Here is a 72,089-nt window from a genome sequence, read left to right on the forward strand (position 1 = left end):
CCTGACCTAAATCTTCGATACGAATAAGCCACGGTACGAGAAAAGTTCCAGAGCCGCCGCCATCGCGAAGCCAAGATCTGGGGGACAGAAGTCTCTGTTCCGGCACGCCGCCGGGACGGGGAAGTGCCCCCGGAAGGCATCTCCATCGACACCACCGCCATCTTCATCAACGCTGTTGTCTCCCATGAGGAGGGAGTAGTTCTCCCTCGAGGCTAAGGGCTGTACCGGTAGCTATGTGGTTAATCTCTCTCCCATGTACTTCAATACAATGATCTCATGAGCTGCCTTACATGATTGAGATTCATATGAGCTTTGTATCACTAATCATCTATGTGCTACTCTAGTGATGTTATTAAAGTACTCTATTCCTCCTTCATGATGTAATGGTGACAGTGTGTGCATCATGTAGTACTTGGCGTAGTTTATGATTGTGATCTCTTGTAGATTATGAAGTTAACTATTACTATGATGGTATTAATGTGATCTATTCCTCCTTTCATAGCTTGATTGTTACAGTGTGCATGCTATGTTAGTACTTGGTATAATTGCGTTGGTCTATCATGCACTCTAAGGTTATTTAAATATGAACATCGAATGTTGTGGAGCTTCTTAACTCCGGCATTGAGGTGCTCTTGTAGCCCTACACAATTAGTGGTGTTCATCATCCAACAAGAGAGTGTAGAGTGGTTTTATTATGTGATCAATGTTGAGAGTGTCCACTAGTGAAAGTATGATCCCTAGGCCTTGTCTCCGAATAGAAAAGTCACACCACAAAGATTCCTATCTCCCACGTCAACTGCACGCCAGCAAGTATTTTCTGGGGCCATTGTCACTGTTTGTTTACTGTTCCACTGCATGTTTACTCGCTGCCATATTTTATTCAGATTGCTATTACCACTCATATACATTCATATCACTTGCATCTCACTATCTCTTCGCCGAACCAGTGCACCTATACATCTGACAAGTGTATTAGGTGTGTTGGGGACACAAGAGACTTCTTGTATCGTGATTGCAGGGTTGCTTGAGAGGGATATCTTTGACCTCTTCCTCCCTGAGATCGCTAAACCTTGGGTGATCCACTTAAGGGAAAACTTGCTGCTGTTCTATAAACCTCTGCTCTTGGAGGCCCAACACTGTCTACAGGAAAAGAAGCGTGCGTAGACATCAAGCTATTTTCTGGCGCCGTTGCCGGGGAGGAAAGGTAAAAGGCATTCACACTCTGGTCCCAGGTAACTAAGTTATTTTCTGGTACCGTTGTAAGTGCTCGAAGCTATTTCCTTTAGATCTTGCAATTGCATCTTTTTGTTTCTTGTTTTTTATTTCACTAGTTAGGCATAATGGAAAGTAACTATGAGCTTTTTAATCTATTTCCTGAGTTAAGACATAAATGGTGTGTTGCAAAAATTGAAAAACCTATGGAACCTTATTTGCATGCTAGTAGCAATGATATTAGTATGAACGCTTTGAACACCATTGTTGCTAATGATATGGAAAATTCTAAGCTTGGGGAAGCTGGTTTCGATGAGCATGATATTTTTAGGGGATTTCTATTTTCGTGCCCTCGGGTCGTTAGTTGTACTCAGTTTTCCCCAGCCCCTTAGTTTTTCCTCAGTTTTCCCCAAGCCTATGTCTGAAACCCGCAGAAGGAGCTCAGACGGAAGGAATCCGTTTATTTGGACGTTCTGTGCTGACGTGTTGCGCCGCGTCGTCTGTGGGGCCGCGTCGTGTGGGGCCGCGTCGTGTGGGGCCGCGTCGCGTGGGGCTGGTAGAAAGGGACCGCGTGGGACAGGACGAGAAGCGTTTGGTTGCACGTGAGCAGGAGCTGGGTTTTGTCTCTCTCGGCCCAAATTGGCATTTTTAAGTGCACCTTTTCCCCTCTTTCTCTCTCTGTCTTTTTCACCAAATTAGTATCAAATCTAGAGAAGCTTCTATTTCTGTCTTTCTTCAATATGGCAGCAAATCTAGTAGCAAATCTCTGGGGTTATTTATGCCTTTTGGCCCTCGTTTTTTGCCCAATATGGCAGCAAATCTAGTAGCAAATCTAGAAGCTAGTATATGATAAATTCACAACAGCATAATCACAAAACTAAGTATAATACATAAACTGCATACAGCAGCCAAAAGCAGGCAATAACGCTGTTAATGTTCACGACAAACTAAGCTGAAAAATATACAAGACGCACGCAATGTATGGACAACAAGAAGATTAGGATGAATGAATTTGTTCTTCATTCCTCCTCATATATTTCTTTGTCGCTCCATTCGTGCATTTCCCCAAGGAAATATTCATTGAACTCCTTCCGTCTGCAGTGTGCGGCCAATACATCCTCCAAACGGTATGGCTTGTGTTCATTTCTCATACCGTAGCTTCCTATTCTATCCACACGTACTGGCCACTCATCCCAGGCCTTTGTATCATGAGAGTACTCTCTGATATAACCCAAATCCGCGTAGTAGATGCTGCCAGGTCGAAGTGTCGGGTACACTCTGGTGTCGACGGAGATACACCGGATATAATTCACGAAGAAGGCATTACTGCCAATGTTACTGACCGGATGCAGGGAGCGGCTCTGAGTGTCCACACGGTACACCAAAGGTTTGCCCGCCAAAGCCTCGCTGACCAACAACACAAGCAGCAGATCACCATCCGACTTCACAAGGTAGAACTTCTGACGTCCAAGTTCTGGAAATGAAATTAGTGTCTCCATCTTGACAGTGCTCGCGCGCTGTCGCAACTGTACATTGGTGCACACTATTCTTCCGATCTCAAAATTGTCCGCAGCTACTGCATACAGTTCACCATTGAACGGGGTAATGCAACGCAGACAATGGTTCTTGATCGAAAATCTTCCTTCTCCCCAATCTTCATTTATATCCTTAGTTGGAGTGCTCTCATCGACCCAACCAATTTCCGACGGGTAATGTGCGGCAACGAAGATCATAGTCGGGGATTTGATAACAGCGACTGATTTCAGAAAAACAGATGGCATCTGCGCCTCAAACATAGTGTTTGATTTCTTTGTGAGTGGGTTCAGCAGCCGTATCTTGTGCGGCGGGTTCTTCTGGGCAAGCACGATGACACCACGGCAAAAGCCGACGAAGTAGTATCTAAAATATATTGATGAAGATAACATTCAGCACTAAGATGTGTTTAAGATTGAAAATAAAAAGGTAGATATGGAGGAATTTGAACCTTGTATGAACTTCCGATAGATCTATGGTGACGTAGCGTGATGTGCCGAGTTGGAGGAAGGTGAACTCAGCGACGCGTGGAAGGGCGTGGTGTAGCATGATCCATTCGTCCAGGTGCACGTCGGGCTCAGGCAAACCTGAGCGCCAATTTCTACAGACTTGCCTCATAGCAGAGTAGGTGTCGGCGTACTCCTCATTCGCCAGTAAGCATTGGCCGATCTTGTGAAGTGGTCCATCAGCCGAGAGAGAGGCCCAGTTCACGGAGGCGCCGCGCTTGGATGCGCCGCCCTCGGAGGCGACGCGCTCGGCGGCGGCGGCGCGCTCGGCGGCGACGGGCTCGGCGGCGACGGGCTCGGCGGCAACGGGCTCGGAGGCGACGGGCGTGGAGGCGACGGGCTCGGAGGCGACGGGCTCGGAGGCGACGGCCGCCGGCGCATTCTTCTTCTCCGTCGCCAGCAGGGTAGCGTGCGTACGGCGGTTGGGGTTTTTTCGATTTGGAGAAGTTGATGGGACGTGAGAGGGGTGGTTTCGTGCGTGAGCGAGAATGAGACGACTGTGTGCAGAGGGAGGGAGGGAGGGGCTTACGCGTCCTAAATGCGACCCGCGTCCTACGCGTCCACTATTTGCACGTCTGCACCGCGACACGCGTCAACAATGGCACGTCTTGCACTTCTGCACCGCAACACGCGTCCTCGGGTCTAACCCTGGAAATTTAGATATACTCAGGTATACCCCCGAGTCATATACTAGCATTTTTTGTGTGCTCAGTTTTCTCCTTGAGTGCTAATACTGGCTAGTGTAATATACTCAGTTTTACCCTCAAGTGGCTGGTCAACAGAGAGTCAACAAATGGGATTATCTAGTTAAATGAGTTATTTAATGTGCAAAAAATTCCGAAAAAGAGTGGCACTTACTCATGGAGTCTTTACCACAAATTGCCACTTCTCAAATCATAGATAAATCATAGATAAATCAAGTTTCACCACAAATTGCCACTTCTCAAATCACCTAGTAGCTATGAAGGTGCATGGTTTTCCATAATAAGCCCTACCCAAAACAGCTTTCCCCAAAACATACTTTGTCTGAATGAGGCCATAATTTTCACACTCATGTAGATTTGTATTGCAAATAGTTTGAGGTAGGCCAAGATGGGTTTCATTGTACAAAACACGCATTTTCCATTTTTTAAATCTCATATTTGAATCCCTTAGTCTGTTTACTACTCACTTGCCCTTGGTTTCTTCATACTACTCAGTTTTGCCCTCTCCCTTCACAAACTCTCACAGACGCCCAACATTGCCCTGATTGGTCTAGCCCATGTCACGCGGATCGTGCCCGCCGATCATTGATCGTATGATCTAACGGGCAGGATAACCCCTATCTCTCTCTCTAGTCGGGGCCACCACCCTCTCTCTCTCTCTCTGTCGTCGGTTAGCTTCACGCAAAGTTTGGTTTTCTGCATTATTTTTCACGAGCTAAATTATAAACTCTTTTTAGGCATTACTTTTCACGCAAAAAATGATAAACCATCACCGATTTGTTGTAGCCATTACTTTTCACGCAAAAAAATGATACACCATCACCCATTTCGTGTACCCATTACTTTTCACGCAAAAAACGATAAACCATCACCGATTTTGTTGTAGCCATTACTTTTCACGCAAAAAATGATACACCATCACCCATTTCTTGTAGCCATTACTTTTCACGCAAAAAACGATAAACCATCACCGATTTTGTTGGAGCCATTACTTTTCACGCAAAAAATGATACACCATCACCCATTTCTTGTAGCCATTACTTTTCACGCAAAAAACGATAAACCATCACCGATTTTGTTGTTGCCATTACTTTTCACGCAAAAAAATGATACACCATCACCCATTTCGTGTACCCATTACTTTTCACGCAAAAAACGATAAACCATCACCGATTTTGTTGTAGCCATTACTTTTCACGCAAAAATGATACACCATCACCCATTTCTTGTAGCCATTACTTTTCACGCAAAAAACGATAAACCATCACCGATTTTGTTGTAGCCATTACTTTTCACGCAAAAAATGATACACCATCACCCATTTCTTGTAGCCATTACTTTTCACGCAAAAAATGATAAACCATCAACGATTTGTTGTAGCCATTACGGTAAATGATAAACTATCATGAATTACCATTTCTTTTAGGCATTACTTTTCACGGTAAAATGATAAACTATATCACGAAGTTCCATTTCCGTCGAGATAGTCCGCATTACTTTTTTGTTGAGATATATACCCCCACAACGGTCATCTCCTCCTTAAATTATTGTGTAAACCCCCACAACGGTCACCTCCTCCTTAATTTATTGTGTAAACCCCTACAACGGTCATCTCTCCCTTATAAACACCCACAACGGCCATCCCTTGTGTCAATAGGTTCTGCCTCTCTCTTCTTCGTTCACATACACTTGATCATCCATTGCCATGGCTTCCACGTCTCGGACGCGGAACGGAAGGGGAAGGGGAAGGGGAAGGGGAAGGGGAAGGGGAAGGGGCGGCCGGGGTGGTGGATCATCATCATTGCCACCACCACCGTCGTCAACACTGCCATTGATCATAGAGGAGTTCTTCATCGTCATCTATGAAGACCCTTAGGTCAAGAAGGTACGTATGCGTTCCCACATATATGATGCATGTGATTAATTATGGGCATATTCTAAAAAACCTTTAATTTCAAACGATCGGCGCTCGATCTCTTTGCAGGCACTCCCAAAAAAGTTTGCGGACTATCTTGACGGCCAGGAGCCAGCTAAGGTGTATCTGCGAGCAGCTGACTGCGGTCCTCGTCTCTGGACCGTGGAGGTCCTATTTGACGGACAAGGCCGGATGTATCTCGACAAGGGCTGGGAGAATTTCGCCATCGCGCACGGTGTGGATTTCGGCTGCTACGTACACTTCAAATATGAAGGCGATGATGTGCTCACTGTAACGACCCAGGGTAGGATCCCTAATAGATTGTCTGTTCTTTTCTATTTGTGCATCATCATCCATCATGCATCATATCATCCATGATTTTATTAAATAAAACTATTTTATAAAACCCTTCCTTGTCTTTACTTTAAATAAAACCTTATTCTATCCCTCTCATAATTCTTATTTTATAACTAAGCTTTTCCAACAAATTAAATTTGGATAAAAATGTGTTTTGTTTGGTCACCACTAAAATAAATATTTTAACAAATAATCTTAGAATCTCTTTCTCACCTTAGTTTTCAAATTCAAAGTGTGGAAAACAGTTCTGAAAAAGAAAAGGTTTTGGAAAATAAAAACAGTAAAGAAAACCCCCTAACCTAACCAGCAGCCAACCCCTGGCCCTTTCTCCTTTTCCTCCCTGGCGGCCTGCTTACCTTCTGGCGGCCCGTTTCCATCTCTCACTCTCTCCCCTTAGCCCACCAACAACTCGGCCCGTACCCCTTCACTCATCCTCTCCTTGTCGTCTTTCCGAGAGAGAGAACACGCAGAGGGCGTGCTGCTTTTCCCCACCGTGGTCCTCCACCACCACCACCGCACCACCCTCCCACCTGCTCCCTCTCTCTTTAACCCTCTCCTGGAAAACCCTAGCTCGCCTCTCCTATTCCTCCCTCTGGCCGCCGCCACTATCTCCTCTTCTCCCCACCTCCCCTTTTTCTCTCTGGGAACGAAGGAGAAACCCCACAGTACACCTCCTCCTCGCCGCCGTCCCGTCGATTCCGGCCGCCCCTCGACGAACCGAAGACACCGGGAGAACCGCCTCGTCGAGCTCTACGTCGTGGTGCAAGGAATCGAGTCAATATCCCGTAAATCGAGCGCGCGGTCGCCGTTTCTTCTCCGACCACCGGCGAGTTCATCGTCGATTCCGCCGGGCATGGTGCCTCTCCGGCCTTCTCGTCGCCTCCATCGTCTTCCCCAAGTCAGGGCGCACCTTCGACGCCCTGTACCTCGTCCCGGTTCGCCCGGGAGCTCCAGGTCCATGCTCGACCAGGATCTTCCGCCATGGCTGCCATCCGTGAGCTCTGCCTCTACTTTCTTCATGTTGCTGCGTGCCCTCGGTCGACACGATCCGAACAGTACCATACTGGTTCGTCCTTTTGTTCCCTAATCGTTTGGCCGGAGTTCAAATCCCACGCATGTGGATTAAACCTATCCTTTTTATCTCTGTTTTCTCCAGATCTGGCGTTCACAGATGCTTCACTTTATTGCCTGAGATCATCTTAGCCAAGATCAGCAACCAGCCTATCTGGTTCGTACCCTTCTATTTTGATCGGGAGGTCCTGTGCTCAAATTCTGTTGCACTCGAATTACCCAGCCTTTTTGTTCCTCGGACCCTTGAGATGGGCTCGGCCCAGATCCTCTCACGGAGCAGCCCGTCGCATGCGCAGCAAGTGCCCAGACGCAGCCCAGTTTCTCACGAACGCAGAACCAGGCCAGATTCGGCCCATCGTCCTCTCTGGTTATTCCTCGACCCTTTCTTTTTTTAGAAAATGTTATATCTTGCAAAATTCATATCTCTCAAAGCGTTTGTCGGAATGCAAAGTATTTTATATGAAAATTGATCATAAAAATATGATGAACATGAATATGCCATCCATTCATCTGTTTGCATCTCGCATCATGTCACGCGTTGATAGTTGTGCATATCCACCTAACATATATGCGGAGTATTTCGGACACCGACTACGGTTCTCCCCGCTCCGTTTAAACTTGAAGTAGCTCACCCTTGCCATGTTATGCCATGCTATCCAACCCTTAACTTTGCCGGTAAAAATGCAACTCCAACCTTAATTTGTTTGTCCGGGATTCCAATCCCGCTTAATCCTGATAATTGCATCGCATCATCTTTGCCATGTCATGCATATCATCTTCATCATGTTGGATCTTCTTTATCCGTAGTAGTAAGACTTGCACCCGTTGTTTGTCCAGCATTTGCTTCTTCCCGGATAGGATCGCGAAGTGGTGATGTGAGATACGACAAGTTCTCCGGATGTCCCTCGGCAAGCTTTAACAGGCAAGCATTTCCCCTATACTCCTGCCCCTGCAGAAGTCGCTCACCTATTTTATTTTGCCTTCTCCCTCATGCTAGCTTTAAGTTGCGTTCTGGTCACGTGTCCCTTCCACTTGTTACCCCAAGCAGCCCATATTGCCACCACCACCTCCTACAACTATTGTTTGGTTATCGGGTCTGCCTTGCGAGTCGTAGTGCATGCTAGTGCTGTTTATATCTCGTTACCGTTACCGCTATCTTATCGGGTTATCAGTTGGGAATCATGACATATGGTTTATGGATATATCTGTTGAGGGTATCATGGTTACTTGTTAATAGTTGTTAAGCGGAGGCATCGGTGGGTCAGCTGATCGTTTTGTGACGGCTCACTTGTGTTTCCTAAATATCTTAGGACCCCGAGTTCTTGTTATCTGTTCCGAGATTGAGCGCTCTAACCACACGTGGGTATGTTTCTGGGTCTCCCCTCGACCACTGCCGAAATCTACAGCTTTGTCCAGTGGCCACAACTAGTTTGTAATGTTTTACCATTTGTTGTTTGCGTGCATGCCAGCCTGTTACTTATTTACTTTGGGAAGCCCCTGGGTGCCTTGTATCCCTTGTTTCTGGTATGCACGTATAGGTCGCGGAGCCGCTGCGAAGTGGTTTATCGCCCCAGTGTGTGTTTAAACCACCTAGTACGCTGTCGCAAATAGCTAGGTCCGCTTCGGAGATACGGCCGGACTTCGATACGGGTTTAACTTAGTTAGGTGGCTTCCTGGATATTGTTGTCGTGAAGGAGAGTGCGAGTCGTGATGTCCACCTGTCGCAAGTGGGTTGATCGTGCGTGTGGGCACATTTGGGCACCCCTGCAGGGTAAAATCTTATCGATAAGCCGTGTCCGCGGTTATGGACGACTTGGAGCTGTATGACTCGACCATAGACAACTTACACCTGTTGTTTCAATCTTAATAACTTGCATAGTAAGTTAGCACAACCTCAACAATAACTGGTTAAAACTTGACAACCGTGTGAGTGCCTTTGTAAGTACTTCCTTGCGAGGGGGGAACACCTCGGCTGTGTTATGTTTGCAGAGTATAGAACTGCTAGCTTATGCGTTCTCTCATCTTCTCTGATTAGACGACTGTTGTAGAGTGTCTCTATAGGTTTTTAGTGCTTGCGCGCTGCCGCTTAACCCCACCATATTGCCTATGACGTTCCTCTTGCGTCCTCTAAGTCCCCTGCGTGCCTCAAGTACAAAGGACGACTGGTTGACGAATGCTTATACGTCTTGAAGTCTTGTTAAGTACGAACCCGTACTTATTGCTGCTTCTACGGGATATAACCGGGCAGGTATGAAGATATGTTCGATGAAGACGACGTTAGCAGGTTACCCTTCCGGCTTGGCCTGGGCAGGGTTATGGACGCCATTGGTTATCTTCAGGACTCTTAGTCCAATTTGTATCTTGTCCGTACTCGGACGTATTTGATCTTTTGTATGATCTGGATCTTTGTATGTATCTATTTGTATCTTGACTCGTTGGAGTCGTTGTTGTAATATATCTGCTTCTTGTGGGCTCTATTGTAATCCTGTTGTAATGTTACCTCTCGTGATTGATTCCACCCGCATCGCGTGCATGCTTCGGCGTGTACGAGGCGCTTGGTGGTGCGTCTCCTAAAATCGATATCGTGCGGATTTCGGCGGATTCGCTGGGATCCTCATGGTACCGGTTTTGGGGCGTCACAAGTTGGTATCAGAGCATCAGGTTGACGGTACCCCACTAGTCCAGCCTGTAGGATAACCTTGCCAACGGACGTTGTTGTGTTTAGTGTCAAACCTATTTTCGAAAACTTCGTTGGATAGTTCTGACTAGCTCTGATTTTCTCCTTATCTATATTCTTTCTCCTCTTATCTATTCGAGTTTCGAGTCCTCTCTCTTATCTGCTTCTCTGAGTCTTAGGTTCCGACGTGGGTAGGACGATCTTTGCCCCTCACCTATCAGGTCCGATCTTTGGAGGTTCCGACGAAAGCGCATCATCAACATCGGAACAAGATTTCTTGTTAGTGGTGTCGCCGATCTACGTGGAGCAAGAACTCTTGTTAGTGGTGTCGAGAAGATCAACACTTCGCCAGAAGAAGGTTCCACCTCGAGGTCGAGTGTTTGTCAACATGGTACAAGAAGATCCGATAGTTTAACCAACTCCCCCTTAGGTTGACGTGGAACCTCGGGGCGAGGTTCCTTGTTAGTGGTGTCGATTGTAACGACCCAGGGTAGGATCCCTAATAGATTGTCTGTTCTTTTCTATTTGTGCATCATCATCCATCATGCATCATATCATCCATGATTTTATTAAATAAAACTATTTTATAAAACCCTTCCTTGTCTTTACTTTAAATAAAACCTTATTCTATCCCTCTCATAATTCTTATTTTATAACTAAGCTTTTCCAACAAATTAAATTTGGATAAAAATGTGTTTTGTTTGGTCACCACTAAAATAAATATTTTAACAAATAATCTTAGAATCTCTTTCTCACCTTAGTTTTCAAATTCAAAGTGTGGAAAACAGTTCTGAAAAAGAAAAGGTTTTGGAAAATAAAAACAGTAAAGAAAACCCCCTAACCTAACCAGCAGCCAACCCCTGGCCCTTTCTCCTTTTCCTCCCTGGCGGCCTGCTTACCTTCTGGCGGCCCGTTTCCATCTCTCACTCTCTCCCCTTAGCCCACCAACAACTCGGCCCGTACCCCTTCACTCATCCTCTCCTTGTCGTCTTTCCGAGAGAGAGAACACGCAGAGGGCGTGCTGCTTTTCCCCACCGTGGTCCTCCACCACCACCACCGCACCACCCTCCCACCTGCTCCCTCTCTCTTTAACCCTCTCCTGGAAAACCCTAGCTCGCCTCTCCTATTCCTCCCTCTGGCCGCCGCCACTATCTCCTCTTCTCCCCACCTCCCCTTTTTCTCTCTGGGAACGAAGGAGAAACCCCACAGTACACCTCCTCCTCGCCGCCGTCCCGTCGATTCCGGCCGCCCCTCGACGAACCGAAGACACCGGGAGAACCGCCTCGTCGAGCTCTACGTCGTGGTGCAAGGAATCGAGTCAATATCCCGTAAATCGAGCGCGCGGTCGCCGTTTCTTCTCCGACCACCGGCGAGTTCATCGTCGATTCCGCCGGGCATGGTGCCTCTCCGGCCTTCTCGTCGCCTCCATCGTCTTCCCCAAGTCAGGGCGCACCTTCGACGCCCTGTACCTCGTCCCGGTTCGCCCGGGAGCTCCAGGTCCATGCTCGACCAGGATCTTCCGCCATGGCTGCCATCCGTGAGCTCTGCCTCTACTTCCTTCATGTTGCTGCGTGCCCTCAGGTCGACACGATCCGAACAGTACCATACTGGTTCGTCCTTTGTTCCCTAATCGTTTGGCCGGAGTTCAAATCCCACGCATGTGGATTAAACCTATCCTTTTTATCTCTGTTTTCTCCAGATCTGGCGTTCACAGATGCTTCACTTTATTGCCTGAGATCATCTTAGCCAAGATCAGCAACCAGCCTATCTGGTTCGTACCCTTCTATTTTGATCGGGAGGTCCTGTGCTCAAATTCTGTTGCACTCGAATTACCCAGCCTTTTTGTTCCTCGGACCCGCAGATGGGCTCGGCCCAGATCCTCTCACGGAGCAGCCCGTCGCATGCGCAGCAAGTGCCCAGACGCAGCCCAGTTTCTCACGAACGCAGAACCAGGCCAGATTCGGCCCATCGTCCTCTCTGGTTATTCCTCGACCCTTTCTTTTTTTAGAAAATGTTATATCTTGCAAAATTCATATCTCTCAAAGCGTTTGTCGGAATGCAAAGTATTTTATATGAAAATTGATCATAAAAATATGATGAACATGAATATGCCATCCATTCATCTGTTTGCATCTCGCATCATGTCACGCGTTGATAGTTGTGCATATCCACCTAACATATATGCGGAGTATTTCGGACACCGACTACGGTTCTCCCCGCTCCGTTTAAACTTGAAGTAGCTCACCCTTGCCATGTTATGCCATGCTATCCAACCCTTAACTTTGCCGGTAAAAATGCAACTCCAACCTTAATTTGTTTGTCCGGGATTCCAATCCCGCTTAATCCTGATAATTGCATCGCATCATCTTTGCCATGTCATGCATATCATCTTCATCATGTTGGATCTTCTTTATCCGTAGTAGTAAGACTTGCACCCGTTGTTTGTCCAGCATTTGCTTCTTCCCGGATAGGATCGCGAAGTGGTGATGTGAGATACGACAAGTTCTCCGGATGTCCCTCGGCAAGCTTTAACAGGCAAGCATTTCCCCTATACTCCTGCCCCTGCAGAAGTCGCTCACCTATTTTATTTTGCCTTCTCCCTCATGCTAGCTTTAAGTTGCGTTCTGGTCACGTGTCCCTTCCACTTGTTACCCCAAGCAGCCCATATTGCCACCACCACCTCCTACAACTATTGTTTGGTTATCGGGTCTGCCTTGCGAGTCGTAGTGCATGCTAGTGCTGTTTATATCTCGTTACCGTTACCGCTATCTTATCGGGTTATCAGTTGGGAATCATGACATATGGTTTATGGATATATCTGTTGAGGGTATCATGGTTACTTGTTAATAGTTGTTAAGCGGAGGCATCGGTGGGTCAGCTGATCGTTTTGTGACGGCTCACTTGTGTTTCCTAAATATCTTAGGACCCCGAGTTCTTGTTATCTGTTCCGAGATTGAGCGCTCTAACCACACGTGGGTATGTTTCTGGGTCTCCCCTCGACCACTGCCGAAATCTACAGCTTTGTCCAGTGGCCACAACTAGTTTGTAATGTTTTACCATTTGTTGTTTGCGTGCATGCCAGCCTGTTACTTATTTACTTTGGGAAGCCCCTGGGTGCCTTGTATCCCTTGTTTCTGGTATGCACGTATAGGTCGCGGAGCCGCTGCGAAGTGGTTTATCGCCCCAGTGTGTGTTTAAACCACCTAGTACGCTGTCGCAAATAGCTAGGTCCGCTTCGGAGATACGGCCGGACTTCGATACGGGTTTAACTTAGTTAGGTGGCTTCCTGGATATTGTTGTCGTGAAGGAGAGTGCGAGTCGTGATGTCCACCTGTCGCAAGTGGGTTGATCGTGCGTGTGGGCACATTTGGGCACCCCTGCAGGGTAAAATCTTATCGATAAGCCGTGTCCGCGGTTATGGACGACTTGGAGCTGTATGACTCGACCATAGACAACTTACACCTGTTGTTTCAATCTTAATAACTTGCATAGTAAGTTAGCACAACCTCAACAATAACTGGTTAAAACTTGACAACCGTGTGAGTGCCTTTGTAAGTACTTCCTTGCGAGGGGGGAACACCTCGGCTGTGTTATGTTTGCAGAGTATAGAACTGCTAGCTTATGCGTTCTCTCATCTTCTCTGATTAGACGACTGTTGTAGAGTGTCTCTATAGGTTTTTAGTGCTTGCGCGCTGCCGCTTAACCCCACCATATTGCCTATGACGTTCCTCTTGCGTCCTCTAAGTCCCCTGCGTGCCTCAAGTACAAAGGACGACTGGTTGACGAATGCTTATACGTCTTGAAGTCTTGTTAAGTACGAACCCGTACTTATTGCTGCTTCTACGGGATATAACCGGGCAGGTATGAAGATATGTTCGATGAAGACGACGTTAGCAGGTTACCCTTCCGGCTTGGCCTGGGCAGGGTTATGGACGCCATTGGTTATCTTCAGGACTCTTAGTCCAATTTGTATCTTGTCCGTACTCGGACGTATTTGATCTTTTGTATGATCTGGATCTTTGTATGTATCTATTTGTATCTTGACTCGTTGGAGTCGTTGTTGTAATATATCTGCTTCTTGTGGGCTCTATTGTAATCCTGTTGTAATGTTACCTCTCGTGATTGATTCCACCCGCATCGCGTGCATGCTTCGGCGTGTACGAGGCGCTTGGTGGTGCGTCTCCTAAAATCGATATCGTGCGGATTTCGGCGGATTCGCTGGGATCCTCATGGTACCGGTTTTGGGGCGTCACACTCACAGTGAAGGTGTTCGACGGAACAATGTGCAGGAAGTACTACTACTCAGACGACGAAGATACTGACGATGAAAGTGACGACGACGTGAAGCCATGCATCCATCCCCTTTAGAGATCTAGCTATTTTCTATATATTTAGAGATCTAGCTATTTTATATATATTATGCACAATGTTTAGCATAAGAGTCACTTTAAATTAAGCTACGAAAATAGTCACCTACCATGGGCTGAGGCGGCCCCACAGAGCGGCTCTATATTATATTCTCTAAATAAATAGACAACCCCAGCGGTCATTGGCTGCGGAGGCCCCACAGAGCGGCAATATATGATTTTCTATAAATAAATAGACGACCCCACTGGTCATTGGCCGCGGCAGCCCCACAGAGCGGCAAATATATGTCTTTTCCTGAAAAATAGACGACCCCACTGGTCATTGGCTGCGGCAGCCCCTCAGAGCGGCAATATATGACTTTTCCTGAAAAATAGATAACCCCACTGGTCATTGGCTGCGGCAGCCCAATAGAGCGGCCCCATTTGTCAGCACGAGACGGGTCAGAGAGGAACTGCCCTCTGTGCAGCCCCACCCGTCAGATTAACGGTAACGGTAAGGCCTCTGACCTGACGGCAACCCTCCCGTCCGAGCATCTGCGAGGGGTTTCAAACTAGAGGGAGGGGAAAACTGAGGAAAAACTAACGAGCTGGGGAAAACTGAGCACAACTAAGGACCTGAGGGAACGAAAATAGAAATCCCTATTTTTAGTCCCCCAAGCATGGAGGAGAAAATTTACTTTGATGATACTTTGCCTCCTATTTATGATGATTATAATGATAGTAGTCTTTTGGTGCCACCTGTTATGGAGGATAAATTTGATTATGATTACAATATGCCTCCTATATTTGATGATGAGAATAATAATGATAGCTACTTTGTTGAATTTGCTCCCACTACAACTAATAAAATTGATTATGCTTATGTGGAGAGTAATAATTTTATGCATATAGCTCATGATAAGAATGTTTCATTTGATAGTTATATTGTTGAATTTGCTCATGATGCTACTAGACATTATTATGAGAGAGGAAAATATGGTTGTAGAAATTTTCATGTTACTAAAACACCTCTCTATGTGCTGAAATTTTTGAAGCTACACTTGTTTTATCTTCCTATGCTTGCCACTTTGCTCTTCATGAATTTGTTTATTTACAAGATTCCTTTTCATAGGAAGCATGTTAGGCTTAAATTTGTTTTGAATTTGCTTTTTGATGCTCTCTTTTGCTTCAACTCTTATTTCTTGGGAGTGCATCATTGAAATTGCTGAGCCCATCTTAATGGCTATAAAGAAAGCACTTCTTGGGAGATAACCCATGTGTTTATTTTACTACAGCACTTTTATTTTATATTTGAGTCTTGGAAGTTGTTATTACTGTAGCAACCTCTCCTTATCTTATTTTATTGCATTGTTGTGCCAAGTAAAGTCTTTGATAGTAAGGTTGATACTAGATTTGGATTACTGCGCAGAAACAGATTTCTGTCTGTCACGAATTTGGGCAGTGTTCTCTGTAGGTAATTCAGAAAAATCTGCCAATTTACGTGCGTGATCCTCAGATATGTACGCAACTTTCATTCAATTTGAGCATTTTCATCTGAGCAAGTCTGGTGCACCTAAAAAATTCGTCTTTACGGACTGTTCTGTTTTGACAGATTCTGCCTTTTATTTCGCATTGCCTGTTTTGCTATGCTTGATGGATTTCTTTATTCCATTAACTTCCAGTAGCTTTGTGCAATGTCCAGAAGTGTTAAGAATGATTATGTGACCTCTGAACATGTGAATTTTTGATTATGCACTAACCCTCTAATGAGTTTGCTTTGAGTTTGGTGTGGAGGAAGTTTTCAAGGGTCAAGAGAGGAGGATGATATATGATCAAGAAGAGTGAAAGATCTAAGCTTGGGGATGCCCCCGTGGTTCATCCCTGCATATTTCAAGAAGACTCAAGCATCTAAGCTTGGGGATGCCCAAGGCATCCCCTTCTTCATCGACAAATTATCAGGTCACCTCTAGTGAAACTATATTTTTATTCTGTCACATCTTATGTGCTTTACTTGGAGCGTCTGTTTGCTTTTGTTTGAATAAATTGGGTCCTAGCATTCATTGTGTGGGAGAGAGACACGCTCCGCTGGTTCATATGAACACATGTGTTCTTATCTTTATTCTTAATGTTCATGGCGAAGGTTGAAACTGCTTCGTTAATTGTTATATGGTTGGAAACGGGAAATGCTACATGTGGTAATTGGTATAATGTCTTGAACAATGTGATACTTGGCAATTGTTGTGCTCATGATTAAGCTCTTGCATCATATACTTTGCACCTATCAGTGAAGAAATACATAGAGCTTGCTAAAATTTGGTTTGCATGACTGGTCTCTCTAAGGTCTAGATATTTTCTAGTAAAGTGTTTGAACAACAAGGAAGACAGTGTAGAGTCTTATAATGCTTGCAATATGTTTCTTATGTAAGTTTTGCTGTACTAGTTCATACTTGTGTTTGCTTCAAACAACCTTGCTAGCCTAAGCCTTGTATTGAGAGGGATTACTTCTCATGCATCCAAAATCCTTGAGCCAAAAAACTATGCCATTTGTGTCCACCATACCTACCTACTACATGGTATTTCTCCGCCATTCCAAAGTAAATTGCTTGAGTGCTACCTTTAAATTTCTATCCTTTATCTTTGCAATATATATCTCATGGGACAAAATAGCCTAAAAACTATTGTGGTATTGAATATGTACTTATGTATCTTATTTCTTATTAAGTTGCTTGTTGTGCGATAACCATGTTCCTGGGGACGCCATCAACACTTTGTTGAATATCATGTGAGTTGCTATGCATGTTCGTCTTGTCTGAAGTAAGGGCGATTTATCATGAGTTGAATGTTTAGAGTATGCATATTGTTAGAGAAGAACATTGGGCCGCTAACTAAAGCCATGATCCATGGTGGAAGTTTCAGTTTTGGACAACAATCCTCAATCTCTTATGAGAATATTATTTGTTGCTGAATGCTTATGCATTAAAGAGGAGTCCATTATCTGTTGTCTATGTTGTCCCGGTATGGATGTCTAAGTTGAGAATAATCAAAAGCGAGAAATCCAATGCGAGCTTTCTCTTTGACCTTTGTACAGGCGGCATAGAGGTACCCCTTTGTGATACTTGGTTAAAACATATGTATTGCAATGATAATCCATGTTAATCCAAGCTAATTAGGACAAGGTGTGGGCACTATTGGTAATCTATGCATGAGGCTTGCAACTTGTAGGATATAATTTACATAATGCATATGCTTTATTACTACCATTGACAAAATTGTTTCTTGTTTTCAAAATAAAAGCTCTAGCACAAACATAGCAATCCATGCTTCCCTCTGCGAAGGGCCATTCTTCTACTTTCATGTTGAGTCAGTTTACCTATTTCCTTCCATCTTAAGAAGCAAACACTTGTGTTAACTGTGCATTGATTCCTACATACTTGCATATTGCACTTGTTATATTGCTTTGCATTGACAATTATCCATGAGATATACATGTTACAAGTTGAAAGCAACCGCTGAAACTTAATCTTCCTTTGTGTTGCTTCAATGCCTTTACTTTGAATTTACTGCTTTATGAGTTAACTCTTATGCAAGACTTATTGATGCTTGTCTTGAAAGTACTATTCATGAAAAGTTTTTGCTATATGATTCAGTTGTTTAACCATTGTCTTTATCATTGCTTTGAATCACTTCATTCATCTCATATGCTTTACAATAGTATGATCAAGATTATGTTGGTAGCATGTCACTTCAGAAATTATCTTTTATCGTTTACCTACTCGAGGACGAGTAGGAACTAAGCTTGGGGATGCTGATACGTCTCCAACGTATCGATAATTTCTTATGTTCCATGCTTGTTTTATGACAATACCTACATGTTTTATACATACTTTATGTCATATTTATGCGTTTTCCGGAACTAACCTATTGACGAGATGCCGAAGTGCCAGTTCCTATTTTCTTCTGTTTTTGGTTTCAGAAATCCTAGTAAGGAAATATTCTCGGAATTGGACGAAATCAACGCCCAGTATCTTATAATTCCACGAAGCTTCCAGAACACCCGAGAGGGACCAGAGGAGAGCCACAGGGGGGCCACACGTGTGCCCGGCGTGGCCAAGAGGGGGGCCGCGCCCCCCTATTGTGTGGAGCCCCCGTAACCCTTCCGACTCCGACTCTTCGCCTATAAGAAGCCCCCTGACCTAAATCTTCGATACGAATAAGCCACGGTACGAGAAAAGTTCCAGAGCCGCCGCCATCGCGAAGCCAAGATCTGGGGGACAGAAGTCTCTGTTCCGGCACGCCGCCGGGACGGGGAAGTGCCCCCGGAAGGCATCTCCATCGACACCACCGCCATCTTCATCAACGCTGCTGTCTCCCATGAGGAGGGAGTAGTTCTCCATCGAGGCTAAGGGCTGTACCGGTAGCTATGTCGTTAATCTCTCTCCCATGTACTTCAATACAATGATCTCATGAGCTGCCTTACATGATTGAGATTCATATGAGCTTTGTATCACTATTCATCCATGTGCTGCTCTAGTGATGTTATTAAAGTACTCTATTCCTCCTGCATGATGTAATGGTGACAGTGTGTGCATCATGTAGTACTTGCCGTAGTTTATGATTGTGATCTCTTGAAGATTATGAAGTTAACTATTACTATGATGGTATTAATGTGATCTATTCCTCCTTTCATAGCTTGACGGTGACAGTGTGCATGCTATGTTAGTACTTGGTATAATTGCGTTGGTCTATCATGCACTCTAAGGTTATTTAAATGTGAACATCGAATGTTGTGGAGCTTGTTAACTCCGGCATTGAGGTGCTCTTGTAGCCCTACACAATTAGTGGTGTTCATCATCCAACAAGAGAGTGTAGAGTGGTTTTATTATGTGATCAATGTTGAGAGTGTCCACTAGTGAAAGTATGATCCCTAGGCCTTGTCTCCGAATAGAAAAGTCACACCACAAAGATTCCTATCTCCCACGTCAACTGCACACCAGCAAGCATTTTCTGGAGCCGTTGTCACTGTTTGTTTACTGTTCCACTGCATGTTTACTCGCTGCCATATTTTATTCAGATTGCTATTACCACTCATATACATTCATATCACTTGCATCTCACTATCTCTTCGCCGAACTAGTGCACCTATACATCTGACAAGTGTATTAGGTGTGTTGGGGACACAAGAGACTTCTTGTATCGTGATTGCAGGATTGCTTGAGAGGGATATCTTTGACCTCTTCCTCCCTGAGTTCGATAAACCTTGGGTGATCCACTTAAGGGAAAACTTGCTGCTGTTCTACAAACCTCTGCTCTTGGAGGCCCAACACTGTCTACAGGAAAAGAAGCGTGCGTAGACATCAGTCCCCAACACACCTAATACACTTGTCAGATGTATAGGTGCACTAGTTCGGCGAAGAGATAGTGAAATACAAGTAATATGGATGAATATGAATGGTAATAACAATCTGAAATAAATATAGCAGCAAGTAAACATGCAGTAGAACAGTAAATAAACGGTGATTCGATATTTGGAAACAAGGCCTAGGGATCATACTTTCACTAGTGGACACTCTCAACAATGATCACATAAATAAATAACTTCTCTTCACTTGTGCTACTTCCTCACACTCTCTTGTTGGATAACAAACACCATTCATTGTGTAGGGCTACAAAAGCACACCTCTAGCCGGAGTAAACAAGCTCCACAACGTTCGGAGTTCATATTAAAGTAACCTCTAGAGTGCATAATAGACCGTTGCAATTTAGACCGAGTACTAACATAGCATACACACTGTCAACAATAGCTATGAAAGGGGGAATAGATCGCATCAATACTTTCATAGTAATAGTTAACTTCATAATCTACAAGAGATTACAATCATAACCTACGCCAAGTACTACATGATGCACACACTGTCAACATACATCATGGAGGAGGAATATACTACTTTAATAACATCACTAGAGTAGCACATAGATTAATAGTGATACAAAGCTCATGATCACATAAAGATCACACCATGGGAGAGAGAGATGAACCACATAGCTACCGGTAGAGCCCTCAGCCTCGGGGGAGAACTACTCCCTCCTCATCATGGGAGACAGCAATGGCGATGAAGATGGCGGTGGTGTCGATGGAGATGACTCCTAGGGCAGTTCCCCGTCCCGGCGGCTGATACGTCCATTTTGCATCACTCATTTATATCATAATTTACTGTTATTCATTGATATATTTCATATTTAGAGGTGACACTTATGTTATTTCATCTATTTTGCATGTTTCATGACTATTGGAGGATCGCGCACCGGAGTCAGGATTCTGCTGTAAAAAGCGCCATCAGAATGCAATATTTCGGAAGATCAACAATTGACGGAAATTATATGAAAAATCCTATTTTTCCAGAAGACGAAGAGAGCCTAAAGGGGGAGCCGAGGAGGGCCGCCATGGGCCCCCCTCACAGGCCGGTGCGGGCCCTGCCCTGGCCGCGCCGCCATGTGGGGAGGGGGCCCACAACCCCCTCTGGCCTCCTCTCCTTCACGTACATCTTCGTCCCGAAAACCTAAGCTCCAGAGGATAGTCGCGAAGATTCACAGCCGCCTCTGCGGGGCGGAAAACACCAGAGAGAAAAGAGCTCTCCAGCAGGCTGAAATCTGCCGGGGAAATTCCCTCCCGGAGTGGGAAATCGACGCCATCGTCACCGTCATCGAGCTGGACATCATCTCCATCATTATCACCATCATCTCCATCATCATCACCGCCGTCTCCACCGCTGCACCTCGTCACCGCTGTAACAATTTGGGTTGGATCTTGATTGTTTGATAGGGGAAACTCTCCCGGTATTGATTTCTACTTGTTATTGATGCTATTGAGTGAAACCATTGAACCAAGGTTTATGTTCAGATTGTTATTCATCATCATATCACCTCTGATCATGTTCCATATGATGTCTCGTGAGTAGTTCGTTTAGTTCTTGAGGACATGGGTGAAGTCTAAAATTTAGTAGTGAATTATGGTTGAGTAATATTCAATGTTATGATATCTAAGTTGTGGTGTTATTCATCTAGTGGTGTCATGTGAACGTCGACTACATGATACTTCACCTTTATGGGCCTAGGGGAATACATCTTGTACTCGTTTGCCAATTGCGGGGTTGCCGGAGTGACAGAAACCTGAACCCCCGTTGGTATATCGATGTAGGAGGGATAGCAGGATCTCAGAGTTTAAGGCTGTGGTTAGATTTATCTTAATTACTTTCTTGTAGTTGCGGATGCTTGCAAGGGGTATAATCACAAGTATGTATTAGTCCTAGGAAGGGCGGTGCATTAGCATAGGTTCACCCACACAAAACTCATCAAAACAATGAAGATTAATTAGCTATATGAAGCGAAAGCACTAGACTAAATTCCCGTGTGTCCTCAAGAACGTTTGGTCATTATAAGTAAACAAACCGGCTTGTCCTTTGTGCTAAAAAGGATTGGGCCACTCGCTTCAATTATTTCTCTCGCACTTTACTTACTCGTACTTAATTCATCTGCTACATCAAAACCCCCTGAATACTTGTCTGTGAGCATTTACAGTGAATCCTTCATCGAAACTGCTTGTCAACACCTTCTGCTCCTCGTTGGGATCGACATTCTTACTTATCGAAAATACTACGATACACCCCCTATACTTGTGGGTCATCAAGACTATTTTCTGGCGCCGTTGCCGGGGAGTGAAGCGCTATTGGTAAGGGAAACTTTTACTGTTAGTGCTGATTTTATTCCTGCCTGCTGCTATAATTCATTATGGAGAGATCTTCTCTTGAATTTTTATTTGGAAAATCTACTACTACTGCAAAGGTAGTGGATGAGGCGCCAGGTGAGGAAGATGTTCCATACAAAATACCAATGAAAATTATTGAACGTGTTGTGGATAACCGTTATGCAGGGGATGGAACTGTCCATCCTGGAGATCATTTACTATTCTTACATGAATTATGCGGTTTATTCAAGTGTGCAGGTATTGCTATGGATGAAGTGAGGAAGAAGCTATTCTCTATATCGCTGTCTGGTAAAGCGGCACATTGGTATAAATTACTGAATAATGGGGATTCTCTTGAATGGAATGATATTGTGCCTCTATTTTATTCTAAGTTCTATCCTCCGAGTGAGATTCACAAGGACCGGAACCGCATATATAATTTTTGGCCTCATGATGGATAGAGTATTGCCCAAGCGTGGGGGAGATTGAAGTCTTTAATGCTCAAATGCCCCATTCATGAGCTTCCTGGTAATATTATCATTGATAATTTCTATGCAAGACTTTCTTTTCAAGATAAGACCTTGCTGGATACTTCTTGTTCTGGATCATTTACACGCAACAAAGAAGAGTTTAAGAGGGACCTTCTTGATCGGATCCAGGAGAATACTGAAGGATGGGAGAACGACAAAGATAGAGAGTCAGGTATAAATTATGATTATAAATGCATTGAAGCTTTTATGGATACTGATAAATTTCGTAATATGAGTGCTACTTATGGTCTTGATTCTCAAGTCGCTGCAAATCTTTATAAAGCTTTTGCCTCTCATTATGAATTGCCTAAGAAGAACTTTGATAAGTATCATGAACCGTATAAAGAGAAAATTGATTCATCTATAAATAAATGTGTTGTAATTGAAACTGCTGATCATGTTATTCCTGAAGCTTATATTGAAAAAACTCCTTTCCCTGAAGGAGTACTCTGTTATAAATAGTGATGTTAATAAAAGTGAAAAGAAACCTATAGAACCTGAAGAGCAAATAAAGGTTGAACCTGCTATTGCAATAGTTAAAGATCTTGTGACTGAAAATGTTGAAGATAGTCATATTATTTTCTGTGAAGATGCTTCTAATATTGTTTCACATCCTAATAAGTCTAGCAAAACTAGTGTTCCTATGCTATCTGTTAGAATTGGTGATCATTGTTATTATGGTTTATGCGATATTGGTGCAAGTATTAGTGCTATTCCTTATGAGCTTTACACGGAGATTATGCATGAAATTGGTTCTTGTGAACTTGAAGATATTGATGTGTTTATTCGGCTAGCTAATAGAGAAACTATCTCTCCAATTGGTATTGTTCGAGATGTGGAAGTTCTATGTGGTAAAGTTAAATATCCTGCAGACTTTTAGTACTTGGTTCTGCTGCTAGTAAGTATTGTCCTATCATTTTTGGTAGACCTTTTCTAAATACTTGTGGAGCTGTTATAGATTGCAAGAAAGAGAAAATTTTGACTAAATTTGTTGGTGAATCTTATGAGTTTAACTTCTCTAAATTTGCCAAAACTCCTTATAAAGCTGATTCGCCTAATAATGATTTTAGAGTTGAACAATGTGCATCTATTGCTCTTGCTCCTAATAATCCTTTGCAGCAACATTTGGAGAATAGTGAGAGTGAAGTCTTTAGGGAAGAAAGAAATGAGCTTGATGAAATTTTCCTTCGTCAACCTATTCTTAAGCATGATTTACCGGTAGAAGATCTAGGTACAACACTACCACCAAAAGAAGATCCTATTTTTGATTTAAAACCATTGCCTGATAATCTTAAATATGCTCATATTGATGATAAGAAAATATATCATGTTATTATTAGTTCTAAGCTTTCAGAGATTGAGGAAGAAAGGTTATTGGAAATATTGAAGAAACACCGAGGAGCTATTGGCTACACTCTTGATGACTTGAAGGGGATTTCTCCCTCTATTTGCCAACATGCCATTAATATGGAAGATGATGCAAAGCCTGTTGTTGAACATCAGCGTCGTCTAATTCCTAAGATGAAGGATGTGGTAAGAAATGAGGTATTAAAACTTCTTGAAGCTGGTATTATATATCCTATTGCTGATAGTAGATGGGTTAGTCTTGTGCATTGTGTTCCTAAGAAAGGAGGAATGACTGTTGTACCTAATGATAATGATGAGCTCATACCTCAAAGAGTAGTTGTAGGGTATAGAATGTGCATTGATTATCGAAAAGTTAATAAGGTTACTAAGAAAGATCATTACCCTTTACCTTTTATTGATCAAATGTTAGAAAGGTTATCTAAAACTACTTATTTTTTCTTTCTTGATGGTTATTCTGGGTTTTCAAAAATTGCTGTTAAAACTAAGGATCAAGAGAAAACCACTTTCACTTGTCCCTATGGAACTTATGCTTATAGACGCATGCCTTTTGGTTTATGTAATGCTCCTGCTACTTTTCAAAGATGCATGTCTGCTATTTTTCATGGCTTTTGCGAGAATATTGTGGAGGTATTCATGGATGATTTTTCCGTCTATGGGAATTCTTTTGATAATTGCTTGCGAAACCTCGATAAAGTATTGCAGAGATGTGAAGAAACTAACCTTGTTCTTAATTGGGAGAAATCCCACTTTATGGTTAATGAAGGAATTGTATTGGGACATAAAATTTTCGAGAGAGGTATTGAAGTTGATAGAGCTAAAGTTGAAGCAATTGAGAAGATGCCCTATCCTAGGGATGTTAAAGGTATTCGTAGTGTTCTTGGTCATGCTGGGTTTTATAGGAGATTTATTAAAGATTTCTCCAAGATTTCGGAACCTCTTACTAATCTTCTTCAAAAAGATGTGCCTTTTGTTTTTGATGATGATTGTAAGGAAGCTTTTGAAACTCTAAAGAAGGCCTTAACAACTGCTCCTATAGTTGAACCTCCTGATTGGAATTTACCTTTTGAAATTATGTGTGATTCTAGTGATTTTGCTGTAGGCGCTGTTCTTGGACAGCGAGTAGATAAAAAATTGAATGTTATTCATTATGCTAGTAAAACTCTTGATGCTGCTAAAAGAAATTATGCTACTACTGAAAAAGAATTGTTAGCTGTAGTCTTTGCTTGTGACAAGTTTAGATCCTATATTGTTGATTCAAAAGTTACAATTCATACTGATCATGCTTCAATTAGATACCTAATGCAAAAGAAAGATGCTAAGCCAAGGCTTATTAGATGGGTGCTTCTGTTGCAAGAATTTGATTTGCATATTGTAGATAGGAAAGGTGCTGATAATCCTGTTGCTGATAATTTTTCTAGATTGGAAAATATTGCTTATGATCCTGTTCCTGTTAATGATAGTTTTCCAAATGAACAATTGGCTGTAATAAAGGTGAGCTCGCGAGATAGCCCTTGGTATGCTGATTATGCTAACTTTATTGTTTCCAAGTACTTGCCTCCAACCTTTTCAGCCCAGCAAAGGAGGAAATTCTTTTATGACTTAAGGCATTATTTTTGGGATGACCCACACTTATATAAAGAAGGAGTGGATGGTATTCTGCGAAGATGTGTTCCCGAATATGAACAACAAGAGATATTGAGTAAATGACATGGTAGTGCCTATGGAGGACATCACGCCGGAGATAGAACCGCGCAAAAGGTTCTACAATCAGGTTTTTATTGGCCAACTCTCTTCAAAGATGCAAGGAAGTTTATTTTATCTTGTGATGAATGTCAAAGGGTTGCTAATATGTCCAGACGCAATGAAATGCCTATGAATTATACTCTTGTTATTGAACCATTCGATTGTTGGGGATTTGACTTCATGGGACCTTTCCCTTCTTCAGAAGGTAACACTCATATACTTGTTGCTGTTGATTATGTTACTAAATGGGTGGAAGCCATACCCACAAAAAGTGCTGATGGTGAGACCTCTTTAAGAATGCTTTTAGATATTATTTTTCCTAGATTTGGAGTTCCTAGATATATTATGACTGATGGAGGTTCTCATTTTATTCATGGTGGTTTTAGAAAAACTCTTGCTAAATATGGTATTACTCATAGAATTGCTTCTGCTTATCATCCTCAAACTAGTGGGCAAGTAGAATTATCAAATAGAGAGATTAAATCTATCTTGCAAAAGACTGTTAATAAATCTAGAAAGAATTGGGCTAGTAAATTGAAGGAAGCACTATGGGCTTATAGAACTGCTTATAAAAATCCCATGGGTATGTCACCGTATAAAATGGTTTATGGAAAAGCTTGTCATTTACCTTTAGAACTAGAGCACAAAGCTTATTTTGCTGTAAGAGAACTAAATAAAGATCCTAAACTTACCGGTAAGAAGAGATTGCTACAATTGAGTTCTCTAGATGAATGGAGAAGTAAAGCTTATGAGAATGCTAAACTCTTTAAAGAGAAAGTTAAGAAATGGCATGATAGAAGAATTATCAAAAGAGAATTTAATGTTGGGGATAAAGTCCTATTGTATCGGTCTCGTCTTAGATTCTTTGCAGGGAAATTACTCTCAAAGTGGGAAGGGCCATATGTCATTGTGGAGGTATATCGTTCAGGAGCGATTAAAATTAGTTCTCTCCAAGGCGATGCCACACAAGTGGTGAATGGACAAAGACTCAAGCATTATATCTCTGGAGATTCTTATAATGAAGATGTTGATGTTATTCGAGTGGAAACTCCAGAAGCTTTAATCAAAGGTCAAATTGACAGTCCGGCAGAATTCGACTTTGAATAGGTAACAGTACTGGTAATAAAAAGTTCGCGTTTTACTTTCCGAACAATGTTTTTGCTGTTTTTGGAAAATATGAAAAATTACGAGATCGAAACGGAGTGGAGGAGATGCACGAGGGCGTGCCCCCATAGGCCGGCGCGGGCCCCATCCTGGCCACGCCGCCCTATGAGGTGGCTCCCTCGTTGCCCCTCTCCGACTCTGGTTCGACCTGGTACTTTCCTTTTGACGTAAAAATTCCTGCTATATAATCCCCTGGACCCCTGGAGGACCGTATATCGTTTTCTCGACATGTTTTGTTTCGAGCTATTTTCTGTCAGGATCTGCTTCGGATCTAGAGCCATCATGTCTTCATCGGGAACTCCGAAGGACAGCTTCTTTGAGGACGTCGTCAACCCGTACATGAACGAGCTAAAGATGCACCCCAAGGAATTGTTGCTCGTAGATGGGGAGTTGCAGATCAAAGATGTTCAGGGTCCTAAAGGAGAAGGAAGCTTGGAAGACAGGATGGAGAAGCTAGAACAAGAGGTCTTCAACTACAAGAAGATGGCTGAGCATGAGGTGGACATCTTCCACAAGATTGTTTCTGAACTTATTGATGGACACAAGAAGGAGACTGCAAAGCTGTGGGACGACATCCTCTTGCTTCACGACACCACCAACAAACTCCAAGCTCAACTCTATGATGTTCAGAATCAAAACTGTGAGTATGAAAACAGGTTTAAACACATAAGCTATGCTGCTAGTTTCAGGATTCCTGAGACCAAGATGTCGTTTGTTGATGGAGAACCTCTTCCTTGGAAGTCTGATGATGGGAATTCATCATCACCACCGCCGAAGGAGTAATTCATCATCGGTATTGGCATCCTCTTGGTTTGTTCCAAGCTTGGGGGAGTGCCGCGGTATCACATCATCACTATCTTTTGCTTTTTATTGTCAAGTAGTGTCATATCATGAGTAGGGAAGTTATCATATAAGATGGATTGAAGTGTGGAAGTATCTCTCCTTAGTTGGTTGTCTATGTATCCCTTGGTGTGAGTTATCGTTATGGAATATTAATGAGAAGTCTTATCATTTACATATTGCACATCTTATTTTAGTTTGCAATCTCTATTATATGATTTATCTTGTTATTAGTATTGGTATCACTTTGGGAGCATTGAGTAAATCTATTTGGTTTTGGCAAACTTAGCATTGGTCAATAGCAACAACACTTTGAGGTTTTAGTAGAAAAGAGAAATACATGTAGTTGTTTCATTGTTTTCCTTCTTGTTAGCTCTCAGCTTATTATTCTGAAGTTAAAATTGTTTGTGCTTACAAGGAACATGCATGATTGTTTCTATCACATGTATATTTGTTTGTTTCCCTCAACTCTTATTCTTGCTAATCAACCTTGCTAGCCAAAAACCTGTATTGAGAGGGAATGCTTCTCGTGCATCCAAACCTTAACCCAAACCTATGCCATTTGTGTCCACCATAACTACCTACTACATGGTATTTTCTGCCATTCCAAGTAAATACTTCATGTGCTACCTTTAAACAATTCAAAATTTACTATCTCTTATTTGTGTCAATGTTTTATAGCTCATGAGGAAGTATGTGGTGTTTTATCTTTCAATCTTGTTGGGCAACTTTCACCAATGGACTAGTGGCTTCATCCGCTTATCCAATAATTTTGCAAAAAGAGCTGGCAATGGGGTTCCCAGCCCCGATTAATTAACTTTCATAATTTTACAAATGGACACTCCTCCATGGTATGTGATTGTTGGACGGCACCCGAGGATTCGGTTAGCCATGGCTTGAGAAAGCAAAGGAGGGGAGGAGTGTCATCTAAATAAAACTAAAATAAAAAGACACTCCTTCATGGTATGAGAATGATTGGAAGGCACCCGAGGATTCGGTTAGCCGTGGTTTGTGAAAGCAAAGGTTGGAAGGAGTGTCAACTAAGAATAAACTTTTATGGGAGCCGCTCTTCGAGAGTTTTTCTGGCAACGGGGTTAGAGAACCCGCTAACAACAACAAACACCTCTCAAAATGTTACTTTTATGCTCTTTATATGATTTCAAAACTGAAAAATCTCTAGCACATGATTTAATCCCTGCTTCCCTCTACGAAGGGCCTGTCTTTTACTTTATGTTGAGTCAGTAAACCTATTGCCCTCCATCTCAAGCAAGCATTTGAGTTGTTGTGATCAAACCATTTATATTGTGATCTATTTCATCATGCCTTTTACTCTTCCTTGTTTAGTACAAGTTTTATCTGAATGAATATAGCTTTGAAAGTTATCAATGATTATGAGAGATTATTATGATTGAGTATGCAAGTTGTGCCATATAAGCTTTAACGTAATCTGTTAATTGTTCTCTGACCAAGAACGAAGTTTGCCATCACCAATTATGATTTTGTATGCAACTTTATTTGTGATTACCTTGTACTTGTTTCAAGTTGAATTATATGAGGAAGTTGCTCACTAGAATGTCTTTTGTGAATTAATATGATGCTTCTTGTCCGTATTTTATTTATCGACTCTTCACTCCATAAACATGTGGTCCTGCTTACCGAGTTCAGTTTCGCTTGGGGACAAGCGAAGTCTAAGCTTGGGGGGAGTTGATACGTCCATTTTGCATCACTATTTTATATCATAATTTACTGTTATTCATTGTTATATTTCATATTTAGAGGTGATACTTATGTTACTTCATCTATTTTGCATGTTTCATGATTATTGGAGGATCGCGCACCGGAGTCAGGATTCTGCTGGAAAAAGCGCCGTCAGAATGCAATATTTCGGAAGATCAACAATTGACGGAAATTATATGAAAAATCCTATTTTTCCAGAAGACGAAGAGAGCCAAAAGGGGGAGCCGAGGAGGGCCGCCATGGGCCCCCCTCACAGGCCGGCGCAGGCCCTGCCCTGGCCGCGCCGCCATGTGGGGAGGGGGCCCGCAGCCCCCTCTGGCCTCCTCTCCTTCGCGTACATCTTAGTCCCGAAAACCTAAGCTCCAGAGGATAGTCGCGAAGAGTCACAGCCGCCTCTGCGGGGCGGAAAACACCAGAGAGAAAAGAGCTCTCCGGCAGGCTGAAATCTGCCGGGGAAATTCCCTCCCGGAGGGGGAAATCGACGCCATCATCACCGTCATCGAGCTGGACATCATCTCCATCATCATCACCATCATCTCCATCATCTCCATCATAATCACCGCCATCTCCACAGCTGCACCTCGTCACCGCTGTAACAATTTGGGTTGGATCTTGATTGTTTGATAGGGGAAACTCTCCCGGTATTGATTTCTACTTGTTATTGATGCTATTGAGTGAAACCATTGAACCAAGGTTTATGTTCAGATTGTTATCATCATCATATCACCTCTGATCATGTTCCATATGATGTCTCGTGAGTAGTTCGTTTAGTTCTTGAGGACATGGGTGAAGTCTAAATGTTAGTAGTGAATTATGGTTGAGTAATATTCAATGTTATGATATTTAAGTTGTGGTGTTATTCTTCTAGTGGTGTCATGTGAACGTCGACTACATGATACTTCACCTTTATGGGCCTAGGGGAATACATCTTGTACTCGTTTGCCAATTGCGGGGTTGCCGGAGTGATAGAAACCTGAACCCCCGCTGGTATATCGATGCAGGAGGGATAGCAGGATCTCAGAGTTTAAGGCTGTGGTTAGATTTATCTTAATTACTTTCTTGTAGTTGCGGATGCTTGCAAGGGGTATAATCACAAGTATATATTAGTCCTAGGAAGGGCGGTGCATTAGCATAGGTTCACCCACACAACACTTATCAAAACAATGAAGATTAATTAGCTATATGAAGCGAAAGCACTAGACTAAAATCCCGTGTGTCCTCAAGAACGTTTGGTCATTATAAGTAAACAAATCGGCTTGTCCTTTGTGCTAAAAAGGATTGGGCCACTCGCTGCAATTATTTCTCTTGCACTTTACTTACTCGAACTTTATTCATCTGCTACATCAAAACCCCCTGAATACTTGTCTGTGAGCATTTACATTGAATCCTTCATCGAAACTGCTTGTCAACACCTTCTGCTCCTCGTTGGGATCGACATTCTTACTTATCAAAAATACTACGATACACCCCCTATACTTGTGGGTCATCAGCGGCGTGCCGGAACAGAGACTTCTGTCCCCCGAAACGGAGTTTCGTGATAGCGGCGGCGCCCCTGGAGTCTTTCTGGAGTTTCGTCAATTCGTTGTAGGGTTTTTATGTTGCGAGGGACTATATAGGCGAAGAGGCGGCGCGAAGGGGTGCCTGGGGGGCCCACCCCATAGGGCGGCACGCCCCCCCTCCAGGCCGCGCCAGCCTATGGTCTGGGGGCCCTGGGCCTCCTCTCCGGCTCCCCTTCGGTGTTCTGGTCCGTCTCGGTGAATTAAGATATTTGGCTTTTGTTTCGTCGAATTCCGAGAATATTGCCCGAACAACTTTTCTGGAACCAAAAACAGCAGAAAACAGGAACTGGCACCTCGGCATCTTGTTAATAGGTTAGTTCCGGAAAATGCATAAAATCATTATAAAGTGTGAGCAAAACATGTAGGTATTGTCATAAAACTAGCATGGAACATCAGAAATTATAGATACGTTTGAGACGTATCAAGCATCCCCGAGCTTAGTTCCTACTCGCCCTCGAGTAGGTAAACGATAACAAGGATAATTTCTGAAGTGACATACTACTTACATAATCTTGATCATACTATTGTAAAGCATATGAAATGAATGAAGTGATTCGAAGCAATGGTAAAGACAATGATTAAACAACTGAATCATATAGCAAAGACTTTTCATGAATAGTACTTTCAAGACAAGCATCAATAAGACTTGCATAGGAGTTAACTCATAAAGCAATAAATTCTTAGTAGAAAGTTTTGAAGCAACACAAAGGAAGATATAAGTTTCAGCAGTTGCTTTCAACTTCAACATGTATATCTCATGGATAATTGTCAACACAAAGTAATATGATGAATGCAAATAAGCAAATATGTAGGAATCAATGCACACAGTTGACACAAGTGTTTGCTTCTAAGATAGAAAGAAGTAGGTAAACTGACTCAACATAAAGTAAAAAGAAAGGCCCTTCGCAGAGGGAAGCAGGGATTACTATTTTTGTGCTAGAGCTTTTTATTTTGAAAACATAGAAACAATTTTGTCAACGGTAGTAATAATTTATATGTGTTATGCATAAGACATCCTATAAGTTGCAAGCCTCGTGCATAGAATACCAATAGTGCTCGCACCTTGTCCTAATTAGCTTGGATTTACATGGATTATCATTGCATAACATATGTTTCAACCAAGTGTCACAAAGGGGTACCTCTATGCCGCCTGTACAAAGGACCAAGGAGATACATCGCATTTGATTTCTCGTTTTTGATAGTTCTCAACTAAGGACATCCATACCGGGACAACATAGAAAATAGATAATGGACTCCTCTTTAATGCATAAGCATTCAACAACAGATAATATTCTCATAAGAGATTGAGGATTAATGTCCAAACTGAAACTTCCACCATGATACATGGCTTTAGTTAGCGGCCCAATGTTCTTCTCTAACAATATGCATACTCAAACCATTTGATCATGATAAATCACCCTTACTTCAGACAAGACGAACATGCATAGCAACTCACATGATATTCAAAAAATGTGTAATAGTTGATGGCGTCCCCAGAAACATGGTTACCGCTCAACAAGCAACTTATAAGAAATAAGATACATAAGCTACATATTCTTTACCACAATAGTTTTTAGGGTATTTTCCCATGAGCTATATATTGCAAAGACAAGGAATAAAATTTTAAAGGTAGCACTCTAGCAATTTACTTTTGAATGGCAGAAAAATACCACATAGTAGGAAGGTATGGTGGACACAAATGGCATAGTTTTTGGCTCAAGGATTTGGATGCACGAGAAGAATTCCCTCTCAGTACAAGGCTTTGGCTAGCAAGGTTGTTTGAAGCAAACACAAGTATGAACCGGTATAGCAAAACTTACATAAGAACATATTGCAAGCATTATAAGACTCTACACTGTCTTCTTTGTTGTTCAAACACTTCACCAGAAAATATCTAGACTTTAGAGAGACCAATCATTTCAAACCAAATTTCAATAAGCTCTATGGTAGTTCTTCATTAATAGGTGCAAAGTACATGATGCAAGAGCTTAAACATGATCTATTTGAGCAAAACAATTGCCAAGTATCAAATTACTCAAGACAATATACCAATTACCACATGAAGCATTTTCTGTTTCCAACCAAATAACAATGAACGAAGCAGTTTCAACCTTCGCCATGAACATTAAAAGTAAAGCTAAGAACACCAGTGTTCATATGAAATAGGCGGAGCGTGTCTCTCTCCCACACATGGATTGCTAGGATCCAAATTTATTCATAGAATGAAAATAACAAAATGAAAATAAAACACACAGACGCTCCAAGTAAAGCACATAAGATGTGACGGAATAAAAATATAGTTTCACTAGAGGTGACCTGATAAGTTGTTGATGAAGAAGGGGATGCCTTGGGCATCCCCAAGCTTAGATGCTTGAGTCTTCTTGAAATATGCAGGGATGAACCACGGGGGCATCCCCAAGCTTAGACTTTTCACTCTTGTTGATCATATTGTATCATCCACCTCTCTTGACCCTTGAAAACTTCCTCCACACCAAACTCAAAACAAACTCATTAGAGGGTTAGTGCATAATCAAAAATTCACATATTCAGAGGTGATACAATCATTCTTAACACTTTTGGACATTGCTCAAAGCTACTGAAAGTTAATGGAACAAAGAAATCCATTCAACATAGCAAAAGAGGCAATGTGAAATAAAAGGCAGAATCTGTCAAAACAGAATAGTCCGTAAAGACAAAATTTTTAGGGGCACTTAACTTGATCAGATGAAAAAGCTCAAATTGAATGAAAGTTGCGTACATATCTGAGGATCACTCATGAAAATTCGCAGATTTTTCTGAGTTACATACAGAGAGGCCTACTCAAATTCGTGACAGCAAGAAATATGTTTCTACGCAATAATCCAAATCTAGTATCAACCTTACTATCAAAGACTTTACTTGGCACAACAATGCAACAAAATAAAGATAAGGAGAGGTTGCTACAGTAGTAACAACTTCCAAGACACAACAAAACAGTAGCAAAATAAAAACATGGGTTATCTCCCAAGAAGTGCTTTCTTTATAGCCATTAAGATGGGCTCAGTAATTTTAATGATGCTCTCGCAAGAAATAAGAGTTGAAGCAAAAGAGAGCATCAAAAGCAAATAAGAAACACATTTAAGTCTAACCCGTTTCCTATGCATAAGAATCTTGTACACAAATAAATTCATGAAGAACAAAGTGACAAGCATAGGAAGATAAAACACGAGTAACTTCAAGATTCTCAACATAAAGAGGTGAAACTTAATATTATTAAGATGCGTATAACCATGTTTCCCTCTATCATAATAACTTTCAGTGGTATCATTGATAAACTCAACAATATAACTATCACATAAAGCATTCTTATCATGAGTCTCATCCATAAAATAATTACTACTCCCAACATAAGCATAGTCATCTTTATTAATTGTAGTGGGAGCAAATTCAACAAAGTAGCTATCATTATTATTCTCATCACCATAATCATCAAATGTAGGAGGCATATTGTAATCATAATAAACTTTATCCTCCATAGTAGGTGGCACCAAAATACCACTATCATTATAATCATCATAAATGGGAGGCAAAGTATCATCAAAGTAAATTTTCTCCTCCATGCTTGGGGGACTAAATATATCATGCTCATCAAAACCAGCTTCCCCAAGCTTAGAATTTTCCATAGCATTAGCAACAATGGTGTTCAAAGCATTCATACTAATAACATTGCCATTAGCATGCATATAAAGTTCCATAGGTTTTTTAATTTTCTCTTCAAACACCTCATGTCCTAACTCAAGATAAATTTCATAAAGATCTCTAATTTTTTTGTTGTTTTCCATTAAGCCTATCTAGTGAAATAAAAACAAGAAACAAAAAGATATAATTGCAGAATCTAAAGGAAATAGCTTCGAGCACTCACACATTGGCAACAATGCTAGGAAATAGCTTAGTAGTCGGAGGATGTGAATACCTTTAACTTACCTCCCCGGCAACGGCGCCAGAAAATAGCTTGATGTCTACGCACGCTTCTATTCCTGTAGACAGTGTTGGGCCTCCAAGAGCAGAGGTTTGTAGAACAGCAGCAAGTTTCCCTTAAGTGAATCACCCATGGTTTATCGAACTCAGGGAGGTAGAGGTCAAAGATATCCCTCTCAAGCAACCCTGCAATTACGATACAAGAAGTCTCTTGTGTCCCCAACACACCTAATACACTTGTCAGATGTATAGGTGCACTAGTTCGGCGAAGAGATAGTGAAATACAAGTAATATGGATGAATATGAGTGGTAATAACAATCTTAAATAAATATGGCAGCAAGTAAACATGCAGTAGAACAGTAAATAAACGGTGATTCGATATTTGGAAACAAGGCCTAGGGATCATATTTCACTAGTGGACACTCTCAACAATGATCACATAAATAAATAACTTCTCTTCACTTGTGCTACTTCCTCACACTCTCTTGTTGGATAACAAACACTATTCATTGTGTAGGGCTACAAAAGCACACCTCTAGCCGGAGTAAACAAGCTCCACAACGTTCGGAGTTCATATTAAAGTAACCTCTAGAGTGCATAATAGACCGTTGCAATTTAGACCGAGTACTAACATAGCATACACACTGTCAACAATAGCTATGAAAGGGGGAATAGATCGCATCAATACTATCATAGTAATAGTTAACTTCATAATCTACAAGAGATTACAATCATAACCTACGCCAAGTACTACATGATGCACACACTGTCAACATTACATCATGGAGGAGGAATAGACTACTTTAATAGTGATACAAAGCTCATGATCACATAAAGATCACACCATGGGAGAGAGAGAGATGAACCACATAGCTACCGGTAGAGCCCTCAGCCTCGGGGGAGAACTACTCCCTCCTCATCATGGGAGACAGCAATGGCAATGAAGATGGCGGTGGTGTCGATGGAGATGACTCCGGGGGCAATTCCCCGTCCCGGCGGCGTGCCGGAACAGAGACTTTTGTCCCCCGAAACGGAGTTTCGCGATGGCGGCGGCGCCCCTGGAGTCTTTCTGGAGTTTCATCAATTCGTTGTAGGGTTTTTACATCGCGAGGGACTATATAGGCGAAGAGGCGGCGCGAGGGGGTGCCTGGGGGGCCCACCCCATAGGGCAGCGCGCCCCCCTCCAGGCCGCGCCAGCCTATGGTCTGGGGGCCCTGGGCCTCCTCTCCGGCTCCCCTGCGGTGTTCTGGTCCGTCTCAGTGAATTAAGATATTTGGCTTTTGTTTCGTCGAATTCCGAGAATATTGCCCGAACAGCTTTTCTGGAACCAAAAACAGCAGAAAACAGGAACTGACACCTCGGCATCTTGTTAATAGGTTAGTTCCGGAAAATGCATAAAATCATTATAAAGTGTGAGCAAAACATGTAGGTATTGTCATAAAACTAGCATGGAACATCAGAAATTATAGATACGTTTGAGACGTATCAGGATACAAAAGCACACCTCAATCCGGAGTAAACAAGCTCCACAGTGTCCGGAGTTCATATTAAAGTAACCTCTAGATTGCATAATAGACCGTTGCAATTTAGACCGAGTACTAACATAGCATACACACTGTCACCAATAGCTATGAAAGGGGGAATAGATCACATCAATATTATCATAGTAATAGTTAACTTCATAATCTATAAGAGATCACAATCATAACTACGCCAAGTACTACATGATGCACACACTGTCAACTTTACATCATGGAGGAGGAATAGACTACTATAATAACATCACTAGAGTAGCACATAGATTAACAGTGATACAAAGCTCATGATCACACCATGGGAGAGAGAGATGAACCACATAGCTACCGGTAGAGCCCTCAGCCTCGGGGGAGAACTACCCCCTCCTTATCATGGGAGTCAGCAACGGCGATGAAGAAGGCGGCAGTGTCGATGGAGATGACTCCGGGGGCAATTCCCCGTCCCGGCGGCGTGCCGGAACAGAGATTCTGTCCCCCGAAACTTGTCTTCGCGATGGCCGCGGCTACGGAACTCTTCGTGGAATATCGTCGGGTGTTTTAGGGTTTTCGCATCTGGAGGATTATATAGGCGAAAGGGCGGCGTCGGAGGGGTCCCGAGGGGCCCACCCCATAGCTGGGCGCGCCCCCCTCTTGGCCGCGCCGCCAGGTGGGGTGGCCACCTCGTGGCCCCTCTCCGTCTCTCCTTCGGTGTTCTGGAACAATCCGTGGAAAATAAGGCCTTGGGCTTTTGTTTCGTCCAATTCCGAGAATATTTCCTGTGTAGAATTTCTGAAACCAAAAACAGCAGAAAACATGAACTGGCGCTTCGGCATCTTGTTAATAGGTTAGTTCCGGAAAATGCATAATAACGATATAAAGTGTATATAAAACATGTGAGTATTGTCATAAAACTAGCATGAAACATAAGAAATTATAGATACGTTTGAGACGTATTACCCTGCTAGGCAAAATAATGATTGAATGAGCGGATAATTAATTGATATCTTATGAAAGATATCGATATAGCGTGACATTGATTGAAATTATCTCTGGAGCAAGTCCTACAAGTTGCACAACCCTTCCAGGTCGTTATTCAATGGGTCCCTTACTTCAACTATTCCGCTATCAATTTGAATGTCTAGCAGAATCCAGTGGAAACTGCACATGTTTATATATACGTCATTAATTACACTTAACATTGAGTAGGAAAAATTGAATGTGTACAACAGAGTAAGACTCTCACCCGTAGTTGTAAGGAAATAGTATTGAATCACAGAAATGTTGCTCCGTTAAAAACCTTAGCAGGTTTCCCCCTGTTTCTTCAATTTTATCCCTTACCGTGTCATGGTGTACTTTATTTGGGTCAATAAACCCAATATTGTTTATATGCCTTCTTTTGCATTCATCGTTCTTCAGTCTGCATAAGAGAGTACAGAAGGATGTAATGAGTTTATGCAATGAACATGAACAACTGAATGAACAATAACTTAAATGTAGTCAACAACTTACAAGCAATATCAACTCATGAGAGATTTGTCGAGGGCGTCTAACTTGAATAACTACTATAGTTCGGAAATCTCAATATGGGGATCCTCCCTTTGGAAGTAATATTCTTCTGGGATATTGACCATGATGAATCTTTGATCCACCTTGCACGCATCAAGGTACCACTGATGCAAATTATGCATATCCGTTGGCAGTTCTTCTAGCCTCTTTTTGCTGACCAAGTCAGCCCCGTAGAAAAATTTAGGGGCTATATCTGCAAAGGGTAGTTCAGTATCTTGGGAACTCAGCAATTCCTCCACAGTACAATTCATTTGAGCCGCTAGCATCGCAGCTGCTTCCATATCCAAATCACCATGTCCCTGGTACAACAAGGGAACATCTAACACTTTGAGGGGTGGGATCGATTGTTTGGCATGTTCTCCGAGCTGGGGAACGTCGTTTGTTTTTCTGCTTGCTGTCGCTTGTTGGGCCTTGAGGGGTGCACTTTTTGTACTTGATTTCTCCCCGGCTGCACTTTTAGTTGATGATTTGCTCCTGCTAGCACTTTTCCTCTCTTTGCTCTGCTCAAATACCTTCGCAAGTGTGCGTGTATAGTCATCGTCCTTCTCGTGTAAGTCATATTGCGATGGTGTGTTAAGAAAATCGAGAGCATACGCTTTTTTGCTTCTTGGTGTATGGCGCTGGGGGCTCGGGTTTTTCCTTATGAATATGTTCATGCATTTGGCTCTGTGCGATGGCGTCACATTCCTTGTTAGTATGATCGTAAGCACGGGGGGAGAAACCTTTGGTACTTTTGGGAGGGGCGACAGTCGGCGGATAGGACTCTTGTAACGCTTCCGCTTACTGGGTGCCTGCCGAGTCTTAGTGAGCATAGGTGGCGGCGAGGACGGCTGAGCCAACGGTGCAGATCGAGATGGACTAGGGATGTTGTGGTCGTACTCATGGGGTGATGGTGACATGTGACCACTCGGAGGAGGTGATGGTGACATGTGACCACTCGAAGGACGTGATGGTGACCTGCGACTACTCGTAGGGGGTACCCACCCTGGAACCATAACTCCACACTGATTTCTAATTATAGTTGCGGCCTTTCTGGGTTCCATCGGTTCGCTAGAAGGTGATATAACTGTAATTGTGAAGTGGTATTTTTTCTCAACTTCTTTGCTGGGCCTCGTTTCTCCAACTTATCTTGGGAGGACTAAGAGAATAAACATTCATTAATTTATATAGATCTACATATAGAATTCCATTAATGGCTCTAGTGATCATATACATGTATATATACCTCGCCGGAGCCATCGGCTTCTCCATCACCGGAGCCCTCGGCTTCTCCATCAATGGAGCCATCGCCTTCTCGGTCAGCTTCACGATCGGCTTTTGGGTCGGCTTCTAGGTCAGCTACGCGGATTATGTCCTCGACCATGTTTTCATGTTCGTAGTCTTGATAGATTGGATCCATTGTTTCTGCAAAATATTAAATCGATAAGTACATGATCAATTTTGAGTTAATCGCGAGTTCATAATAATAATAATGTCGGCATAACATAGAGGGAGAGGGGGAGTGAGAGGGGGATGCCGGTGATGATGTAAGGTAGGGGGTCTTCGTAACATACAGGGAGAGGGGATGCCGGTGAGAACATAATGTAGGGGTCGTCGATCGTAACGCCGAGGGGGATGCCGGGGGAAAAATATTACATTCATCGGGGGGACAGTTTTTACATAGGGGCGATGTCGGATCAGGGTATTTAAAATAACATTCGGATCGGCGGCGGATAATTTTTACATCGGATCGAGGTATTTCCCGAAGACAAAATAAAATGCCTTACACAAAAAACTCCTATATTCATAGACAACCTAAAACATCCTAAAATCCTATATTTCTAAACAACCTAAGACAAAAAAAACTTAGATAAAAAACCTAAATTAGCTAACCTAGAATAACCTAAGCCTAACCTAATTAACCCTAACCCTAGATACCTAATTAATCAGCCGGCCGGAGGAGTATACCATGGCGGTAGCGGTTGCGGCGGTCAGCGGTGGAGCGTGGGGCGGCGGGCGGCGTCAATGGCCATGGGTGCGGCAGGCGCGTGTGCAATCGGTGGTGGCGCGTGCGTCTGGGCCGGGGAGGTCATGCATGCATGGCGGCGGAGGTGCCTCCAGTTTATTTACAGAAATTAATTAACAGCAATAGAAAAATAATTACAGAAAATAAAAAAATATGGCATCATGCTCACGTCATGGTGATGTCCGCACGACCATGAACTCCCATGTGGAGCTCCAATCCGGCACTCCGGTGGGCGGGAGGATGCACGCGAGGGGGGATTCGGGCAGGGCTTCACGGCGAGTCAATTGGTGGCAGAGCCACCAGCTATTGGTCGCCAGAGCTAGTCCGGCGAAGTGCATCTGCGGCAGCCCGGAGCGATTGCGCGTGGCGGCGGAGCTGCATTGGGAGAGAGAGAGAAAGCGAAGGGCATGGGGAGGCGTGGCGGCTCACCGTGATGGTGATGGACAGGTCGATGAGGCCGGAGGGGGCTCGCCGGTGCCGGATTCGACTGGGGCGGGGGCCGGCAGTAGGGTTAGGGTTCTGGGGGCGCGGGAGAGCAAGAAAGAGGGATCTATCGGTGCTAGGGTTCGTGGAGCGGAGGTGCGCGTGGTGGAGGCGGGAAGTTGCCGGCGCCGGAGAAGGGCAGCCTGGCAGCGTCGGGTGCGATGTCGGCCTCCACTGTCCCAGTTGGTGGCTTCGACCGGGATGGTGGTTCTGCTTATATACCCCTTATTCTCCCGACTGGTGGCTCGGGCCGCGACAAAAGGGGTGGATCCATGGCGTCTCGAAGATCCAACGGCTCCAGCTGTTTTAATCCAACGGCCTGGATCTCAATCTGTGGACTTGGGCTCCAAGCCAATGGAGGCTTTTCTGGGTTTTTTCTAGTGTTTTTTCTAGTGCTTTTTAGTGCTTTTTCTAGTGTTTTTTTCTATTTCTTTTCTAGTATTTTTTAAATAAGATATTCATTAAAATCATGCAGGAAAGATTCCCGCTCCCGCCACGATGCCAGCCGCGCGGGAAAGTTTCCTACCACGACACAGCGTGGGACATTTCCCGCCTACACGCCTCTATAAATAGCTCCTACGTCCCCATCTCCCACTTCACTTACCAAACCCTAGCCCATTTCACAATGCCCCCAAAGCCACACCTGCTGTCGGTGGAGGTGGACCCGCAGCTCGCGGAGATAGAGGAGTGGAGGAGGCAGCGCTAGCGGCTACCATAGAAGAATTTGAGACGCGGAGTCTCTAGGAGCTGCATAAGCGGCGGCGTGTGGCGGAGCTGGATAGTGAGGAGATGCATAAGCTTCGTCGTGAGGAGGAGCTGCAGCAGCAGCTACGGCAGGAAGCGGCAGCCAGGAGGGCAGCAGCAGCTGCGGCAGGAAGCTGCAGCCAGGAGGGCAGCAGCGGATGCGTAGAAGAACAAGTCGAAGTCATTATTTTAGTATAAATTTAGTTAACGTATCTAGTTAAATTCCAATAAAGTCGTAGTCGTTATTTTGGTTTAAATTTAGTTAACGTATCTAGTTAGATCTCAATAAAGTCGTTGTCATTGTTTTAGTTTAAATTTAGTTAAAGTAATATGAGGGAGCCTTATCTGGGGTGGTGTCTTCGACCGAGATGGTGGGTTAGTTTATATACCCATTTTATCCCGGGTGGGGGCTCAAACCGGGACAAAAGATGTGGGGGCTTAATCTGGGGGAGGCTTATCTGGTGTTTGCCTTATCTGGGGGGCCTTATCTGGGGGGACGAGATTATCTGGAGGCACGCCACTATATATAGCCCCTCCGGGGAGAGCAGAGAGAGGAGAGGCAATGATCAGGAAGGAAAGAACCTCTCCGACGGAGCTTCTCGAAGATGTCTTAGATGGCTGACTGTCTTAGACATCTTCAGAAGCTCCGCCCGAGGGAACTCTTCCCGCAAGCAGGATTCCCACCTGGAAGCTGCTAGTATACACCCAACAACTAGTAGCTCAGGGTACAAAAGGAGGGGAGAGCAGAGAGAGCTTCCCGGGAGCTGGTATACACCCGGCGATGGTAACCTAGAAGGAAAGAGCCTCTCCGGCGGAGCTTCTCAAAGATGTCTTAGATGGCCGGCCATCTTAGACATCTTCGAAAGCTCCGCCCGAGGGAACTCTTCCCGCAAACAGGACTCCCGCCCAAAAGTTGCTAGTATACACACAATAACCAGTAGCTCAGGGTACAAAAGGAGGGGAGAGCAGAGAGAGCTTCCAGGGAGCTGGTATACACCCGGCAATGGTGACCTGGAAGGAAAGAGCCTCTCCAGCGGAGCTTCTCGAAGATGTCTTAGATGGCCGGGCTTCTTAGACATTTTTGGAAGCTCCACCCGAGGGAACTCTTCCCGCAAGCAAGACTCCCACCCGGAAGCTGCTACTATACACCCAACAACCAGTTGCTCATGGTACAGGAGGAGTGTTCTCATTATTACATAAATGTAGAGATTGTCTTGGGAACTATTAAGAATACATTATTACATAAAAGGTTTAAATATCTCCATCTGGTGATGTGGTTTTCTTCTACGCCGTAGCCATGGAGAATCTTTATCATTTAGCAAGATGCTTGGGCCAATTTTCACATTGAAGGGCGGAATTTCATGAAACTTATTATAATCTTCTGACATGTCTGTCTTGTCATCCACTCCCACAATGTTTCTTGTCCCCAAAAGAACTATGTGGCGATTTGGCTCCTCGATTAATGTATTATTTTGCTGATTTCTTTTTCTCGGTTTGCTAGACATGTCCTTCACGTAGAAAACTTGAGCCACATCATTGGCTAGGACGAATGGCTCATCCACGTACGCAAGATTGTTGAGATCCACTGTTGTCATACCATACGTATCGTCTACATTTACTCCGCTGAGTTTCACCCATTTGCACCGAAACAAAGGGACCTTAAAAGTAGGTCCATAGTCAAGTTCCCATATCTCCTCTATGTACCCATAATATGTGGTGGTCTGGCCATTCTCGTCTTTTGCATCAAAGCAGACACCACTGTTTTGGTTGGTGCTCTTTTTATCTTGGGCGATCGTGTAAAATGTATCCCCATTTATCTCGTACCCTTGGAATGTACATATGTTCGAAGATCGTAACCTGGCCAACAAGTACATATGCCCTCCAACAGTGGTGTTACTCATGATATGTGTCTGCATCCTATAAGGATTCGTAGCATAGAAAACAAAAAATTCCTACCGCAGGAACGAATAACAAGCCAAGATCTAATCTAGTAGATGGTGGCAAAGAGGTGAAGATTAACATACCCTCGAAGATCACTAAGCGTTAACGAAATAAATCTCGTGGTGGATGTATTCGATCACTTGCCGCTTTTAAAAGCGCGTAGAAGATCTTGACGGTGCCACTATCGGGCAGCACCTTCGCATTCGGTCACACGTACGGTGTTGATGACGACATCCTTCTCCCTATTCCAGCGGGCAGCGGATGTAGTAGATCCTCCTCGGAATCCCGCCAGCACGATGGCGTGGTGACGGTGGTGGTGGAGATCTCCAGCAGCACTTCACCGTAAGCACCACGGGAGAAATAGGAGGAGGGAGTAGCTAGGGTTTGGGAAAGGGGGCAGTTGGGGTGCCGGCCTGGGAGCCCCTTGGTGGTGCGGCTGGATTGGTGTGTTCAGCCCTCCGTCTCCTCCTCTATATATAGGTGGAAAACCTAGGGTTCCCCCAAAAACTACTTTGGAGTCCAACTCCCAAACTTACCAAAATTGGAAACCTAGATGGAAAGGGATTTCTCCCTTTCCTTCTTCGATGGCTGACCAACAAGGTGGAGTCCACCATGGACTACACCTTCCCACTTGGTGGGTTTGCTAGGGCTAGTGGAGTCCCTCCGAGACTCTACCTGACATAGTAATTTATTCTGGATGATTCTAGAACCTTCTACAACCTTCCATAAATTCACCGGACCATTCCCAAACTTGGAATGTGACTTCCTATATATGAATCTTATTCTCCGGACCATTCCGGAACTCCTCGTGATGTCCCGGATCCTATCCGAGACTCCAAAAAATATTCGAACTCCATTCCCTATTCCATATCTACTTAAAACAACATCAAACCTTAAGTGTGTCACCCTACGGTTCGTGAACTATGCAGACATGATCGAGACTCTTCTCTGAGCAATAACTAATAGCGGGACCTGGAGATCCATAATAGCTTCACATATTCAATAATGACTTCATGATCGAAAGAACCATTTACATACGATACTGATTCCCTTTTTCTTGCGATATTTTACTTATCCGAAGTTTGATCGTCGGTATCTCCATACCTAGTTTAACTTCGTTACCGATAAGTACTCTTTACTCGTACCATGATGTTACATCCCTTGTGAGCCAGTCACATGCTTGCAAACTAATTGGATGACATTCCACCGAGAGGGCCCAGAGTATATCTATCTGTCATTTGGATGGACAAATCCCACTACTGATCCACGTGCTTCAACCTATACTTTCCGAACACTTAATGCCACCTTTATAACTAAACATTTACGAAGTAGTGTTTGATGTCATCAAAGAATCCATCCGATGTAGGTGATTAACATGATCTCATGGTCTAAGGATTAGGTTACTATGTATCTTAAAGCTTGAAGCAAAACAAACTTAATGACTTGATCATATGCTACACTTAGTATGGGTGTATGTCCATCACATCATTCACCTAATGATATGATCTTGTTATTAATAACATCCAATGTTCATGATTAGTAAACCATGATCATCTATTAATCAACAAGCTAGTTTAACAAGAGGCTTACTAGGGACTCCTTTATGTTTACAAAACACACAAGTATTAACGTTTCCGGTTAATACAATTATAGCATGGGATGTAAAAATTTATCATGAACACTAAGATATAACAATAAACACTTTTATTATTGCCTCTTGGACATTTCTCCAACAGTCTCCCACTTGCACTAGAGTCAGTAATCTAGTTTACATTCGTAAAGATATAAGACTTTGGCCTTCTGGTACTTATCATCTTTGCTTATGGGAGAGGTTTCAGTCAACGAATCCGACATTCTCATAAACGCATGTATTTTGCAATTCATTTGCGTCTCTACGCATCACTCAATTTTTCAAATGAGTCGGCACTAATCGTATATGTTCTTCTGAAGGAACCTTAATTCCGTGGTATGAAATATGTTACCAATATTGTCACATACAATATAGTTTCATAGTTCTTACACTACCGGAACTACCCCAAGTTCTCAAAGAACTCATCGGCTCAAACACCCTCGGTTATTATTAAAATAATGATATACTCTGCCTTCATTTGCAGAATCCGTCACAATATTTGAACTTATCTAAATCTAGCAGAGACTTCTTCTAGCCCATTGTGCCACCTTTTAATGAACATATTAGCCTAATTGAGATTGAAATTTATTTTTATATGTGACCAAACTATTATCGGTGTAACACCTTACATCCATTTGTTTGTCATTACCCCATATAAAACTACATATTTATATCCTCGGCTATGACAAAGCACTCATGGATATTCTTGCTGTTGTCCAATCATCATCATATGAATCATTTTGATATATGCTCGTAACACCTTAGAGTACAGGACATCTAATTGTGTACATATTATTCGTGATTTAAAATCACTCATGTGTTTTTACTCATTGAGTGTCAAATACACTCAAATCTTGTTTAAACCTCCACATGGAAAAGAACACCTTCTTGACGTTTTCATATTGAACTGCTTCAATACTCATTCTATGTACTTTGACTTAAAGTTATTATGCGCTTCAATCTATCTTCATAGATTTTGACGCCAAATATGTTTTAGTCCATATCCTTTCATTGAAGTTAATTTTTAATGAAACCTTCTAATCACATAAAATACATGATTACATTATTTATAATCAACGATACATCATATTTATAAAGTATTATAAATATGTCTCAGTGCTCCCATTTAATTTCTTGCAAATGCAAGCATCTTCATCGTTTCTGATGAAATCAAAACTCTTTGATTATTTTATCCGGTGAAGATTCCAACTCCATGATACTCACTTCATCTAGTGAAGTTTGTATGCCTATCAATTATTACATGGACTAGAAAAACTCTCAGTTTTATCTTGTATACACATTTAATACACACTTCTGTTAAGGAATGTATTTTTCCATCCTACTAACATATCTCATAAAATAAATATGTAGCGATTACTCGAACAATCCGCATAGACTATAAGCATCACTGTTGAAGATCCAATCTTATCGCAGTCAACTCTTTGAACTTTGTCGTAAACAATATTTTGACAAGTCGAGCTTCTTCAAGAATATTATATCCAAGTCTATTAATTTTATAGATCCATTTACTTTCAAAAAGTATTTATTCCTTCAAAAGGATTACCAAGCTCCAAGCTTGACTATAGATAGTATCTTGGATTTCATGGCTCTTAGCCATTTTAATGGAGTCAGGGCCCATTATAGCTTCTTTATATGTAGTTGGTTTATCATTGTTCAAAATCAATCCTTTGTTCACAAATCATTTATTTGATCACAAAGTAAACTATACCTACAAGGTTCAATAGGTACTTCGATCTCCATGACTATAACACTTTGTAGGCATGGGAGCTATGATCGTCGTGGCCGCTTCCGGAACCATTTCTGATGTTGCGCTATTATAATCATCATGCTCACATTCATCAACCTTATCAAGTTTTATTATCCTCCCACTCAAATACTTCGCTAAAAACAATTTCTTGGAAATAAGCAAGAAACATCGACAAACACTTTTCTGTTTGACCTCGTAATGGAAAGAATCCCAATTTGTTCTCTGGGATAACCAACAAAGACATTCATCCGATTTTGGTTGTAAACACATTTACTTATGATATGCATACCAAAATTTAAGAAAAGATCATTAGGGTTTATACCCATGCTATAACTCATATGGTGTCATTTCAACGGATTATGATGACGCTCAATCTATTATATACTAAAAGAAAAATAAGGTGGATTAATAGAGCCACCACGTTGATCCACATCATTTTAATTAATGTTGACAATTAGATCTGAAATATATGGCTCAGATTTTTTTATTGACTATTAGTACTAATATAACATATTTGACACAGTTTATGTTGAGATTGTCACATCTCTTCGTAAATAGCTTTGTCTGTTTGGCTGAAGTGTAATATATCGGGAAAAAGTCCCAGTCACGTACGCAACTAGGATATGGAAAGTTAAAAAAGAAAACCAGCCATGTATGCAACTTGTCTTTGGTGGCTGAAACGTGATATCTCCAAAGAAAAGAAAAGGAAAGGCCTTGCCACAATGTGTCAGCAAAGTAACGTGCCGCTATAATATTTGTTGAATGTGAGTCGGCTAGCTATTTAGCATGTTGATGTTTTTTTTTTTTGCAGTAACCATGTCGAGGTTGTTGGAAGGTTAGCAGGCCTGTGGCACCTTCAGCCTGATAGATTTTAAATTTTAGGTTTAACACTTTGGTGCCATCTATCTATTATATACTAAAAGCAGAATAAGGGTGTTTTTCGAGGCACCAGGTTAATCCACATATGCTAATAAAATATAAACCGATGATATTAATCTTAACATCTCGGATTAAAAATTAAGAAGGCGTTACGTACAACAATATGCGTGTACAAAAATAGTATGACACGTAACTAATATAGTTGTAGTTGTGGTTTAGATTTAACGAAACACAAGTTGTGAGTCATGTATAGTTTTGATTCACTGAGAATAGAAAGCTATTTGCTTCCATGTTAAAATAGGAAGCGATCATCGAAAATAAGAGAAGAGACTTGATTTTTTTTGGTACCAAATCACGTGAAAGAAAGACTCCTATAGTTGTACTTCACCTATGGATAAGGAAACCAGTTTTTTTTTTCTTTTCTAAATAGCTTCGTTAGTTATTTCTACAAATCCTCCGGAGGATGGGAGCTGTCCAACCTTCGCCTTCCGCTCCGTGCGATGAAAACCGGGTGGTCGTTACATCCGATCGTCTTCCTTTCCGCAGGGCCTCAACAAAAAGTATCTCCTGCTCTCTCTATTTCCTCTCCGCCACATGCACCCGCATGGCCCCGGGCACCTCATGTTGCCGTGGATTGCAGCCGCCGCATCCCGTCATTGGAGCTGCAAACAGTGCCGCCCATCTCTGGCGACGACCGCATGAAGCACCAGCGCCCTGGCTTCGCAGCTCCAGCGGCCATCGCATGGAGCACCGACACATTGACTTCACAGCTTCACCTCCCTTGCTTTGCAGCACTGATGGCATCCGAATGCAGCTCTGTCGCCGTTCCTTGGCAGCACCGGTGCGACGTCGCATCCCTTGCAGCCATGGCCGCACCGGAGGTGAGGGACGGGGCGCTGTGGGGGAGAAGCACAAGTCAGCGCAGTGGGGCTAGAGCACAAGCGGAGCTTCGGAGCAGGGGAGGCGAGGTTGCGGTTTGAGTAGCACGCCGGTTTCCGGTTCTTCGGGGGAGTTGGTTAACGACCGCGGCGACGGTGGCGGTTTGAGCCAGTGCATGCGAATCAGGTTGGGGCTTGCAGACGGGGGTGGAGACCGGCGCAGCGTAGCGCTGCCAGAGGAGAGAAGTCGGGCGCATGGTGCATCGGTCGAGGGAGAGCCGGAGAGGTCCAGGCCATGGCGGAGCGTGTTGCATAGCCGACGGGCCAGTGGCAGGGCCACCTCACTGTGGAGCCGGATGAGTGAAGCGAAGTTGTGGAGGCCGGGGAGTAGGTCCGCACGCGTGGAGGCCGGGAGCAGGTTCGTCGACTGCGGAGGCAAAGGAGCAACAGGCGGAGCAGTCTTATCTTCCATCTGCGTTGAGAAATACACAAAGAAGGAAAATGGAAAGAAGGGAGGCCGTGCATGTGGCAGAGGCATCTACAAGGCAAGCGACCCGGAGGACCGCACGATGTGACGAATCGGACGTCCCTCGACCCGGAGGGCGCTGAGAGTTCCAGCCTCCGGCTGAATACAAACATTTTCCTATTTTTTTGACACAAAACATTTTCCTATTTCAAACGAGCTTTGACGTACATGTGCGTGTCAGCGTGAACACAGGCTAGATTATAGATGGAATATATGTAACCAAAACTATATTGCTTAACTGTGCTACTTATTAAACTATAAAAATAGTGAGACATCCAAAAGTACTTAAATTTTCTAACCGATTTCTTCATGTGTGTACATTTTTTTTTATCCAGTTATAAATGTATCTATAAATAAAATACATCTTAATACTTTCATATGTAGGCACAGTGGAGCAACTTATTTTGAAATGGAGGGAATAGATCCGAAAACTGAAAGGATAGACAAAAAGATTTAAAAAATTGATAATAGAGCATCACGCTAAGCAACATTTTCCAAATTATTTTGATATTTAGATCTAAATTTTATGGTTACGATCTGATAGGATAGTTAGATGTACTCCCTCCTCTTATGATACATGTGTTAGATTTGTTTAAATTTCAACATATCTAGACGGTAAATATTGTCTAGAGATCGGAGAGTACTAAAATAAACTGTATCATGTGCGATATGTCTCTCTCGCATGCACTTGATCACTTTGTCAAGTATCGTGTGCGCACCTTCTCCAAGCGGAAAATAAATATACGTAAGCAATTCTAGAATGACACAGTATCCAACACAATTCAATTTGCCAACCGATATATCACGTGAAAATTGAGACCCATCTCATACATACATTAATTAATTGTACACACGCATCACATTGGTTCCTTCCGAGGATGCGAGAAACAAAATCTCTCCATGATATCTTGCCCTAATTTGAATATATTTAACTTGGGATCAACCCACACAAGCAGCAGTAATCTGATCGATCATCACTCCTGCGACTTCATCTTAAGCAGATAACGAGCGACCGTACCTCGCCAACTTCTTGCCGTCGCTAGACAACACCTGCCAACCATGGAAAAAGAATGCAATGCAAAAAAAGTATTCTGAAATATTTCATGGGTATTTTTTCTGTAATATTATATGAGCAGTTTGCTCTAGATTTATGTACGCCATGTCTCTGTGCTGATTACGCGGACACAAAGCGAAACTAATATGAATATTAACGGATATGGCAAGGACGTCGATAGTTGAGCCAAAAATAACGTAGAAACTTAAAACAATTCATTTGAGTAAAATTCATTATATAATAGGTTAGGTAGTCTCTTTAAATAATTATCTAACATTACTTCTATAATATAAAGTTACAACATACAAAAAAGATAAACCATTATAAATATAGCTTTTTAAGATGCTAACTATCAAAGATCGATGATTTTGTTAACTATCAAAGATCGATGATTTTATTTCAATAAGTTACTCAAAAAGGGAGATCCATATATCAATTTTATTTATGTGTTCCTCGCCTATTTGAACTTTTTTATTGAGCATAACATTTCACACTAACCATTTTACTTTTGTATCGTATTGTGAATTAGTTTTGCCACTTTCATAATGTTAAAGATGATGCCCTCGCATTTGCGAGGGCCATCTTGCTAGTTATTATATACTAAAAGCAAAATAAGGTGGATTAATAGAGCCACCACATTGATCGACATCATTTTAATTAATGTTGACAGTTAGATCTGAAATATATGGCTCAGATTTTTTATTGACTATTAGTACTAACGTAACATGTTTGCACAGTTTATGTTGAGATAGTCACGTCTCTTCGTAAATAGCTTTGTCCGTTCGGCTGAAGTGTAATATATCATGAAAAAGTCCCGGTCACGTACGTAACTAGGATATGGAAAGTTAAAAAAGAAAACCAGCCATGTATGCAACTTGTCTTTGGTGGCTGAAACGTGATATCTCCAAAGAAAAGAAAAGGAAAGGCCTTGCCACAATGTGTTATAATATTTGTTGAACGTGAGTCGGCTAGCTATTTAGCATGTTGATGTTTTTTTTTGCGGTAACTATGTCGAGGTATTTGGAAGGTTAGCAGGCCAGTGGCACCTTCAGCCTGATAGATTTTAAATTTTAGGTTTAACACTTTGGTGTCTTGCAAATACTAAATATTCTTCGGTCCGAGGAGACGTTGCAATGAGTCGCATGTGGTGACTTCATCAATTCTTCAGACTCGTCGGATCAGTTTCTTGGATCAGTTTCCAGAAGTTGCTCATAGGATTGGGATGTGTGTGCATTCATAGGGTGAGTGTATATATGTATTTTTAAGTATCTGCGTCTCTACCGTGTTTCACAAAATAAGTTAGCTAGCATGTCATTTAATGAGTTATTGAAGTCCACGGTCTAAATGACTTATCAGTCTCTGCCTTTTATTTACACTGCATTGAGGGTTTAGTTAAAATAAAAATTGTGGAGTTTGCCAAGTATATAGTACGAAAAAATGACATCTAAAATATAAAATTGTTATAATAATTATTATAAATTGTACTTTCATAATATATCTGGTATTATGGATGATGATATTTATTGCTAAATCTTTGTCAAACTTTGAGTGTTGTTTCTATAATTGAAAACACATAAATGAAATTTTTATTCGACTATATTTGGGCCAACACACTAACAAAATTCCTGCGGATTTCGGAGTTGTGGGATTTTTAGATTAAAGAAGTCACATGATTAGTGGGAATGCGTATATTGTTTAAATGAGTACACGAAAATGAAAATTTTCTTCAAAGGCATTAGACCAACACTCTCACCAAACGCTTAAGGAAGTTTGTGGCACTGAATAAATTAATAATGTGACCACATTATTCACACTATCAACCGGAACATCCCTCACGCTAACAAACCGCTTAATGATACACACAGGGCTGGGTGAACACATATTTTCACAAGTATGAGAATGCCCCCCCCCCCCCCCCTACTAGAGGAATATTCCAACATAATAAGACATAAATGTCAAACATTCAAAATTGATGAAGATACAACATTAGTCCGACGCATTATCTACGAGAACCTCCGTCATGCTATAAAAGAATTTAGCTTAATGATACACACCGGGAAAATTCACTCTAAATTACCGCTTCATATGTTTTTACTATCCACAATGTTTCAATATGATTTTTAACTAGAGGACCTGAAAAGTTAATACTTAATTCATATGATTTTTTTTCGTGGAGAATCTTTGGTTTGTATGGCAGACATATTTTGACGATTCCAACTGCACATAAGAGCACATGCCATTCCAACTGCACAGAAAATTGACGATTGATTAAGGGGCCTTTTTGGATAACTTGGAAAATGAATGTTATCGGGTGTGTACAACCATTAACCTTGAGTAGTAATATAACATGATGCAAGAACTATAGGTCGGTTTACATATCCAACTCCTCACTTACATGAACATATTTCACGATAATCATTTGCCAAGAAATTTCAGATTACCGAAGTTGCTACTCCCATACCTATTTCCTTACCAAAACATTTCAGATAGTTCTACACAAAATTATTTATTTCCACGTGGTGGGAAATATAATGATATCAAGGAAACCATATTTTTATTTCTTGAACACTTTCAACCAACTACAAATGATGTCACCAACCCACCGTTAAAAAAACTATAGATGATGCCCTCGCATTTGTGAGGGCCGCTGTGCTAGTTTAGTGTAAAAGCAGTAGTCTTTATAAAGCATAATTCACAAAATGTAATGGCATTATTTTATTTTATCTCATCATTAATCCAAAAAGGTTTCGATACGACTTTTCAATACTCCATCATAACTATGGTGTTCCAAGAAACGTGAGTTGTGGAACAATTTCATAACTCTCTTAGATGTTCGCTAAAACTCGTAATTCAAATATTTCCACCATGATTCAATCATAGATATTTGAGTTTTCTCTTACGACGATTTCCACTTCATGCTGAAATTTATTTGAATCTATTCAAATGTTTCATACTTCTTTCTCATCGAATAAATATATTCATATATATATACTCAATTCATTGCTGGAAATTTTCATGAAGTAGAAGAATCTTTCACACAACTATGTCCAATGAACTACATACATCATCATGTATGTTTTCACAAAGTTAGTTGCCCGTTCAACTCTTGGTCTATGAACAGTATTTTAGTCATTTTCTTTAGAAAAGATTTGCAAGTGCCAAACGATTCAAAAATCAAATGACTCCAAAAATCCATTTGCATGAAGTTTCCTCATACGTCCCTTTCTAATATGACCTAAATGACGGTTGCACAAAAAAGTGGAATTCAAATCATTTTCATTATGGTATTTTAGCGTCAGTATTATGTATGTGTGCTTCACCATTAAGATTTATAATAACTTATCCATTGTACATGGAGTACGATCATAATTTGAACAACTCATTATTTTCATTTGACCAGAGCAAAATAACAATTATTAAGTTCTTTATGATAAATCTGAAAAGCTTGGTAGAATGTCAACGAAGAACACAATAGCACTTTATTTTATTCCAGACGTGCATTATTACCACATTCATTGTCAGTCACTTAGGTCATTGTATTCTTGTATTGTGTTGTGTTGTATGACATCTCATACCAACCAATATGGTACAAATACCCAAGAATTCCATTGTGTGACCAATCAAAGAATACATTCATAACATGTATATCATCTATATACACCTGAGCTAGACTTTCTAGTCTTTTCTTTCTTTCTGCCAAAATCTTTTTGTAGTTTATCTTTCGACTTTCCTCATATTTCAGAAAACACTTCAACATCAATAACTTCTAGGCTTGTTGGTCAAATCTCAATAACCTTGAGGTTCGCACTTTGTAGTTGATCATCACATGACAAGTGTTCTAGATTTCACTATTAGTAACTTTTTAATGAGATGAACAATTTCACTCATAATTTTATCCATCAAATCATGACAACTTCACGATGAATATACCCTTGAAACTGCTCTGGATGATTGCCGTCTTGTCCTTTATGACGTTGTTGGTCCTCCCGTGCTTCTACTGTATCTTTTGTCTTCCCATACACGCCTAGGAAACCTAGAATATTCACACAAAGATTCTTCGTCAGGTGCATCACGTCGATTGCAGAGCGGACTTCCAAGACTTTCTAATATTTTAGCTCCCAAAATACAGATTTTTCTCTTCCACATGGCCGCGTGTTCGTTAGCGTAATTCAGAACAGGTTGTCTGCCTGGATCATTTCCAGAGATTATATTTAAATCCTTGACCATCTTAAATACATCAGCACTACTACGGGGGACATCTGCCTTGGCATTGAAATGCTTGCCTTTTTTCTTAAGGCATGCCTGCACGGAAGAAAGCGACGATTGTACGGGTACACATTTTCCTACTTTTTTCCAAATATTTACTTTCTGTCTCATCTAAATAGTCTGTGCATGCATTGTATCCCTTGTTCGTTTGTCCTGAAATGTTACTAAGAGCAGGTCAATCATTGATGGTTACGAATAGCAACGCTCGTAGATCAAATTCTTGTTCGGTGTGCTCATCCCACACACGTAAACCTGGTTTGACCCACAACTTCAAAAGTTCATCAACTAATGGACTTAGGTACACATCAATGTTGTTATCGGGTTGCTTTGGGTCTTGGATAAGCACTGACATCATAATGAACTTCCGTTTCATGCACAAACAAGGAGGAAGGTTGTAGATACATAGAGTCACGGGTCAGGTGCTATGACTACAACTCTGCTCCCCCAACAGATTCATGCCATATGTACTTAGACCAAACCATACGTTCCTTGGCTCACCTGCAAAATCCGGGAACTCTCTATCGATGTTTCTCCATTGCCGACCATCAGCGGGGTGCCTCAACATCACGTCTTTCTTATGTTCTTCCATGTGCCATCGCAACAACTTGGTACGCTCTTTGTTTCTGGACAAACTTTCAACCGTGGTATTATGGGAGAATACCACATCACCTTCACAGGAACCCTCTTCCTGGGTGGCTCGCCCTAAACATCACCAGGGTCATTTCTTCTGATCTTATACCGCAATGCACCGCATATCGGGCATTTATTCTCATTTTTGTACTTCTCACCGCGGTAGAGGATGTAGTCATTAGGGCATGCATGTATCTTATGCACATCTAATCCTAGAGGGCAGACAAGCTTTTATATGTACTTGCGCGCAATTCGCTCTTTCTTGGAAGCAGCTTCTTTAATATTATCAGCAACTTTTCAAATTCCGAGTCAGTCACACCGGCCTCTGCCTTCCATTTCAGCATTTTCAATATGCTACCCAGGTTTTCCTGTCCATCTTCGTAACTTGGGTACAACAATTTTTGGTGGTCCTCTAACATATTGTCGAACTGCAACCTCTCCTTATCTGTGTCGCAGTCTCTCCTTGCATCAGAAATGGCCCGACGAAGAACATCATCACCAGGTTCATCTGGTGCCCATTCTTCACCTCCTTCTTATTCATTGTCTTCCATTACGGTATCACCGTATTCAGCGAACATAGATCGGTAGTTGTCATCTCTATCTTCTTCATCGCCGTCTTCCATCATAACCCCTTCTTCTCCGTTCTTGGTCCAAACATTATAGCCGGACATGAATATTTGCCGAAGCAGGTGTCTCTGAATGTCTCTTGAGCAAGAGACATCCTTCTCATTCCGACATTTCAGACATGGACAACAAATAAAACCTTCCTTCCCCTTGTTAGCCTCGACCACAAGCAGGAAAGATTACACGCCCTTTCTGAAAGCGGGATCGCATCGGTTACCGTACATCCAGGGATGACTCATCTACACTATAAGTACAATTATATATCAAATGCAATCACCATGCTAAAATTAGTATTGTGTGGTCTAGATGAGAAAATGGTTGCTAACCTTTTAGGACAAAAAAAGGAGAAATCTTATTAAATGAACTCAAATGGCATTATTCTCACAAACATTTCATCAAACACCTCTTGTGCACATGAAGAAAAAAAAGGTATCATAAACCTCCACCTTCCACCACCAAGGAAAAAAAAGCTATCATAAACCTCCACCTTTCACCTTCAAACACCTCTTGTGCCGAGACCTTTTATCCCGGTTTAAGCCAGAAACCGGGACAAAAGGGATGCTAGCAGGCCGCTAAAGGCCTCGGACCCTTTTATCGCGGCCGAAGCCTCCAGCCGGTACAAAAGGTCCCTAAAGAACCGGGACAAAAGACCCCGTGCCCTCCCGCTAGTTTCGGGGCGACGTGGCCTGACCATTTGTCCCGGCTTCAGACTGGACCAAGACAAAAGCCCTGGACGGAAGGTCAATTTACTACTAGTGGTTGGCAGCATAATAGTAGATTGAACAATGTTTAGTCTATTTATGTGTGTCATGTTTAGTTGGTTGATTCATACATCGCCCTTATGTGATCATTCATATTTTGAATAACATTTAAGTAAAAAAGAATGTTGTACTGCCTTTTTTTTTACAAAACGGTGTACGAATGAAGATTGTGTAGCGCATCAAAGAGATGGTACGTGCCGGAGGCAATAAGAGGTCATTTTTGGGCCAAATTTAAATCTGGTGTGGGCATTATTCTGCTGGTATTCTTGTAGTTAGTTTTGACATTTTTTTGTTTCTTCAGCTATTGATCGAAATTGTATGCAATATTTTCACATACGGTAGAGGCATGCTGGTTTTTTAAAAAAGGTTTTGAACGGTTAATTAATACTATCTTAGTCCACTTTTTTTGATAAAACATCTTAGTACACTGATACACTTCAAAGGCGTTCAATCAATATGGCCCACGATCTTCCTAGATTTGACAACCACAAATAAGAATGATGGGATGTGAAAAACACCACCATCTTTTCCTAAACACACATGAAACCGCGTCAAAACACACGGAGAAAGCACGTCACAGAGGACGGAGCACGCTAACTACACACTTCCATTAGGAGTGTCTATCAATTGGATGGTTACATTGCATGATATGATATGATTAGATCGTTGGGAGAAGGGAGGCCTCATGCTATTCCTCTAGATTTGGGAAAGGGTGTGTCATATTAGCATCTTTTCGAGCACCTGTATGCCTGCTGGTGACGGCCTACACACTACGCGCTATGAAGGCATGTCTGACGGTGAATCGATGATTTGATGTGCAGCTAGCCCCCAACACCTTTTGTTAGAGATATATTTGGTATACGTACGGTTAGGGATAGATTAGGTAGGGATAGATTTGTTTCTTGTCCTCTACTCCAAGTCGGTCCCTTGTACTCCTATATATACTCGCCCATGAGGCTCAATACAACATCCATCATATTCCGCAATCTCTCCTCCCTCTCTATCCTTCAACATGGTATCAGAGCGGCACGCTCCTTGACCTAGCCGCCGCAAAGCTTCCGCGCTGCGCCGCCCCCGGGGAGGTCGATCTCCATGATCTACCCCGGGGGCCGCGCAATCCGTATGAGGGTTCGTTCGCCGATCTGTTGATCCGCTGCCCTCGAGTTTTTTTTTTTCCACTCTGTAGATTGGTTTTCTTTTTCTCCGCCGGTCGCTCGACCGGCGCTTTCTTTTTGGTTTTACCGATCATAGATCGGATTGAGTCGCCCACCCCCGTCGTCATCACGCGCCTCTACTCCAACCTCGGCATCGACTGCACCGGCCATCTTCATCAACCGCGCGGCACGGCCGCACGCGTCACACACGGGACGCCTACGTGCGACGCAGCAGGCTGTCTCGCCCGCGTGGTCTCCATCGCTGGTCCGTCTTCGCCGTCATCGCCCGGGACATCACCGACAACGTCGCCAACGACTCCAATCTGCGGCACGTCGTCCACGCCATGGCGCGTACAGCGCCGCCGTCAGTCTGATCAACCGACCGCGCGCACGTCTCCGCCAAGCACGTCCCCGAGCACGCGCCTACCACCGATCGAGCTACGGGCTGCCGCTGCGTCGCCCCGTCGGGCCGCAGCGCCGCCGCCTTTGGTCCACGCTGCTAGCCAACGACGCGCCTTCTGAGGCACGTACGTCGCTGGTGGCGTCCCGCCGCTGCACCGACTCGCGCCCTGCAGCTACGCCGGCCCCTCAGGCCGTGGCGTCGCCGCACGCGGTCGCCTTCGCCGTCCCCCGCGCGTCGATGTCTGAGGCCACCACAGCGCCGCCCCTTCGGCGCGGGTCGCCTCCATCCGCGCATGGTCTTCGTCACGCCGCTGGGTCTTCCTCGCCTACTTCGTGTACCGCCGCCACGCCCCCACCCCAGGTCGCCGCTGGGCTCGCCAACCACTTCAGGTCGCGCTGGGCTCGCCGATCACCGCAACGCCCGTCTAGGCGTCCAGCATGACCACCCCTGGTCACCGCTGGATTAGCCGCCTTCTACGTCTTCGTACACTACAACTTCGCCGCCAGCGTCCTCGCCTCTTCCCCGACTACGTCACCTGCTACTCTACTCCGACACCCGTCGTCGAGACTCGCCTCTTCCCCGACTACACCACCTGCTCCTCTTCTCCGACACCCGTCGTCGAGACCTCCTCTACTAGTCTACTCCGACATGGCGCGCACTTTGTAATGTTCCCTACCCTCGCATGCCCGGTACTGGCAACACCGGAAGTGCCTTCGTCCCCGAGACGTTCCCGAGTCTGGCAAACTTGCGCCGGACGTCTCGTCTTCATCGGCTTCGACAACGTCTTCTTCGGCATCGCCTCTACGACTGCCTCGACCGCGTCACCGACTTCTTCTATGTGTACTCGGTTCTGGCAAAACCGAAGTATGCCTTTGTCCCCGATGTGCGCCTGGTTCTGGCAAAACTAGGGCCGCACCTCGTCCTCGACGGCTCGGACTGCATCGACTTCGGCATCGACAACCTCCACGACTGCCTCGATGCGTCTCCGTCACTCTCCTCGCGCACTACGCGCTTGCGGCTACATCGACACCGGCACCCGCCCACGACATCGACCACGGCAATCCCTCGCGCGGCTCCCTCGACCAAGGTTGCAGCACCCACGCTCTCGGCTACCTCGACATCGGCACAAAGGGCTACCACCTCGCCTGCGCCTCACCAGCTTCCTCTACAGTCCAAGCATCCGCGACGCAACTCCGTCCACGACGCTCCCGCTGTGACTGCGGGGGAGTGTCAGCCTTCTGGGGTCCACTTTGGTTTATCTCCAGTCTGACCGTCCGCGACGCTACTGTTGTTCACGTCACTACCGCTACGACTGCGGGGGAGTGTTAGAGATATATTTGGTATACGTACGGTTAGGGATAGATTAGGTAGGGATAGATTTGTTTCTTGTCCTCTACTCCAAGTCGGTCCCTTGTACTCCTATATATACTCGCCCATGAGGCTCAATACAACATCCATCATATTCCGCAATCTCTCCTCCCTCTCTATCCTTCAACACCTTTCATGGCGGCAAGTGTTCTGTATGGGCGTGTTGTGCCGTCATCCGATCGAGCTGCGTTGGGATTATAGCAGCCGCAGAGCTCCCACTCTTAGTGCAACGACGCATTGGTGATTTGATCTACACTAGCGCACGTACTTACCAATTATTGAAACATAGCAAAAGCACTGCCATTTTCATTGATTAAGCTGAAAAGAGTTTCCCAGTTAATTATTGGGGGAAACCGGATAAAATCGACATTAAATTGATTTAAACTGAGATACTTTCGACTGATCTATCCTCTAATATGTACCACTTACCTAAAACCTCAGTTTCCAGTAAAAAGAAAGCTGTTTCCAGGCGTTGTGTTCGCTAGATAAATATTTATTGGGTATATCATAAAATGCTTCAAACTGAGGGGTTGGATTTTACTTGTTGATGCAAAGTCTTCAGTGACAAAAGAATGAGATGCTCCGGAATCAAACAACACTCTGACAGGGATGTGGTTGACAGAAAACATACCCAGTACAACAACTGGTGCTTCCTGGGCTTCTTCGGCGTTCATGTGGTAGAGGCGGCCGTTGCGGTTATTGGGATTGTTGGGGGCGAACTTCTTGCCGGTGGAGACACGGCGTTGTTGCTGAGAAGGTGCTGCGGTGTTGCCGGCGAGCTTGGCGAGTCGCTTGGGACACTCGTTGGAGTAGTGCCCCACTACACCACACTCATAACAAGTGATGGTGGTTTTGTCCTGCTTGTTTGCAACGGGGACGGCGTTGCTTCTGGTTCTGGGAGCGGTGTTGGTGTTATTGTTGTTGTTGTTGGAGGCTCTGGGCGGAGCTCGGTTGTAGTAGTAGTAGTTGTTGTTGTTGTTGTAGCCTCCTGACTTGGAGTTTCCTCCACTCCGGTTCTGATAACCGGGGCGCGAGTTCTGCATCGGGGGTTTGTTGTTCCTCGGAGTGAAACCTCCGCTTGAGCTGGGGCGATACTTCTGGGGGTGGCTTGATCCACTCTGATTCGCCATGCGGCGCTTGCGGTTCTCATTGGCTTGGTTCAACTTGCCCTCCATCTGAATGGCAGAGTCGACAAGGGCTTCGAGATCGGCGAAGGGGATGTTGACGAGGACAGTCTGCATCTCATCATGCAGTCCGTTCAGGAATCTCTCCTTTCTCTTTTCAACGGTGTCGGTATCATCAGGGGCATACCTCGACAGTGTAAGAAACTTGTCGCGGTATTCTACCACCGTCATGCGACCTTGTTTCAGTTCACGGAACTCATCCCTCATCTTTTTGATAAGACCCGGGGGTACATGGTACTTGCTGAACTTTAGCTTGAAATCCTCCCAAGTCATGAACTGACCTCCGTTCATGGCACGGGTGCTTGTCCACCAAGCGCGGGCTGGTCCAGCGAGATAGTGGGTGGCAAACAAGACTTTCTCGTTGGCTTCCACTCCGGCTACTTCCAGGTTGTTCTCCATAGTCTGGAGCCAATCGTCGGCGTCGAGGGGTTCCTCAGTTTTGCTGAACACCGGAGGGTTGGTGTTCTGGAAGTTCTTGAGCTTGGATCCAGGGTGGTCATGATTTCCATGGCCTTGATTGGCGATGTTCTGCAAAGCGTTGAGGTTGGCTTGGCGTTCAGCTCTTTCTGTCTCCCTGTCGGCAAGCAAGGTTTGCAACAGTTGCATCATCGCGTCGTTGGTGCGATTGGGAGGGGCCATCTGAAGATATAGAAGATCATGAGATAAGAGGGAACATTCTATGGTTTATTTTGGTTAAGTTTCGAAAACATTTGAAATTTGTAATCTTTTCATGACAAACATAACATTCATTCATTCATTCATTCAACACATAGTACAAACTAACACACTCATACTCCAATGGTTTTAAGAACCATTCTCATGCTACGATACAAGGGACGGGATACAACTCACACCTACATAAGTGAAACTAGTGCACTACTCCTCATCCTCGACATCGATCGGGACGTAGTCGTCGGGTCCTGCCTCCAGGAACTCGTAGTCCTCCTCCTCGGTGTTCTCGTCCTCCTCAAAGTCGTCGTCGTCGCTCAGGAAGGCTCCTCCTCCCTGAAGGTCGATGCCTCCGTCGTCATCCTCCAGCTCACGAATCTGATCCTCCTGGGCCTTGACAGTGGCCTCGAGTGACGCGATCTTGGCGCGAAGGCGCACAATCGTAGCGTCCTTCTTGGCACGCTGCTGGCGAAGGCTCTTGCGGTCGTTGTTGAGTAGCTTGATCGCCTCACCCTGCTCGATGATGTGAGCATGGGTCTGGTTCGCGTAAGCGCGAGTGGCGTCGAGGTCCTTCTGAGTCTGGTAGAGCATGAAGTCCAGGTGCTCAGCATGGTGCCTCAACTCCGGGTGCGGCTGTAGCTCCATGGGCACTCCCATAGCATCACGCCTCACGAGATGCGCATAGCGTGAAGCGAGGATGCGCACCATGTTCTGTCCACAGAGGCGCGCAAGTGCCTCCTGAAGGCCACGTGCGAGTCCGTCGAGCCAGTTGCTCTCGCGGAAGGAGAAGAGGATCCTATCCGAGGTGGGAGGCTCCATCTTGCCCCTCAAGTCGGCAGTGATCACCCACTGCAACTCTCCTCCGGGCGTGTCGTCCAACTGAACCCCGTGGAACTCGGGGTGTGGGCGCCCAAGGAAGTCAGAGACGGCGTTGAGGTCGTGCTCGAAGATCAAGCTCCCTCCGTTCCCAAGCTGGTAAAACTTGGTGTTGATGGGTTCATTCGGCTCCATCTGAAAGAGAATTGGATGAGTAAGTTAGAGAGTGTAAAGTGTGGCAAAATTTTATGTAGATTCAAGATAGAACATGATTCATTAAATTTTGGCAAAGTCTCAAAGACAAGAGTGTAAGTAAAATTTTCGCAAATATTTCTTCATTTGATTTTCAAAGTTAAGTTTGTCAGAACGCCCATTCTAACTAAGGTCTTCTAAGGTCAAACAATGGCTCTGATACCAACTTGTCAACACCCGGATTTTTAAGTCCGAATGCCTATTATGTCGTACATCGCAATCCCAGGAATATTGTTGTTGCGAGGCATAATAGTTAAGTATCACAGTCATCATTCATTACAAACCATAATGTCTTACAACTTGGAATCACATCATCCATATTACACGAATAGTTGATCTATTGATCAACGAACAAACACAAGTTCATAGCGTAAGCGTGAGATACAAGGACTCTCGAGTCCACAGGCCAACGCTTGACGTCGGAAGACTCCTAGTTGTCGTAGGCGTCCTGCTGGTCATCTCCTTGTTCATCTTCATACTCTGGCCATTTGAATAGCCAGGGACAAAGCCGTGAGTACTTTAAGTACTCGCAAACTAATACTAATGTAAGTGCTAGACATTCTAGTAAGGTTTGCTAAGCTCTAGTTTATTTGCATAAAGCCAATTTTAGTTCACAAGTATTTGAGAAAAATCTTATTCAAGTGCTAACTAACTCAAGTGGGAACATTAGTGTCATTCCCACTATTCAAGTGGTGATTTCAATTCAATTCACCACAAGTCATTTCACCAATATTTCAAATATTTGACATCGGAAACTGTATGGCCTTTCCAACCGTCCGTAACCGTGGACGCGGCTATTCAAATAGATTGACACTCTGCAGAGGTTGCACACTTGTGCCACAACATTTGATTTCATCCATCGGGATTACCCCGAACCATCGTAACACAGTACGCGGATCATCAACCATAACTTTTCACTTACAAATCCTAGTATGAGCACCTCTCCCCATGAGCTTGGCCTCCCAGTGAAGACCAACTGTCAACCTGGGAACTGCACAGGGCTTGGCCGTACAATTCACCTCAATTCACATCTTTTCTCAACAACGGAGGCAGCCTCAAGCATAACCCCTATGATGTGTGTTTAGAGGGAACCCATACTAAGATGCATAAACTTCCAGTTAAGCCCTACCCATAATCAGGTATTGTGGGGGTACTTACTATTGGAAAGGTATCGCATTCAAACCAATATCATGTTTATCAAAAATCACTATCTTCTCTTGGTCATATTCACCTTCAAAAATCATTCAATGGAATGCTTCACCATTCCAAGGTTTCAAATTTCAATTCAAATCACATTGTTCCCATCTAGAGTAGTCAAGTTTTATTTCATTAGCACTAGCTCTAATTCATGAGGGGTGCTATCTTGCTTTGCTTGATTGAGAATAACTCCACTACTCTATTAACTTCTTGTACTTTGACCAAAGTTAACTATAAAAGTAACTTCTTGAGAAAACAAGTAAAAGCTTGTAATGTATAAACTTGGGATAGGCTTATGTAAGAAAAGGTAAGATTCATGGTGCCTTGCCCCAAGGGGCTTTGCACTTTGCAAGAATATTAGCTTGCCTTGGTAGTTCTCAAAATTCTCCTCCTCCTCCTCCTGGTAGCAACCTTCTTCTTCGGTGTACTCTCCGGTGCTAGCGTCTAAATTTGAATACGAGTATAATTACTCACTAATTCAATGGCTATTCCATGTATCACATTTAAACACACAAACTATTCTATGCACACAAATAATCTAATTAGGGTGCATGGGTTGTGTTTCTTGAGGAGAATTTACTTCTTTTTATTAATATGTAAATGATAGTTTCCATAGGGTTCTTGAGGAATAATTTCCTCTCATTGAAATCTTCTTAAGATTTAATTTCCCAAATCATCATAGATGAACTAATATTGACCTAAGTCAAATATTCATCATTATCATTTGAGAAGATGATTTAAATGAGGTAGACCACCTCATACTATTTAATAGTGCTACATATGATTTAAATCTCCAAGTAATTCATATAAGTGAGTTTGGGCCAGGGGTCCAAACATCACATGAATTCATTTGAGACAAAGTTTAAATGAAGTATAAGAATTCATATGAATTAATTAATAGTTTTGGACAATATCAACTAGTTAAACTAGCCATATTATCCATTAATTAGACTAGGGCATGATCATGCAAAGTGAACACACCATTTTATTGCATAATCAATTAGTGTAAGTCAAATGTGAGCTATTAGAGTTGGAATTAACTTAATATCTATTTTGTTTGATTTTTAATAATTATTTGAATAGGGAAAAGTCCCTGCTTTCTTCTTTTTATCAAATTAATTCTACAACTAATCTGGTCATGGGACCAGTGGCATTGTGTAGATATTTTTACTAGCTTTCCAACAATATAAAGTTCATTGAATTTGGTTAAGCCAATTTGAATCTATTGAATTTCAAAGTTTGGGCAGTATTGAAATTCATTTGGAATTGTTTAAATAGGATTTGAATTAAAAAGGCCGGCGGGAAAACTAACTGGGCCAGATTCGAATAAAACGGCCCAAGGCCAGCCCAGTCCAGCCCAACCACGGTCCACAGACACGCGGCGCGCTGACAGGGTGGGGTCTGCGCGTCAGTGACTCAGCGTCACCGAAACGGTATGGATTAACCAGAGGCGTAGGATTAGAACAGGATCTAACGGCTCAGGTTCATCGTCTCGCCGGCGAGAGAGAGAGTTCGCCGGCGGCTCAGGTAGGGGGTCGGAGGGCTTACGGCGGCTCCAGCTAGGGTTGGCAGTATGCTCGGTGAAGTTGTGGACGACGGCGAGCCTCCTGGTAGCAGTGGCGTCGCCTGAGGTGGTCGGGATCGCCGGCGATTGCTGCAGAGCTTCCGCGGCGGTGAGCTTCCGATTGGCCTTGCTCCGGCGAGAATCTAGTGAGTGGCGAGGTGGTTGAGAAGCAGTGAGAGGTGGCGAGTGCGGTGGTGTGCTTGGATTGCTCAGGGGAGCTAGGTATTTATAGGCGCGAGTGAGGGTTGCGGGCAGGGTGGGGGTCGACATGGGCGCGGCGATTCCGGCGAGCGGTCGAGCTAGGCGAGGGTGCGGCGGTTCTCTACACGTCCAGGCGAAGCTAATGGCGGTGACGGCGCGGTCGGGCGACGTCGGAATAGCTCGCATTGTTTCCATGTCTGGCGGCGGCGTTCACGGGATTTCCTTCTCCTTCTCCGACGGCGGCGGTCCAGGGTCTGGTTCCGAGCGTGTCTGGCGGCGTCGCGGTGGCGTGGTGATGCTCAACGGCTAGCAAGCGGGGCCAGGGCGAGCGCGAGCGCTTGGAGCAGCGCGTGTCCAGAGCGTGTCCACGCGCGACGCGAGCGACATCCAGGGGCGACCGTGGCACGCGATCTCCGGCGAGGCTACGGCGTCTACGGCGAGATGGTCGGTGCTAGGCGAGATAGAGGCGCACGGTGGTGACGTTGGACACCAGGGCCAGAGCTGAGAGTGAAGGAGGAGAGGGGGAGGTTGTCGGGGTGGCGACATGGCCGGCATGGCCATGCCCTACCTTGCTCCTCCTCCCTCCTAGGGTTACTATGCTTCATTAAGGTTGAGAGGGGGCAGGGGGACCATTTATAATAGGTTGGGGTAGATTAGGATGGTGGTAGATCACTATTTCAAATAGTGTCAAATAGTTCCATATTTGGAATTTGGGAATTTTGTCCAAATTTGTTTGAATTCAAATGGTTGACCAATTTGAATTGTGTGTGTTTGGTTGAGTTCTAAATGATCAGAGATGATGAGAGGTGGTGGTGGAATTGTTGAATTCAAAGTTTTGCAAAAAAATTGATAAGTGGGAGATTGTTACATATGTTAAAAAGTTGCAACTTTGGTTGAGCATAACTAATGATCAAGAATGAATTTGGCATGGTGATCCTTACAGAAAGTGTTCACCTTGATGTTGACTTTGATGTGGTGCAAAGAGTTAGCAAAGTTTGGTTTGAGAAAATTGAATTGCAATGGCTCAAAGTAGTGATCAGACTATAATTTGCAGTTTTGACCATTATCATATGTGAGCAAGTATTGCATTTGAAAATTCATTTGAATTGTGATTCTTTGATTCCAAAAGTTGTAATAAGTGTTTAGTAACATTATTCAACTAATGGTGAAGACCAAATTGGTCTAGGGTCAAAATTTATAAAAATGCCATAGGGCATATGTGAGGGTTTTTAGGGTTTTGCTTTTATTTGATTTTCTTCCTCTTTTTAATTTATTTGGTTTGTGATCTTCTCATGATCACATTAGGGTTTTAGGGTTTATCATATACACATAATAACAATCATCATGGCATATCAATCAAATGCACAAGTCCTATGCATGGCACTATATGCAATTTAAAAAGTTTTTGTTGGTTTGAAATTTTGCTCTCTGGAATTCTTCTAACTTCTTTTATTGAAATTTGGGTTGTTACAAACCCTTCCCCCTTACAAAAGATCTCGTCCCGAGATCGAAAAGAAAGTTAGGTACTAAAGAGATCTGGGTACTCCTTCTTCATGAAGTCTTCGCGTTCCCATTTGGTTCATCCTCGGTATGATTGCTCCACTGTATCTTCAGAAACTTGATGCTTCGGGTGCGGGTGGTTCGGTAAGCTTCCTCCAGGATGCGAATCGGCACTTCGCGGTAAGTCAGATCCTTGTTGATATCCACCGATCGGTGATCGATGTTCTTGAACACTTCGGTCTTCTCAGGAACTTCAAGGCATTTCCGGAGGAGTGAGATATGAAACACGTCGTGTACAGCCGACATCTCTTCCGGTAGCTCTAGTTGATAAGATACTTCTCCTCGGCGGCTGAGGACTTTGAAGGGTCCGACATATCGGGGTGCGAGCTTTCCTTTCAGCTGGAATCTCTGCATTCCTTTCAAGGGGGATACCTTGAGATAGACGAAGTCTCCGATCTCGAAGGTCATCTCCCGACGTCTCTTGTTGGGTAGCTCTTCTGTCTTGATTGCGCCGTGATACGCGTACAGCACGCGTCCGTTGGGAACCCCAAGAGGAAGGTGTGATGCGTACAGCGGCAAGTTTTCCCTCAGTATGAAACCAAGGTTTATCGAACCAGTAGGAGCCAAGAAGCACGTTGAAGGTTGATGGCGGCGAGATGTAGTGCGGCGCAACACCAGGGATTCCGGCGCCAACGTGGAACCTGCACAACACAAACCAAGTACTTTGCCCCAACGAAACAGTGAGGTTGTCAATCTCACTGGCTTTCTGTAACAAAGGATTAGATGTATAGTGTGGATGATGATTGTTTGCAGAAAACAGTAGAACAAGTATTGCAGTAGATTGTATTTCAGTATAGAGAATTGGACCGGGGTCCACAGTTCACTAGAGGTGTCTCTCCCATAAGATAAATAGCATGTTGGGTGAACAAATTACAGTTGGGCAATTGACAAATAAAGAGGGCATGACCATGCACATACATATTATGATGAGTATTGTGAGATTTAATTGGGCATTACGACAAAGTACATAGACCGCTATCCAGCATGCATCTATGCCTAAAAAGTCCACCTTCAGGTTATCATCCGAAACCCTTCCAGTATTAAGTTGCTAACAACAGACAATTGCATTAAGTATTGCGCGTAATGTAATCAGTAACTACATCCTCGAACATAGCACCAATGTTTTATCCCTAGTGGCAACAGCACATCCATAATCTTAGAGATTTCTGTCACTTCCCCAGATTCACGGAGACATGAACCCACTATCGAGCATAAATACTTCCTCTTGGAGTTACAAGCATCTACTTGGCCAGAGCATCTACTAGTACTGGAGAGCATGCAAGATCATAAACAACACATAGATATAAATTGATAATCAACATAACATAGTATTCTCTATTCATCGGATCCCAACAAACACAACATATAGAATTACAGATAGATGATCTTGATCATGTTCGGCAGCTCACAAGACCCGACAATTAAGCACAATGAGGAGAAGACAACCATCTAGCTACTGCTATGGACCCATAGTCCAGGGGTAGACTACTCACACATCACTCCGGAGGCGACCATGGCGGTGTAGAGTCCTCCGGGAGATGATTCCCCTCTCCAGCAGGGTGCCGGAGGCGATCTCCTGAATCCCCCGAGATGGGATTGGCGGCAGCGGCGTCTCTGGAAGGTTTTCCGTATCGTGGCTCTCGGTACTGGGGGTTTCGCGACGAAGGCTATTTGTAGGCGGAAGGGCAGGTCGAGGGGCGTCACGAGGGGCCCAGATGATAGGGCCGCGCGGCCAAGACCTAGGCCGCGTCACGAGGGGCCCAGATGATAGCAGAAAATAGCAACTGGCACTTCGGCATCTTGTTAATAGGTTAGTTCCAGAAAATGCACGAATATGACATAAAGTGTGCATAAAACATGTAGATATCATCAATAATGTGGCATGGAACATAAGAAATTATCGATACGTCGGAGACATATCAGCATCCCCAAGCTTAGTTCCTGCTCGTCCCGAGCAGGTAAACGATAAACAAAGATAATTTCTGGAGTGACATGCCATCATAACCTTGATCATACTATTTGTAAAGCATATGTAGTGAATGCAGTGATCAAAACAATGTATATGACATGAGTAAACAAGTGGATCATGTAGCAAAGACTTTTCATGAATAGTACTTAAAGACAAGCATCAATAAGTCTTGCATAAGAGTTAACTCATAAAGCAATAATTCAAAGTAAAGGCATTGAAGCAACACATAGGAAGATTAAGTTTCAGCGGTTGCTTTCAACTTATAACATGTATATCTCATGGATATTGTCAACATAGAGTAATATAATAAGTGCAATATGCAAGTATGTAGGAATCAATGCACAGTTCACACAAGTGTTTGCTTCTTGAGGTGGAGAGAAATAGGTGAACTGACTCAACATTAAAAGTAAAAGAATGGTCCTTCAAAGAGGAAAGCATCGATTGCTATATTTGTGCTATATCTTTGATTTTGAAAACAAGAAACAATTTTGTCAACGGTAGTAATAAAGCATATGTATCATGTAAATTATATCTTACAAGTTGCAAGCCTCATGCATAGTATACTAATAGTGCCCGCACCTTGTCCTAATTAGCTTGGACTACCGGGATCATCGCAATGCACATGTTTTAACCAAGTGTCACAAAGGGGTACCTCTATGTCGCCTGTACAAAGGTCTAAGGAGAAAGCTCGCATCGGATTTCTCGCTATTGATTATTCTCAACTTAGACATCCATACCGGGACAACATAGACAACAGATAATGGACTCCTCTTTTATGCATAAGCATGTAGCAACAATTATTTTTCTCATATGAAATTGAGGATATATGTCCAAAACTGAAACTTCCACCATGGATCATGGCTTTAGTTAGCGGCCCAATGTTCTTCTCTAACAATATGCACGCTCTAACCATAAGGTGGTAGATCGCTCTTACTTCAGACAAGACGAACATGCATAGCAACTCACATGAAATTCAACAAAGAGTAGTTGATGGCGTCCCCAGTGAACATGGTTATCGCACAACGAGCAACTTAATAAGAGATAAAGTGCATAAGTACATATTCAATACCACAATAGTTTTTAAGCTATTTGTCCCAAGAGCTATATATTGTAAAGGTGAAGAATGGAAATTTAAAGGTAGCACTCAAGCAATTTACTTTGGAATGGCGGAGAAATACCATGTAGTAGGTAGGTATGGTGGACACAAATGGCATAGTAGTTGGCTCAAGTATTTTGGATGCATGAGAAGTATTCCCTCTCGATGCAAAGTTTAGGCTAGCAAGGCTATTTGAAACAAACACAAGGATGAAGCGGTGCAGCAAAACTTACATAAAAGACATATTGAAAACATTATAAGACTCTACACCGTCTTCCTTGTTGTTCAAACTCAATACTAGAAATTATCTAGACTTTAGAGAGACCAAATATGCAAACCAAATTTTAGCATGCTCTATGTATTTCTTCATTAATAGGTGCAAAGTATATGATGCAAGAGCTTAAACATGAGCACAACAATTGCCAAGTATCACATTATCCAAGACATTTTAGCAATTACTACATGTATCATTTTCCAATTCCAACCATATAACAATTTAACGAAGAAGAAACTTCGCCATGAATATTATGAGTAGAGCCTAAGGACATACTTGTCCATATGCAACAGCGGAGCGTGTCTCTCTCCCACACAAAGAATGCTAGGATCCATTTTATTCAAACAAAAAACAAAAACAAACCGACGCTCCAAGCAAAGCACATAAGATGTGATGGAATAAAAATATAGTTTCAGGGGAGGAACCTGATAATGTTGTCGATGAAGAAGGGGATGCCTTGGGCATCCCCAAGCTTAGACGCTTGAGTCTTCTTGATATATGCAGGGGTGAACCACCGGGGCATCCCCAAGCTTAGAGCTTTCACTCTCCTTGATCATGTTGTATCATCTCCCTCTCTTGATCCTTGAAAACTTCCTCCACACCAAACTTAGAACAACTCATTAGAGGGTTAGTGCACAATCAAAATATACATGTTCATAGGTGACATAATCATTCTTAACACTTCTGGACATTGCACAAAGCTACTGAAAGTCAATGGAATCAAAATATCTATCGAACATAACAAAACTGGCAATGCGAAATAAAAGGCAGAATCTGTCAAAACAGAACAGTTCGTATTGAAGAATTTTATTGAGGCACCAGACTTGCTCAAATGAAAATACTCAAATTGAATGAAAGTTGCGTACATATCTGAGGATCACTCACGTAAATTGGCATAATTTTCTGAGTTACCTACAGAGAATTTTGCCCAGATTCGTGACAGCAAAGAAATCTGTTTCTGCGCAGTAATCCAAATCTAGTATGAACTTTTCTATCAACGACTTTACTTGGCACAATAAAACACTAAACTAAGATAAGGAGAGGTTGCTACAGTAGTAGACAACTTCCAAGACACAAAATAAAAACAAAGTACTGTAGTAAAAACATGGGTTGTCTCCCATAAGCGCTTTTCTTTAACGCCTTTCAGCTAGGCGCAGAAAGTGTATATCAAGTATTATCAAGAGACGAAGTGTCAACATCATAATTTGTTCTAATAATAGAATCAAAAGGTAACTTCATTCTCTTTCTAGGGAAGTGTTCCATACCTTTCTTGAGAGGAAATTGATATTTTATATTACCTTCCTTCATATCAATGATAGCACCAACAGTTCGAAGAAAAGGTCTTCCCAATATAATGGGACAAGATGCATTGCATTCAATATCCAAGACAACAAAATCAACGGGGACAAGGTTATTGTTAACGGTAATGCGAACATTATCAACTTTCCCCAAAGGTTTCTTTGTAGAATGATCAGCAAGATTAACATCCAAATAACAATTTTTCAGCGGTGGCAAGTCAAGCATATTATAAATTTTCTTTGGCAAAACAGAAATACTTGCACCAAGATCACATAAAGCATTACAATAAAAATCATTGACCTTCATTTTAATGATGGGCTCCCAACCATCCTCGAGCTTTCTAGGAATAGAAGCTTCGTGCTCTAGTTTCTCTTCTCTAGCTTTTATGAGAGCATTTGTAATATGTTGCGTGAAAGCCAAATTTATAGCACTAGCATTAGGACTTTTAGCAAGTTTTTGTAAGAACTTTATAACTTCAGAGATGTTGCAATCATCAAAATTCAAACCATTATAATCTAAAGCAATGGGATCATCATCCCCAATGTTGGAAAAAAATTCAGCAGTTTTATCACAGGCAATTTCAGCAGTTTTAGCAGTTTCAGGCAGTTTCTCGCGCTTTGCATTAGAAGTGGAAACATTGCTAACACCAATTCTTTTATTAGTAATAGTATGAGGTGCAGAAACTTGTGTAGCATTAGCATTACTAGTGGTGGTAATAGTCCAAACTTTAGCTATATTATCTTCTTTTTCATTTTCTTCTCTTTCCCACCTAGCGCGCAATTCGGCCATCAATCTTATATTCTCATTAATTATAACTTGGATGGCATTTGCTGTAGTAACAATTTTATTATGG

The 72,089-nt window shown here is 43.1% G+C and overlaps 2 long non-coding RNA genes across 3 annotated transcripts; both read left to right on the forward strand.

Moving 5' to 3' along the window:
• Positions 1-7,884: 7,884 nt before the first annotated feature.
• Positions 7,885-9,982, forward strand: LOC139832221 (uncharacterized). Its single transcript, XR_011746937.1, has 2 exons — positions 7,885-8,220; positions 9,547-9,982. It is a non-coding gene; the product is annotated as an uncharacterized lncRNA (long non-coding RNA).
• Positions 9,983-11,085: 1,103 nt separating this feature from the next.
• LOC127307669 (uncharacterized) lies at positions 11,086-14,225 on the forward strand. Of its 2 annotated transcripts, XR_011746938.1 has the most exons (4): positions 11,086-11,585; positions 11,675-11,955; positions 12,426-12,510; positions 13,837-14,225. It is a non-coding gene; the product is annotated as an uncharacterized lncRNA (long non-coding RNA). The 2 variants fall into 2 exon arrangements; XR_007855707.2 differs by having other exon boundaries at positions 12,426-14,225.
• Positions 14,226-72,089: the final 57,864 nt, after the last annotated feature.

This window comes from Lolium perenne, chromosome 6 (assembly GCF_019359855.2).
Source record: "Lolium perenne isolate Kyuss_39 chromosome 6, Kyuss_2.0, whole genome shotgun sequence".
In the NCBI taxonomy this organism is placed as follows: Eukaryota; Viridiplantae; Streptophyta; class Magnoliopsida; order Poales; family Poaceae; genus Lolium; species Lolium perenne.